The 72089-nt window shown below is 36.7% G+C and overlaps 5 protein-coding genes across 6 annotated transcripts; 2 read left to right on the top strand and 3 right to left on the bottom strand.

The window, feature by feature from the left end:
• The first annotated feature begins 9603 nt into the window (after positions 1 to 9603).
• LOC103962666 (WAT1-related protein At1g43650-like) lies at positions 9604 to 11596 on the top strand. Its single transcript, XM_009375414.3, has 6 exons — positions 9604 to 10020; positions 10104 to 10283; positions 10364 to 10619; positions 10715 to 10873; positions 11112 to 11263; positions 11371 to 11596. Exons 1-6 carry the CDS (start codon positions 9845 to 9847, stop codon positions 11555 to 11557), a joined length of 1110 nt encoding a protein of 369 aa, XP_009373689.2. The 5' UTR covers positions 9604 to 9844; the 3' UTR covers positions 11558 to 11596.
• Positions 11597 to 36922: 25326 nt separating this feature from the next.
• Positions 36923 to 39176, top strand: LOC103962667 (WAT1-related protein At5g64700-like). Its single transcript, XM_048566761.1, has 5 exons — positions 36923 to 37080; positions 37163 to 37667; positions 37762 to 37920; positions 38167 to 38318; positions 38447 to 39176. Exons 1-5 carry the CDS (start codon positions 36932 to 36934, stop codon positions 38481 to 38483), a joined length of 1002 nt encoding a protein of 333 aa, XP_048422718.1. The 5' UTR covers positions 36923 to 36931; the 3' UTR covers positions 38484 to 39176.
• Positions 39177 to 42735: 3559 nt separating this feature from the next.
• LOC103962668 (probable cinnamyl alcohol dehydrogenase 1) lies at positions 42736 to 45518 on the bottom strand. 2 transcript variants are annotated; one of them, XM_009375416.3, is made up of 7 exons: positions 45391 to 45518; positions 44662 to 44757; positions 44255 to 44368; positions 43933 to 44163; positions 43518 to 43803; positions 43276 to 43426; positions 42736 to 43160 (listed from the first exon to the last, which is right to left on the bottom strand). In XM_009375416.3, exons 2-7 carry the CDS (start codon positions 44748 to 44750, stop codon positions 42964 to 42966), a joined length of 1068 nt encoding a protein of 355 aa, XP_009373691.2. In that variant the 5' UTR covers positions 44751 to 44757; positions 45391 to 45518; the 3' UTR covers positions 42736 to 42963. The 2 variants fall into 2 exon arrangements, with proteins under 2 accessions (XP_009373691.2, XP_048422488.1); XM_048566531.1 differs by lacking the exon at positions 45391 to 45518 and having other exon boundaries at positions 44662 to 45009.
• Positions 45519 to 46426: 908 nt separating this feature from the next.
• Positions 46427 to 48629, bottom strand: LOC103962670. The gene is made up of 2 exons (XM_009375419.3): positions 48284 to 48629; positions 46427 to 46982 (listed from the first exon to the last, which is right to left on the bottom strand). Exons 1-2 carry the CDS (start codon positions 48509 to 48511, stop codon positions 46755 to 46757), a joined length of 456 nt encoding a protein of 151 aa, XP_009373694.2. The 5' UTR covers positions 48512 to 48629; the 3' UTR covers positions 46427 to 46754.
• A 5213-nt stretch (positions 48630 to 53842) lies between these two features.
• LOC103962671 (nuclear pore complex protein NUP98A) lies at positions 53843 to 60253 on the bottom strand. Its single transcript, XM_009375420.3, has 13 exons — positions 60093 to 60253; positions 59813 to 59882; positions 59197 to 59487; positions 57866 to 58570; positions 57526 to 57753; positions 56903 to 57423; positions 56730 to 56811; positions 56569 to 56629; positions 55954 to 56092; positions 55657 to 55773; positions 55376 to 55553; positions 54965 to 55003; positions 53843 to 54788 (listed from the first exon to the last, which is right to left on the bottom strand). The coding sequence occupies exons 2-13, from the start codon at positions 59829 to 59831 to the stop codon at positions 54091 to 54093; spliced, it is 3078 nt and encodes a 1025-aa protein (XP_009373695.2). The 5' UTR covers positions 59832 to 59882; positions 60093 to 60253; the 3' UTR covers positions 53843 to 54090.
• Positions 60254 to 72089: the final 11836 nt, after the last annotated feature.

The raw sequence follows: 72089 nt of genomic DNA, 5'->3' as shown, positions 1-72089 counted from the left end.
TATCATCTATGCTAAAGGGAGGGGTAGGCTTAGCCTCACAATGTGTTAACAATAATGTGGTTCAAACTTGCCTTTGGCGAGAATTGACCATAAGACATCTCACTTATAAGTGAAGAGAAATACCACTACATTGTACTACTAAGTGGCCTAATTAACTTTTGATTAAAACAACCCTCAAAATACAAATACCACATGACACTGACTCCATACAAATCACTTACAAGTTTTGTAGTCGACAATAATAATAATAATAAGGGGGAACTAATAAAAAAGTCTCTCACAATCTTTTTTTTCTCGAAAAATACTTGGATAACTTTACTTATTATTAAACCAAAGTAAGTGATCTAATGGTAAGGACGCAGATTGTGACTCCCCAATAAACAAAAAAATGTGGGAGGTCTCGGGTTTGATGTTCTGAGCTAGTGAGTATGCTTTTGTGGCCATGGATAGGGTGAAATTCCTCATAGTCTCTCCGGACCCGAAATGGATAGATAATCGTAACTTGCCACCATTTGTCTTCCTTTTAAAAAAAAAAAGAAGAAACAAACTTTACTTATTATTAAATTTTCTTTTTATATTACAAGGACAAAAAAATAAAAAGGGAGTCCCACTTTCATGAGGGTTTTGAATTAAATGAAAATATCCTTAATAATAAAAAATTTGTCCTTCATGAGGGTTTTCAATTGAAAGAAAATGCCCTTAAAAAAGAAAGTTGTTTAAGAGTTTTTGAATGAAAGAATTATGTGAGGCTTTTTAATTACTTAAAGGGATTTTTATCACAAATGGTCATTAAAATTGATCTACCACATCAAGATAGTCCTTGAAATTGAAAATCAATCAATGTAGTCTCTGAAAATTGGCATTGCAAATCAATGTGATCATTCCGTCACAATTCTGTTACAAATTCTATTATGTGCTAATGTAACACATAACTAGGTCCCACAAATCTAATTAAATATTATTATATGATTTAAAAATATTTAAATAATAAAAAAATAATTTTGTATTATTAAATATGAGTAAACTGCTGATATACCTCATGAACTATCATCTAACTTTTGATTTCCCTCCTGAATTTTTTAATTGGAAAATTAAGAACTTCAACTAATTTTTTTGGCTGATTTACCCCGGCTGTTAATTTTTCATTCATTCCATCCAAATTTTTGTTAAATGGAAGTATGTGCATAACAAGTGTGGGTAGTTCGGTTCCTTCATTATTTAAAATAATTGAAAACCTTAGATTTCTAAAATATAAACCTATGCAAATATGTGTGATTCTATAGTTTTGTGTCTAACAGTCTAGTGAAGTGACGTTTTTGTCCACAAAAGAGAGTTACGTAGTGTGTACATGATAAAAATTAACGTTAATTTGGATGAAATCTATGAAAAACTAATGGGGGAAATTGGTCAAAAAAATTAGTTTAAGTCCTTAATTTTCCGATGAAAAAGTTTAAGAGAAAAATCCAAAGTTGAGTGGGGAGCAAATTAGCACTTTAGCCTATTAAATATCAATGTTCTTCTTCTTCCCCTCGCCTTCAATTACACCGACGCCGACGACCCAGACAGAGGAAGCTGAAGACAACGAGTCAAACGACAGCTAACCACGGCAATTGGAACTGCGTGGCGGTGAATCGGCGTCGGATTCACTTGCAGTTTTCGATTTGTCGTTCAAGACCTCGCCCAAATCGAGAAGAGAGAGAAGAAAATGAGAGATGGGGAAAATCAGAGAAGTGGAAAGGAGGACTGGGTGGCGGGCGATCTCGCCGCCGACATAGGAGAAAGGGGAAGAGATCAGAAATTTTTTGGTATAAAACTAAATCTCCCAGTTTAGTTTCTAGCTGCGGATGTGGCCGCGAAATCGTTATTGGTTTCTTACCTCAATCTCCCAGTTTTGTTTGGTGAATTTGGGAGATAAGAGAGGAGGTTGGGTCGGGAATGGGTTGTACTGGCGTCGAGGAGAGAGGGCAAGAGAGCAGTGAGAGATTTTTTTTTCTCAAATTTTAATTATTAAAAAATTATTTAATTAACTTTAATATTTATTTAATTAGTTAATCCACGTTACAATATTTAATTAAATTTGTAAGACCCATTTATGCGCCAAATCAGCACATAACAAAATTTTTAACGGAATTTTAATTAAATGACCACATTGATTTACGATACCAATTTTCAAATCGATTTTTCAAAACCATCTTGATGTGAAGAGTCAATTTCAAAGACCATTTGTGACAAAAATTCTTACTTAAAAAACAATCGATGAAAACGACGCAAAAACAGAAATCTGGCACAGCGGACACGACGAGTCATGCTAGTCTACTGCCAGCCACTTATCAATGCACTTGACATGAAAAAGATGCGTGCATGGCAAGTGAACAATCCGATCTTCCCGACCGTCAATACCGCCACTCTCAAATTCCTCCCTACAAATCGTGCATGACGTTGTGAGCCGCATTGCCATTGCAAGTTCCAATTTATACTAGCAGTTCCACCCTTAACATAAATGTGTCAATACCCAGCGCATTTATTCATTCAGTGAACAGTGATAGACCCCAAATAAACAGTAATAGGCCAAATGCATCTCCATTCCTAAAACTAAATAGCTTAGTCAATTTTATTAATTTTTATTATAAAATAATAATTTGACTTTTATTTTCTGACTTTTTAATAAAATAAAATATTATTATTATTATTATTATTATTAAAATCGCACGACGAGCGAACCAATTTGTTATCCTCATCATCCTCCTCCAATAAAACTAGAAGAGAGAGAGAGAGAGAGAGAGAGAAAAGAGAGAGAGAGGGAGAGAGAGAGAGAGTGTGTGAGAGTGAGTTGAGAGTTTGTGCTGCAGGCTGAGCGGCTGAGCAGCTGAGCTTTGGGGTTTAATTTCTGCATCTCCACCCCTGCACTTCCCTTCCATTCCCACCGCCGCCTCCAAACCTCCACACTTCCTATCCTTCAAATATTTTTAATATCTGCATCTCCACACCTCTTCATCGTCCACTTCGTCTTTCCGTCCTTCTTCCTCTGTGGCTCCTTCCTTCTTGACATCCTCTCTTGCCTCGACTAGCTCCGCTCCTCAGCCTCCACAACAACTCCCTTTTTGGCGCAAAAAATTAAAAAAGGTGGTTGACGTCACATTGGCGTCAGCGTAGCGTCAGATGGGTCGGTCCCAAGGTCTGTCAATTTTGGGCTGGCCTGAAGACCAGCTTGGGCTGGGTGCCAGGTAATCTGCTAAGTTGGAGAGAGTTCCCTAGGTGTTGGACCATTTTTTTGGCTGTGTGCCGGCCTATCCCACCACCAATGGAAGTGCTCTAACGCTTTAGTCGTAATGCACACATAAAGTGGCCTTTTCGCCACGGCACAACATTGTTTCCTTGTCTTGTTCATCGCCAGGTCCTCCGTACCACCTGGCGGCTTGCCATCGCTAATTGAGTCTCCTTAAAATTCGTCAAAATAGATCTGATGATTACCGAGTATCTTTTCTTGGAGATGTCCCTGGTCGAAAAAGCTTCAGCGATCAAGCGCCTTGAATTTTGACTTTCTTTGGCCAAGAGGTCAGCGCGTGAGAGTGTGATGTCGAGCTCTGATGCGAGGCGTGGTGGCTTGCGAGTTACTTCGGCTGGAGCATCGGGATCTTTGTCTGGCCAAACGATGACGGTTTCAATGAAGAGCCTCAGTTTCAGTCTTTCAGATGGTATTGATGTGATTAAAATTGTAGAAATTGAGAAAATCGAAGAAATTGAGAAGCTTGGAGAATGCGGGGAAGATGCTAAATTTGTGAATACTGAGCTAGTGGAGAGGCTGTTATATTATATAGATCACTTTTAATTGATTTGGGGAAAAGCTATCTTAATTTTTTTTTTCTTTTCTATGTCAAACGATATATTTTGTTAGATTGAATGTTAATTTAAGATACATATATTTTTTTTGAACAAACGAGATTATCTACGTTAAGGGGTTGGAAGAGTGGGCTAAAACTCACAATAACTAGCAATAATGTGATTCAAATTCGTTTTTTTGTAAAAATCGAATCTAAGACATCTCACTTATAAGTGAAGATAAAAACATTAGTTATCTTTAAAAAAAAATCTACAAAAGATGCAAGTACTTTAGTAAGATATAATTTGATAGATGAGTACTTTAATCAGGGCCGGCCAAGGCCCAATGCAGGTAGGGCGACCGTCCGGGGCCCAAAATAATTGGGGGCACCAAAATTATTAGGGCGGTATATTTGTATGTGTTTTCATAAGTATAAATTTATAAAATTTGGTTCAATGACAAAGAAGTTTAACTAGAAATAGTGGTTTTGTTGTTTGAAATTAATGAGGAGGTCTTGGGTTCAAAATACCATGTGTGCTTATTTACTTTTTAATTTTTACAAATTTCTTTTCATAAGGGTATAAATATATAAAATTTGGCTAAATGATCAAGAAGTTTAATTAGAATCAATTGTTTTTGTTGTTTAAAATTAACGAGATGTCCTAAGTTCGAAATGCTAAGTGCGTGTTTATTCTTTTCAATTTTTACGAATTTTTGTTTGGTTGTTAATTTATTTTTAATTAATAGCTAGTAGCTATGTGGGTTGTTATTTTTAAACATTTGGTCCAATTCAAGTCTAATCTTCCACAAAGAGTAATGCGTTGACCAAAATTTTAGACCAAATTTGCAAATCATATAACGTGTCACCAAAAAGTTTAATTTAGTACCAATTTATTTCTTATACATATCAATTTAAGACTCAAAAATATCATTATTTTTTAAGTTCCATATTGACAAGGTTAGTAAGAAAAACACCTCACGATTTATACAAAAACACTTTAAAAGTTCAAATAGAAAACAAAACTCATATCTATCTACTTGTAAACCCAGAATTTTTTTGTTTCCTTCTCACGATACAAAATTAATTAGTTTTTCCTTGTTTCTAAATTATTAAGTTTGAAGTGTTTTTCTAAGTATAATTTTATCGATGTCTTACATGTGAAAACAAATAATTTTCTTATATAAAGTAAGGGCACATTTTTTGGCGTTGCCTGGGGCCTCAAAAATCTCTAGACCGGCCCTAACTTTAATTTATAAGGAAAATACATGCATTAGTTATCTTATAAAAAAAAAAAACTACAAAAGATACAAGTACTTTAATTTAGGGAACTGTTATTAGCACTCTAAAAATCTCATTTTACACTTCTCACAATTGTATTTTTCTTTCTAATTATAGAAAGTTTGGAGTGCATAATGAGATTTGGGGAGTGCCAATAACAATTCCCTTTATTTAAAGGAAAACTAATGAAAATGACTTCAAGTCTTTACATTTTAATGAAAAATCATCTACCAACTTTATTTAATGATAAGGACAAAAGAATTAAAAAAAAAAAAACATAAAGAACCCAACTTACGCTGGGCTCGTCCCCTATATAAATTGATACAACAAATCCTTCATGTTTTGCTTGGTGCACACATTGTGAAAACTCAGTTACTTTGGAGTTGGTCAAAGCCCATGCCTACATAAACACCACCCCCACCCACCCACCCCCCTTTCCACACTTCACCTTTTTCTCTCATTGTCAGCTACATTAATAGATTTTTTTTTTGTTGTTGCTTAGAATAAAAAAAAAGACTTCAAATTGAATTACATTTTTAGTTTTATTTTTGTGGTGTTGTTTTTCAATGGTAGTCAAGATGACGAGAGATTTTTCAATGTATCTGTAACACGGGATGGTATACCACGTGTCTACATACAAGTAGTGAGATGCTTGTGTTAAAAAATTAATAATGTTGATGCACAAAATTAGCGAGACTTTGGAACAACGTAAAATGTCAGGTTTGTGACCTTCGCCCGGTTGATCTGGTCACTTAGTGAGGATAATATGTAAAAGGAGAGAGATAGGGAAGCAAACACAAGATGTACGTGGTTCACCCTAAGTTTGGCTATGTCCACGGAGTAGAGAAGTTCTAATTAATAGTGAAGGGTTACACAAATACATAAGTTAAAGCATAATCATCATTAGTGGGTTCTAATGACTATTTTAAATACAATAATGACATTAGAGATTAATTGTAGGAGAATGATCTTCTTTTATAATTGAGGAGAGTCTCCAACTTTTGGCCGCTGTCGATGTGGGACTTTATGAGCTTTATTATGACATTGACATGTGTCGTGTTGTGATTGGATGGAAACTCTTGTGCTTCGGCTTGGATGCCTCAACATGAACCCCTTAGTGAGTCCTTGAAGGTATGACGTTGACCGGTGTTTGATAGTTTTAGGATTTGTCAAGGATGGTACAAACAAATAACATAAAAAATAAAATTTTTCGCCACTAAAATAATGATACGTGGTGTATCGTTTGTGTTACGGGCATAAGGAAAAATTTCCCACCACTTAAATAGTATTTAGTATTTTAATTTGGTAATTGAAAATAGCTTTTTAGATATAATTATTGAGAACATCTTCTCAAGGTTTTGATTTAAAGGATCACTATTGGATTCATCATTTTTGGTGTAATGGTTGCTTTTACAAGACCAAATAGGGTCTAAGTTTGAAACTGAACTAAGAATTAGACACTATTTATAAAACTTGACCAATAAGTAGACACTATTTATGAAACTGGGGCAATAAATAGACACTATTTATGAAACTGGACCAATAAGTAGACACTATTTATCAACCGAAGCCAAGAATTAGGCATTATTTCTAAAACTAAACCAATAGGTGAAAACTATTTATAAAACTGGATTATACAGTATTTATGAAACTAGACCAAGAACTAGACATTATTTATAAAACATGACCAAGAACTAGGCACTATATATGAAAGTGGACCAATAACTAGGCACTATTTATGAAAGTGAATCAAGAACTAGGAAATATTTGTGAAAGTAGACAAAAAACTAGACACTATTTATGAAACTTGACCAATAAATAGTGTAGTACCGTATTCATAAATAGTATTCAGTTTTATAAATAGTGTCTAGTTTCATAAACAATGTCTGTGATGGATGTGCGAAACCCCGAGCGTCAGGTCTTTTTTTTTTTAATTTTTTATAAAATTAAAATTGTGTCATTTTCATTAAAATTTAAGTTCTTTTGTCATTTTTATTAAAATTTAAGGGTTTTTCATTAATATTTAATTTTTTTCATTAAATAAAGTTATAACATGGTTTTGGTTACAATAAACTTAGCCCAAGCCTTTTTCATCAAAGTTCCCTTAATTTAAAGATATAATTTGACAGATGAGTAATGTCATTATAACGCACAAAATTGAAAGACACCATTCAATGCAGATAGACTTACATATAACTGTAGGGTCTAACTCTACTATGGTCATATAAACATTTTTTTTTTTACGAATGATAAGATTATTTATAAGAAAAACTAACAAAAATGGCTTCAAATCTTTGCATTTTAATTAAAAATCATCTAATAATTTTATCTAATGATAAAGACAAAAGAATAAAAAAATATAAAAAAACATAAAAAACACAAACCTGCGCTGGGCTCGCATACACTCACCCTCCCACACTCCTCTTTTTTTTCTCTCGTTGTCAGCTATCGTTAAGAGATTTTTATTTTTTTGCTTAGAATAAGAAAAAGACTTTAAATCGAATTACATACCCCAGTTTTATTTTTGTGGTGTTGTTTCCCAATAGTAGTCAAGATGACACCCAAGCTCAAGAAAATTAGACGAAGAGCTACATTTAATTATTGTAGGTATTTAAAATATGTGAGGGAATTTTAATTTGGTAATTGAAAAAATCTTTTTAGATATAATTATTGAGAACATAATCTTCTCAAGGCTTTGATTTAAAGGATCACTTCTAGATTCATCATTTTCGGCGTAATGGGTGCTTTTACAGGACCAAACATGGTCTAAGTTTCAAACCTTATGAAACTGAACCAAGAATTAGACACTATTTATAAAACTTGACCAATAAATAGACACTATTTATGAAACTGGACCAATAAGTAAACATTATTTATGAAATTAGACCAAGAAGTAGACACTATTTATTAAACGAAACCAAGAATTAGGCACTATTTCTAAAACTAAACAAATAGGGAAACTATTTATGAAACTGGATTATATAGTATTTATGAAACTGTACAAAAAACTAGACACTATTTATGAAACATCACCTAGAATTAGGCACTATTTATGAAAGTAGACCAATAACTAGGTACTATTTATGAAATTGGAACAAGAAAGAGACACTATTTATGAAATTGGACCCAATAACTAGGCGCTATTTATGAAACATGACCTTGAACTAGACACTATTTATGAAAGTGAATCAAGGATTATGCACTATTTATGAAACTGGACCAATAAATAGTGTAGTACCGTTTGGTTTCATAAATAGTGTTCAATTTCATAAATAGTATAACACCGTTTAGTTTCATAAATAGTGTAGTACCGTTGAGTTTCATAAATAGTGTAGTATTGTTCAGTTTCAAAAATAGTATTTGTGATGGATGCAAGGGTCCCATGCGTCAGGTTTTTTTTTTTTTTAATAAATTTTTTTATATTAAAATTATGTCATTTTCATTAAAATTTAAGTTCTTTTGTCATTTTTATTAAAATTTAAGGGTTTTTCATTAAATAAAGTTATAACATGTTTTTTTGTTAAAATAAATTTAGTCTAAGCCCTTCTCGTAAAAGTTCCCTTATTTATACTAACCATGTGTTTTTTTTTTTTTTTTTGGTCAATTTTTATTAGATTAGCTACTGATTGGGTTCAAACTTAAACCATCATGCAAAGTCTTGACTCATTTTCACCAATAAAGGGCTACTTATACTAACCATGTGTTTGGATGAGAAAAGAAAAGTCGGGAAACGGAGCGTGGAAAAGTCGAAGTCCATCTTTTGGCAAAGTGAGTGAAGAAATTGGGATTTTACATGCGGGAAATATTGCAGGATTTATAGACTGAAATTTCCGAGTTCAGCTTTGGATGAAAATGTTAATTCCTGCCGCCCTTCCTCTTCGTTTTCTTTCTCTCGTCGCCCATTCCCCTTTGTTTTCTTTTTTCATCTGTTTTTAATCATTTCCTACACCTCTTTCCCTCGTCATGCCATCCCTCATATATTATGGATCACTCTGTAAAGATCGTATATGCAAAAAATGAATTAAAATTAAGGTTGTTTAGTCATCTAACTTTACACATTTGATGAACAAATTGGTAAAACTAAGGTTCGTAATGCTTTACCGATCTGTTCATCAGGTGTTGTATAGTTAGATGACCAACGACCTTAGTTATAATTGGTTATATATACAGGTGATCTTTATAAAGTGATTTATAATATAAACGGTTTTGATCATAAATACGAAGTTCTATAAATCGGCACGAACAATTCTGAGTAGGACCTCCTCCTCATTTCTTTGAGCAGCCAAATATTATTCTACTCGGAATTATTTAAGTCATGATTGGCGAAGTTAAGAATAGGGCAAAATGGAATCGGAAGGGGATGTACTGCTCCCATAACTAATCGAATTCCCTTTTTTTTTTTTTTTTTTTTTTTTTTTTTTTTTTGTTTAAGTTAGTGCATCATGAATTGCAGTATGGGAGGTCCATGTTTTTCTATTCCGTATAAGTTGTAACAGCCTCATAAAAAAGAATATTTCCACCATCGAAAAATGCCCTTTTTTTAGGTTGCACCATAAAAGTAAGGTTTGATTATTGGCATATTGGGAAAACTGATTATGTTTTCCACTAGCTAAATATTCGATGAAGTATTAGATGGGCTTGTCATTTGTCAAGCATGAACCTTTAAAATTACTTCACAAATTATAAAAGAAAATCCACTAAAACTTGAAGCAAGTGAAAATTTAGCACAATAAGGTTTGACATCCATGGAAGGAAGCACTAATTATTACTTGGCAATGATACTGGTTCAGCTGATATACGGCGGATCAAACGTCCTCATGAAACTATCCCTTCAGGAAGGACTCAATCAGATTGTCTTCGTGGTTTACAGGCATGTTCTTGCCATGGTTTTGGTAGGACCATTTGCTTATATGCTTGAAAGGTAGGGATTCTTGCCTCTTTTCAGACTTTCTTCTTGTACAAGAAACAGCGAAAACTAATTCGGTGATGGATGTGGCTGAACAGGAGGCAGAGGCCTTCGTTCTCATTTTCGATAGCTGCAAAGATTTTTGCTCTTGCATCACTAGGGACTACCATCCATCTTAATATGTTCTATGCTGGTTTAGCATACACTTCTGCAACAGTTGGATGTGCCTTGAGTAATGTTATCCCTGCTTTCACGTTTCTAGTGGCAGTTCTTCTCAGGTATGTTGTCTCCTCACATCCACTGTAGTTGTTGAGTAATGTTATTTTTTCTGTTCTGCAATTTGCTTAGTTTTATTCAGGATGGAGAAATTGAACATTAGAAGCACTCGAGGTCAAGCTAAGGTGGTCGGAACCCTTCTTTGCCTTGGCGGTTCTCTTATTTTCACCTTCTGGAAAGGAGGATACCTATATAAAGGTTTTCTTGAGAAGCCACTGATAGATGGTTTCAACGCTGAGTCTGTTGGCAAGATTCAGCATGTCAAAGAAAACTGGATCAAGGGTTCTGTGCTGATTCTGACGAGTTACTCTGCATGGAGTGCATGGCTAATCCTCCAGGTAATTGTATACTCCATTCAAGATGGTGCTCTCCAAACAAATATAATGTAAAAATTAAGTTTTATCTGCCCAAACCTGGTTTTCTGGCTACACAGGCTGTGATCTCCAAAGTCTACCCTGCTCCATTGTCACTAACCACCATGGTATGCTTTTCTGCATCGCTGCAATCTTCTTTCCTTGCCCTGTTTTTTGCTAGGAATCCAAGCTCATGGAAACTGGAGTGGAACCTTGAGCTGTTAACCATCGTCTACTTTGTGAGCGTTTTCTTCCATATATCTTACTTATAAGATCTGTTCAATGACAGAAATTGTGAATAGGACATGACGATGTATTTGCTGTTGTGAGACATTTTTCTATAATCTTTACCAACGTATCTGTTTTATGCATATTTTTAAAACATAATTCCGTAATTTACTTTTGTCCTTCTTGTTGGGAAATGAAATGCTTGAATCTGTAAAAACTTCGAGTCTTCATCCGATCATTTTGCAATAGGGAGTTCTGACCACAGCATTAGTCTATTGCCTGCAAACATGGTGCATCAGTCACAGGGGACCAGTTTTTTCAGCAATGTTTAGTCCACTTCAAGCCGTTACAGTGGCAGTGTTTTCGGCAATTGCTTTCGCGGAGCGACTTCACTTTGGCAGGTAAACCGAAGCACACACACTTTCATCCCTTTTCCATCTAACTAATTTCATTAGGACTATTTCCTTCGTCAGTATCCTCAAAAATTAGAAGTAGGTTTTGTGTGCAGCTTGATTGGAGCACTTCTCATTATTGCCGGCCTTTACTGCGTTCTGTGGGGAAAGAGGAAAGACAGTCTGGTTGCTGAACACGGAGAGATTGGAAAAATGACGATCGACGATAACAAAGTTGCAGAGAGTTCCATGAATGAAATTTCAGTAACCAACCCGGTCAGTGGAGAAAAGACAAGATCATGAAGACAAATTTCTTTTTTTTCGCCGTTGGATCATAAAAAAACGGTTGATGTAAGAAAAGTTGAGTTTTATCATGATCCAGAAAATCAATCACAGAAATTTCTTTCTTATTCATAATAATCACTAGTTCCACCTTATCAACAAGAGAATCCTTCTTTGCTTTCATGCTTTCATATGAATTATTTTGATCGTCTGGTCGATTCCATGAGCATATGTTTTGCAATAAACTTGTGTTTTTGAATTGGTGATCTATACCAGCAATATTTTTCTTTAAACTGGTCCTAATTGCGAGGACTTAGAATAATCAAAGTAGCGTGTCCACTTGGATTCTCAGTGGAGCACGCTATGCTCACTTAACAAAGGGATACGATATTATATTTCTTAATTGTAGATTACCGCTTTCTCCATTATGAAAAGGAAATTGAACTACGTTAGGATAGGTTCCTTTCAAAACACAAATTTTTTGTTTCAATACTTTGTTTAAAGTGAGAATTGTGAATTTAATTAGCACAATGTTGAACTGTCGTGTAATGAGAGAGATTAAGATATATCTCCTATTTGTGGTTATATCACCTGGTTACATGATATCTCCAATTCGGGGGTATATGACGTGTTAGAGTCTCCCCAAAATTTGGAGAAAACCAGTTCACTAAAAGTAATTTCCACTAATTAATTAAACTTAAAAGGGAAAATTTGAAATAGGTCCAATTTTATAGACTACCTTTTGAAATAGGTCCAATTTTTAGTGACTTTTGACTTTTGAAATAGGTCCAATTTTTAGTTACTTTGGACCTATTTCAAAAAACCCCTAATTAAAATAAGGTGTGTCATGTAGCATATTGTAAAGTGATGGGGTTGATCCTTCACAATTAAAAGGGTTTTTGTCATGATTCCACTAGCTAAAACTATTAGAAGGGTTTTTGTCATGTATTAACTCAGAAGAAGTGGATGGGGTTGAGGTTGATCCTTCACAATTAAAAGGGTTTTTGTCATGATTCCACTAGCTAAAACTATTCGAAGGGTTTTTGTCATGTATTAACTCAGAAGAAGTGGATGGGGTTGATCCTTCACAATTATATAAACCCCATTATAACTTTAAGCACAAGAAAGTTTGATATCGATGGAAAGATGTACTCATTACTTGGCAATGGAACTGGTTTAGCTGGTATATGGCGGATCAAATGTCCACATAAAACTTTCCCTTCAGGAAGGACTTATTAGAAAAGTATTTCATTTCCTTGAATAATTAGAGTACATTCGGTATTTATACAGAGAGCTATAGTTTGACAGCTCATCAAAATCTAACCCATAACTGTCCAATAACAAACTAATTGTCCAATGACTAATTACAAAAGAAAATCAAGATAAACTATCCTTAATATGCCCCCTCAAGCTGAACGTAGGCAACCAAAGTGATAGTTTGTCTCTGAGGAACAGAAAACAAGACTTGGACAGAGATTTAGTGCAGATATCGACAATTTGATCCTGTGAACACACAAACTGAACAGTTATAGCTTTAGAGAGGACTTTTTCCCTGATAAAATGATAGTCAATCTCCACATGTTTAGTCCTTGCATGAAATAAAGGATTTTTGGCTAAGGAAATTGCAAAAATGTTATCACACCACAATTTTGGAGGGTAAGGTAGAGACATACCAACATCAACAAGCAATTTACAAAGCCAAGAAATCTCAGCAGTAGTGTTAGCAAGAGAGTGAGACTCTGCTTCAGTGGATGAGCGAGCCACTGTTGGTTGCTTTTTAGCACTCCAACTAATAAGAGAGTTCCCCAGAAAAATACAAAACCCTAAAGTTGATCTTCTGTCCAAAGCACTCCCTGCCCATTCAGCATTTGAAAAGGCATTAATAGTGAGAGAACTTGAAGTTTTTGGAAACCAAAGACCTAAATCAAGAGTGCCTTTCAAATATCTCAATATTCTTTTAACTGCCTGCAAGTGAGACTACCGGGGTTGATGCATAAACTGACAGACCAAGTTGACAGCAAAGGAGAGATCTGGTCTAGACCAAGTAAGGTATTGTAACCCCCTACAATTGATCTGTACTCCTAGGGATTAGAGAGCAATGGAGAAGAGTGATCCAGTTTTGATGTACGTAAAGGTGTAGCACAGGGTTTTGCACCAGCCATGTTGGTCTTGGTAAGTAAATCAAGGATATATTTGGTTTGTGAAATGAAAATACCAGATGATGACCTTTTTACCTCAATCCCAAGGAAAAAAAAATGAAGAGGACCCAAATCCTTGATTGGAAAGAGAGAACTTAGTTGAGCTATTGTGTCCTTGCAAGCTTGTGAAGATGGACCTATGACCAAGATGTCATCAACATAGACTAGGACAAACACTAGAGAATGATCCTTCTTGACAAAGAGAGAATGATCATTCTATGATCCATGAAAGCCCATTGATTTAAGTGCACCATGAAGCTTCTCATACCAGGCTTGAGGAGTCTGCTTTAGTCCATAAAGGCTCTTGTCTAGCTTGCAAACATAGTGTGGCTTTGTAGGGTCTTAGAAGCTAGATGGTTGCTGCATAAACACATTTTCAGATAGATTACCATGTAAAAAGGCATTACTAACATCTAGCTAGTTTAGAAACCAATCATACTGTGATGCAAGTGTGAGAAGAAGCCTAATGGTAATTGGTTTAGCCACAGGACTGAAAGTTTCTATATAATCTAAACCCTCATGTTGATGAAAACCCTTGGCTACTAAACGAGCCTTGTATCTGTTAATAATACCATCAGCTTTCATTTTGATTTGGAACACCCATTTGCAGCCAACAGGATTCTGAGAAGGATGTGGGGGAATAAGAGACCAAGTTCCTATGTTAATCTATGCATTAAATTCCTCTTGCATAGCCTATCTTCAGTGAAGGTGTTTGGAAGCTTGGAGATAAGTAGCAAGAAGATAATATGCAGAAATCTGTGAATGAAGATGGTGTTTGGTAGCTGAATAGGCTTTAGGTTTAAAAATGTCGGATTTGGATCTTGTTTGCATAGGATGAGTGTTTAGAGGAGGGGTTGGTGAGATGTGTGGGGAAGGAGGAGAGATAGGGTAGAGGGAGGTAGTAATGTGAGGTGAAGAGGTTGAGTTAGGAAATGATGCAGGTTGGTTGAGAGTTGGAGAATGATAAGATGCTGCAGGGAGCTTGGTGAAGGTAAGAGTGAAAGGTATATGAGAAGAAAGGGTAGAAGCTGAGGATGAAGATGATGAAACTGGGGAAACTTGATGAAATGGGAAAATCAGTTCATCAAAGATGACATGCCTTGAAATATAAACCTTTTTGGAGTGAATATCAAGACATCTATAACCCTTGTGATTGAGACTATAGCCAAGAAAGACATATGGCTTACTTTTGGGTTCAAGTTTAGAACCTACATAGGGTTTTAGCCAAGGAAAACACCTGTACCCAAACACTTTAAGTGTTGTATAATTTGGAGACTTGCTAAAAAGTTGTTCCCAAGGACATGATCTAGACATAGTAGGCAATCTATTTATCAGATAAACTGTTGTGAAGAATGCTTCAACCCAGTAAACGTGAGGAACATGAGAAGCAGCTAAAAGTGTGCGAGCAGCTTCTACTAAATGTCTATGCTTGCGCTCCACACAACCATTTTGTTCTGGTGTGTAAGGGCATGGGAGTTGATGATGAATACAATTGTCTTTAAGATATTGAGTAAACACTAAACTAAGGAATTCACCTCCAGAATCAAATCGTAAAATGACAACTTTATTAATTAACAAAGATTCAGCAAGAACTTTGAATTCAAGAAAGGTTTTGAACACCTCAGATTTACATTTGATCAGAAAAAACCATTATATCGAGTGAAATCATCCACTATAAGAAGATAAAACCGATAACCATATATAGAGAGAAGTAGAGCTGGACCCCAAACAACTGCTTGTAAAAGTTCCAAAAGTCTAGTAGTAACACTAGAAGCTGACACAAATGGCAGTTTTGAACTTTTAGCCAATGCACAATCTGAACAGAAGGTTTTATTTATGTTAGTAGTGAGAGGAATACTAGACTTAGAAACAAGTTTATGTAAAACTTTGAAAGAGGGATGACTTAATCTTTGATGCCAAATCTCTGGAGAAGCTTTGACAGTGGCTGCAAAAAGCTTATGCGATCCATCATTGACAGATGCAATGAATGGATAAAACCCATTTTGTACAGGCCCTTTAAAAAACGTCATCTTTGAAGTAAGATCCTTCACAGTGAAGTGAAAAGGATATAGATGAATTGAACACCAATTATCAAGTGTAAATTTATTTGCAAAGAGTAAATCTTGCTTTAAAGCAGGCACATGTAACACATCATGCAAAACAAAACGATGGTGATGAGTAGATATAAAGGAAGAACCATAATTAGATATAGGCAAACCTTTGCTATCACCAATGTAGACTTATTCAGGGCCGGTGTATGGTTTTGGATGTTAAAGATTTGCCAGAGAACTTGTTATATGTGAGCTAGCTCCGGAATCAAGAAGCCAAGAAGGAGAAGCAGTCTGTGAAGGATTAGCACACATAGCCATCTGAGAATGTCGATTGCCAAACTGAGGATTCATACGGTGAGGGCAATCAGATGCTTCATGATCATACTGATGATAGATTTGACAAGTGGTTTTTTTTTTTTTTCCATTGAAATTAGAACCCGAGCGACCTCCACGATTGTTCCTTTGAGTATATTGATTGTAATTCTGACGTTGATTGTTATCACAATAGCCGGAGAAATTGCCCTTATTTTGAAAATGCCTAAGGTTTGACTGATTGCAATCTTGAGAATGGCCTTGATACTGGTTAAATTGAGATGAATTCTGAGCAAGAAAGGCGAGAGAGCCAGAATTGGAAGTCGGTGTAGGTAGAATGCCAGACGATGATGCAAGATTCGAATTAAAGGCCTGAAAAACACCAGAGGATGTAGTAGCTTTCTTGCGTAAGCTGAATTTCTTTACTCAGAAGTAATCCACATAGCTCATCAAATGTTGTAGAATTGAGACGGAATTGGATCACATCAACAAAGGAATCATACTCCGGCGACATGCCAAGAAGTGTTACAGAAATTAGATCAGAGTCTTCAATTGGAGCTCCGGACCTGGCAAAAGCATTAGCGATCTCTTCAATTTGTTGAAGATAAGCAGCAGCCGTGGAATCGCCTTTTGAAATGCTATGAAGACGAGATCGGAATTCATGAATGTAAGACTGAGAGGCCACTGCAAGGCTGGATTTAAGCTTAGACCATAGCTATCGAGAGGAATTGACACCAACGGTATAGAAAATTAGGGATTCAGAAAGTGTGGAGTTGATCCAGATGAGAATATTTTGATCATTCTCATACCAAGAAACATAGGCAGGGTTCAGAGTACGATTGCCGGAAGAATCAAGGAGAAATTGAGGCGGCGCCGCTATAGATCCATCAATGAGATGTATGATTATAGTGATGAAAGATTGGTGCAAAGAGAGCAATCCAGGTCAAGTCAGTTGTAGTGGTGAGCTTGATTGGCACCATAGATCCGATGTTTTGGATCGTGATGGAGGTAGAACTTGAAGAATTAGGGTTTGAAGAAGGAGTCGAAAGGGGATGAACTGGAGAAGCCAATTCCGACGAAGGAGACGTCATAGCTGAATTGATGAGAGAAGCTCGAAGAGATCAAACATGATCGAGAAATCGATCAAAAAATCAGAGAAGAGAATGATTGCAGTGGGAAACGAGAAGGATTGGATCAAAGAGAAAGAACTCGATAGACAAAGACGGGTAATACCATATTGGAAAAGTATTTCATTTCCTTGAATAATTAGAGTACATTTGGTATTTATACAGAGAGCTATAGTTTGACAGCTCATCAAAATCTAACCTATAACTGTCCAATGACTAATTACAATAGAAAATCAAGATAAACTATCCTTAATAGGATTCCATCCAATTGTCTCCATGGTTTACAGACATGTTCTACCCGTGGTTTTGGTAAGACCATTTGCTTATGTACTTGAAAGGTAATCATTCTTGCCTGTTTTTGGACTTTCTTCTTGTACAAGAAACAACGAAAGCTAATCTGTTAATGGATGTGCTAAGTAAGAAGCAGAGGCATTCACTCTCATTTTCGACAGCTACAAAGATTTTCGTGCTTACATCATTTGGAACTACCATCCATCTGAATGTGTACTGTGCTGGTTTAGCATACACTTCTCCAACTGTTGCATGTGCCTTGAGTAATGTTATCCCTGCTTTGACGTTTCTAATGGCTGTTCTTCTCGGGCATATTCCTTCTCTATCACTGCTTAATCATAGAGGGGAAAATAAAAGTTCTTTTTCCTATTCTGTAATTTTCTTACTCTGTTTCAGGATGGAGAAATTGAAGATTAGAAGTGCTCGAGGTCAAGTTAAGATGGCCGGAACGTTTTTTTGCATTGGTGGTTCTCTTGTTTTCATGTTCTGGGAAGGATAGCTATTTAAAGGTTTCATTGAGAAGCCACTGATAAATGTTTTGAACACTGAGGGGACTGTCAATGAGATGAGGCATGTTAAGGAAAATTACATGAAGGTTGTGCCCTTATTCTAACAAGTCACATTGCGTGGAGTGCATGGCTAATTCTCCAGGTGATTATTTACGTGATTCAAAATGACTGTTATACAAATATAATGTAAATTATTTGTCCGACTTTGGCTTTCTTGCTTCACAGGCTTTGTCTCCAACGTCTACCCTACTCCATTGTCACTAACCACCATGATAACGAAACACCGAATAACGTTCATGCTTCATCTATTCTAAGATTAAGCTATCCTCAAGTTCGATAGTTTCGAACTTCAATTCACCACGCAAGAATAACCACAAACATAGCCATCATCAAAGATAATACCAATTCCATGACACAATTACTAACATCCACAGGTAAAGGTACTTAGACCTAATACATAAGCTCTGATACCACTAAAAATTGTCACGCCCTGATCCTGATATTCGTCTAGGATTGACACGTGATGTCACCAATTACCCGTATCTCCAACTACCTCGCCTCTAGGATATGGCAAAACACAACTCGAGAATTGAATCGTATGGTAATTTTTCATATACTTTATGGCTACATCTAACCTCTTCGTTAGACTACCTACGTACCCTAAACAAGGATCAAGCCATTCGTAGTTCGTCTTTCACTACACTCGAACAATCATCACATAAATCACTATGCACAACAGGCATGCAACATCACGAGGAACATTCGACGAAGCGCAACATAAATCTCTAGCCATATTGGTGAACAAGTCTAATCATAATGACACCAATCACATCAATCAATAACACATATCATACACCGAAATGCAGGACTAGAGCGACGTAGTTCGGTCGAAGCCCACATCTCTGAAGCTTTCTCAAATAAGTCAAATCTAAGGAACCAATGAGTCAAATGATGCGATTTTGAACCACTAAACGAAATCCAACAACATTGGGTTCCGAAAGGGGATTCCGGACCACTCAACCGAATCCAAAACCAAGATACGATTCCGGACCACTCAACAGAACTAAGACACCAAAGGGAATTTCGGACCACTCAACCAAATCCAAAACCAGGATACGATTTTAGACCACTTAACAGAATCGCCGAGTAGAAGGGATTCTAGACCTTTCAATGAATCCGAGTGGATACGATTTTGGACCACTTAACGGAATCGTGGAGTACAATGCGTATCGAAGCACTCAATGAAATCCAAGCTGGATATGATTCTGGACCACTCAACGGAAACCCGAATCACGAGGGATTCCTGACCACTCAATGAAATCCAGACGAAGTAGGGAACCAGACCACTTAAGGGAACCCTAACAGAAACCCAATTTTGGATCACTCAACGAAATCGAGCGAAAGTCCAAGGAATATAGCAACGGCTCGAAGAAACAATACCAAAACCAAGTACTCAATTTAGAAAGCTGAACGAAATGAAACAAAACGCAAGTACTAAGTTTAGAACAGGTCAATGAAGCAAGATATGAAATGATATTGAAGTAACAAATCCCCATAACAGTGGGTTAACGGTCCACTACTAGCCCTCACATTTCATCACATCATACCAATCATACAAATCAAACCACATTCCACAAACATTTTCAATGCACAAATCAAAAGATACTTGATAAACAAGTATAATATAATACGATGCCACTAGTACGCAAATTGAGTCACACGTCAATTAAGGAGACACTTCATCATGATGAGCCCATCAAGCTCATGAAATCTCAACCACACTCTAAGATAACCAACACGCTAGAAGAACTTGGGCTAGTTGACTAGAAAGCCAACTGTCGATCAAGGTCGAGAGTAGGGTCGACAACCCTAGAAATCTAAACCAAAAGATCTGCCTATTAGATTTCTAATCAGTAACTTCCCAAAAGTCTCATTAATCTTATAGATCAATATCCTAAAATTTTGGAACAATCTAACGGTCGGATATCTGCCAATTGCAAGTTCAAATGATGGTCAACGTTTGATTTTACAACTTAGAAATCTAATTCGGGAAGATTCGTATGTCGGATTCCCAATCCGTCAGTTCCTAATTCATCCAATATTACATACTATTATGTATTAAAGTTTGGTGTCGATCCAACGGTTGGATCGTCAATTCATATAATAAACAAGCGACGACCAAATAAGTGATCAACTACAAAACTATACTAAAACATCAAACTTTCACTAAATGGATGTCAAATATGGAATCGAGGCATTAAAATTTAGCCTAGAAAAGTCAGGTGCGGTTTCGGCCCACGCGCTGCCGCCCTGACTCGCCAACAAATTCAACTATTTCAAAAAATTACCAAAATTTACAAATTTGTAGATGTCAATGAGGGGAGCAATTTTCATACTTGGGCAGAAGTCCAACTCAGTCGAGAAACGCCTGAAATCAGCCTGGGACTGCCGAAAACCCTAGAAAAAGGTATGCTTTGATTCAGCTTCCATATGAGCTCCGACGCGTCCACCATTGCTTGGGCTTTGTTCCTAGGGTTGAGGTGAGTCTATTGGTGGTGGCAATCGACTGTAATCGTTGTCGAAGTCATCTGAAAAATGAGAAAACCATCGGAAAACCGTGGACTTTGTGGCTTCGGTTTGTAAAATTGGGTTAGAAGATATAATACCACAAAGATGTTGGGCTCGCTGAGAGCTTTTCATAAACACCAAAATCACCTCAATCGGACATCGAATGGAAGAGATACAACCGGGTCAAGAAATCGGGTTGGAGTTTGAAATTGGGTCAAGGAGATAAAGTCTTGGTTGGGTGTTTCCTCACTTCTCTCCTTTCCCTCCCTCTTCTCTTTTTTGATTGGTTCCTTCTTTTCTCTCCCCCCTTTCTTATTGGCCAACCTCCCTCCCCTTTTATTTCTCCTTTACTTTCCATCCCAGCCGTCCATCTCTCTCATTTTTCTTCTTTCCTTTCTATCCCAACCACACACGTGGAACAATCTTAGTGCTCTAGAAAATATGGAGCCTTCTAGAGAAGGTTAAAATTACAAAAATGTCCCTAACTTTAAATGTTAATAAGTCATTCGTTATAACGCTGTTTCACAAGCGGTTTGCGCCTACATGTTCGTGAGATTGAGCTCTATTCAAAAATATAAATTGTGACCTCGAAAGGCCTACATATTTTAAATAACTAATTTCTAAACTTCAAACTTCGTAACTAGTTTAATTAAAATCTAAATTCAAATAAATTAATATAAATTCCTGAAAAATAATATAAAATCTCAATAATACAAATATGTAGATTATAATAGTGAAATCCAGGAACAGGATTTCACAATTTATTTTGTTCCTTTCCAGAAATAGTGTGGGTTATTTTAGCTCAGTTTCAGAAATAGTGTGGATTATTTTGGTTCAGTTTCAGAAATAGTGTGAGTTATTTTGCTGTAGTTCCAGAAATAGTATGGGTTATTTTGGTTTAGTTTTATAAATAGTGTGAGTTATTTTGCTGTAGTTCCATAAATAGTATGAGTTATTTTGGTTTAGTTTTATAAATAGTGTGAGTTATTTTGCTGTAGTTCCATAAATAGTATGGGTTATTTTGGTTCAGTTCCAAAAATCATGTGAGTTATTTTGTTGTAGTTTCAGAAATAATATGAGTTATTTTGCAGTAGTTCCAAAAATAGTTAGAAATAGTGCGAGTTATTTTGGTTCAGTTCTAGAAATAGTATAAGTTGTTTTGCTATTGTTTCAAAAATATTATGTAAGTCTCATGGAAATCGTTATACACGTCCTCTATCTTAATAATATAAGCAAAATAGCCCTACACAAAATAAGGTATAATAAAATAAGTTCAATAATTATACTTCCTTCACCTTCCCAACCATCTTTTCCCTCTTTTTTCACATCTCTGGCTACAAACCATATATCCCCACACTGCATCACCATTAAAATCACCATGAACAACCAAAATTAAACATTGGATCCCAAAACTTGAAATTAAACTGGCTGGAATCACACCCAGATGTAATTTTGAAAAGTTAGAATTTTGAAAATTACATCACCCACCATGATAATATTGAAAATAATCCCAGTTTAATTGATATTCAATATAATCTGGGTGGGAAGACATGGAGGGTGTGATTTCATTGATATTGAAAATAATCCTAGTTTAATTGATATTCAAAATAATCTGGGTGGGAAAAGATGGAGAGTGTGATTTCATTGATATTCAAAATAATCCCAATTTAATTTCGTGGGTGTGATTCACCGCCGCACCACACCACCGCCTCATCGCATCACCATTAAAATCACTGCTACACTCAAAACTTGGATCCCACCATCTTCTCATGCTTGGTCCTTGTTGTCTTCTCATCATCATGGATTTACCATCATCTCCCAAACTGAAGGCACTCTAGTTTTCTTAGACAAGACTAAACTAATAGAAAACAAAACTAATAGAACCTAAAACGTTAGGGGCAAAATCAAGAAATCAGTATGTTATTATGGTTGGGCCATTTTAATTGGACTTGTTTAATATTGGGTTGACACACCCCGACTGGAATCGAGGCATGCTGGTCGTCACGTGAGGGTGACGTAGCCATGAATGCAGAGCGGAAATGATAGTGATATGAAAATGTGGGTAAATAAAAACCAAACTAGCTAATTTACACTAGGTAAGTATATAAGTGCGAGTGATGATGTTTAAAGCACGGATACACATCATCAGAGCATAGATAACTTAAGTGCAGTCCATCAGGGTAAATGTTAATTATACAGAAAACATGAATGTCTAACTAGAACCTGGAGGGGCGCAAAACAGAAAACATGAGTGGGCCAAAAATAAAGCTTTTAAAAACCATTTCACTTTTCAAGAGTAATAACCCCTCACCGTAAAACCCATATAATTTCCCAGAAAATATTAATACATATGTATATAGAAATCATGCCAAGAATAGCGAAAACCAACTATATGCCATGTCAAATATCTCAGCAATGAAATAGGTAAGCCAGGTAAAATAAATCAATGTAAAATGATGTGCCAACCGGAGTCACCTAACGTGACCTGTACAGCTGAACCTATAGCTCATCCACCAAATCCTGCACACGAGTCGGAACCATTTAATATGGTCTGTACGACAGGCTGGGTGTAAATAGGTACGCTCAAGTGCTACGATCACGTGAAGGATGTGTGAAGTATCGCAAGTCACCTACGAGTCGGAACCACCTAATGTGGTTTGTACGACAGGTTGGCACCTGCCTTGGATCCCTGGCCTTGGGCGAAGCATTAACACCAGGGTGCAGGATAATAAGCACTAAATGTATCTCAACATAACCAAACATACTACAATCATTATCATCAAAATGCACTCACCTGAAGCTTACCTGGGTGTTCGCAGCGTCATGCAATAATATGCATATCTATACTAACGAATATACTAAAATGTAATGCAATTGACATGGCATTTAAAAACGTAAATCCATTTAAAACCATTTTTGGGAAAATGGAAAACATATATAAGTATATATAGAAAACCAAAAGCCCACTCACTGGTATGTAGCAGGGTCATAACCCCCAAGTCTCACCTGGCTGCGCTCGTCCTCCGGAAACATCTCACCTATACGCGAAACAACTAATCCAATGTTAATTTTAAGCACATAATCAAAACCGTGTAATAACTTCTCATATGTTACTCAATTGGGGTATTTGAATATACCATCGTGGCCTACTCAACACCACGAGCATCCCCATATTTTTAGAATAATTTTCCGATGTCCCATGCGCCTTCATGCGTCGGCTAAGGCACGTGCCTAACACACTGACGGAATCCCTAACGGCGTTAGGGAATATTTTGTTAAATAACAGCATATTCTGTCTAAAAACTAACGGTGATACCTGACGCCATTACTATATTCCTTGTTTTCTCTATTGGTCTTCGCTGGAACTGCCGCCGGCCGCCGTCCGCCGTCTGTTACGCCGGAAACTGGAAAAACTTCAAACTTCAATAACTTCTTCAAAATTCAACCAAATTCCATGAATTTTATATGGATTTAAAGCTCTTGAAGAGTAGAATGCAACCATACCTATTTGGGGTCCTAAAACCGACGAGAAATTGTCTGAAAATTCCTTGAAATTCTGGCTAAACCTGTAAACCCACGGTCGAGCTTATTTCGATGTCCAAAATACTCCAAAATTGTTCCAAAGTGCTAGGGAAGCTATAAATGTAACTTTTTAAGTCTCAAAACTATGTAAATCCTTCGCGTTCAAGTCAGAGAAAATTAAACCCTTCGCCGGAGCTTAGGTATCTCGAGTTCTACACGCCGTCCCCTCAAACAAATGGTATGACTAGACTCATGAAGTCAAAGGGAGTATGATTATGTCGTCCTTAAGCTCGATCTGTGTGTGTGTGTAATGGTGTTTGATGGTTAGGGGGTTTGATCGTACGAACGAAAAGGAGAGTTCGAGAAAGAGGGAGGTTGGCACGTGTGTGTGTGTGTGTGTCCGGATTGGGCAATTTTAAATTGGCTCAAGCCCTAATTGGGCTGCATGTTTAGGGCCAACAATTGACCCTAAAACAAACCTAAAATTCTAATTGGACCCAAGAAAGTAGGAGGTGTGGTGATTGGTCTGTTTCCTTAGCCCAATTACACATTCATTTATTCGTAATATTTTCATTATGAACCCAACTTGGCTCTAACTCATGTCAACGCTCTCGTGACGTCGAGTACAATTTAATCACACTAGCAGGAAAAATAATTTAAAACTATATACATACATCCATGTCACTAAGCCTCGAGGGCATAATCATCATCTTCACTCATTCGAGGATAAAATGTATATTAATTCGGGACGGGTAGTCACATGGGCTTTGAACTAACCATTAAATAAAATTATTACATGGCTTTTGATTAAAACTCAAAGTTTCCAAGCCATATTCATTAGTTTCCTTTCTTTTTTTTTTTTTTTTTTTTTTTTTTTTTTTTTAAGAATTATTGGGATTTTTTTTTAACAAACGATATTATCTACACTAAAGGGAGGGGTTGGGCTTAGCCTCACAATGGGCTATTAATAATGTGGTTCAAATTCGCCTTTGATGAGAATCGAACCTAAGACCTACACGGATGGCAATGGTTTGTTTGGGGACGGAAATGCTATATCCGTCCCCATAACCATGAAAATTAACCATATCCATAACCACCAATTAACCATCGGGTATTATTCAGAACCATACCCACAGGTAACGGATTCCTCATCGATTAACGGTTATACCCATCTTCATCAATACAAAAAATATATTCGTTCAATTAACGCATAATAATTTAGTAATATTAAATTCGTCATTAAATATTTGATGTATAAAATGATTTAATGAATGGATCTTGTGGAGTATAAAAATTAAAGTTAAACATTGATAATGCTGGGTGATCTTTGATATCTCCCATAAGTACTATATGTATGGAGAAATTAGGTTCCCATCCTTTTTTCAACTCCATTGATTGAAACCTTATTCCTTTTCAAATTTTACTCAAGGCCCCTTGGTTTTAATAAACATCATTAATTATTTCAATAATAAAATATTTTACATATCAAGATAATTAAATTTTATTTTTAAATTATTCATTTAGTGTTAGAAACGTTACATTTGGTATATTTATATTTATGGCTAAATTTTGTATCATATATTTTTATTTTTAGTTTGTACCCATTTTAATTTGCAACCTTTTTTTTTAAATTGTGCCAATTTTATATTTAGTTTTAGTTTGTACCCATATATTAATTTCTTTTTGTGTTCATATTTTTCAAACTTTTATTTGTATTCATATTTTTTTTGACCTTTTATTTGTACCCATAATTTATGAATAATGTACCCATTTGTCTTTAAAAAGTTACCACCTTGTTATATGTAAAATGTACCCATTTTTTTTTTTTTTTCTGTAAGTACCATCTCTTTTGTGTAAAATGTACCCATTGTTTTCTTTTTATATGAAATGTACCCATTATATAAAATGTACCAACTTTTTGTATGTAAAATGCATCATATAAAAATTACCAATTTTTTGTATGTAAAATGTCAATAATATAAGTAATGACAAATCATGGGTTTTATTTAAGTATAATTTCTTTTAATATTTTCAACAAATTATGGATTTTATTTATAATCTCATTAATATAAATAACTACAAATATCAAATTTTAATTTAAAAATTATAATAACCTACATTGAAATGCATTATTGCATTAATTTCAGGGACTTCAAAAAAAAAAATCGAAAACCAACATGGTTTCAATCAAAGAACATTGATAAATAGGGATCGCATCTGAAGTTACCCTATATATATAAAATACAATTATATCATATATAATTATATATAAATATTATTATATTATATATAATTCGGTTCGAATTTAGGGATGGATATAAAGTGGGGATCCCTATTAACCATATTTAAAAGCATAACCGAATATTATTCATAATTTTCCCCATATCCAAAATATACCCAAATTTTTATACCCAAATCCAATCTATTCGGGCAGTTATCCACGCTTATCGGTTTCAATGTTAGAGTTGACATCCCTAAAGACCTAATTATCGGGATTAACTTATTATCAAACTCATTGCCTTTATTTTAGGAAATATCAAAACAAACTTTACACTTTTTATCTTTTTATGTTTGGCTTTTAATGTGATTCTTGATTTCAAAATGTGATTTATTTATGTTCGCACAATAGTTTTTGTGTAGTGCGTGGGTATGTGGATCGGATGAGTCAGATACAAATTGGCAATGAAATCAAATGGGATGCTGAAGCTATAACCATGCATCGACCTTTTTGGAATATACGAAAACCATTCCGGCAGTGCAACAAGCTGAGTGAAGGATGCGCAAAGTAGTGGTAGATTTCTGTGCTGCTCATGGAATCCACCCGATGATCAAAATAATTCCAGTTCAGTATGAAGCCTGAATAAGTTCATATGGATTGTTGGAACTCAAACACTCAATGGAAATCGTTTAATAGCTGGGCGGTGAGCGATTACTCCTGTAAAAATTTAGGGATTGATTATCAGAAATGCAATTTATTTGTGATTGATATTCTGTATCACGATGAACACAATAAGTTGGAGTACACATGACCAACGGACGAATAAACATATGTTTTTTTTTTTTTTTTGGGAAATTTTATTTGAACCCATCTAACCTATTTGTACACCAAACTTACTTTGTTCACCCATATTGTTTTTTATTAAAGAATTATTATCTCTTTAAACCCAAATTTATTACCTACACTACCCTCTCAAACCCAATTCAAAATGGAAAATTATCTTTACACCCATTCCCTTTATAAAATAACATCTCTAATTAAATGTTTTTTCTTCTTCAAAGAGGAGTCCCTTGCCCCTCTATAATTGCATATGCTGTATAGGACTAGCATTTCCATGGTTGCTTTTTCTCCTTCTGCTACCACAACCCATCCATGGATCATAGACTTGAATTTGCCAAGAGAATGTTATGCAAGCCCCAGTTTAATCCTTTTTTAAATTGAGCATTTTCATGTACTTTTTAAGAAACTTTGAAGTGACATAGGGCTGAGTGTTTTGCTTCTATGTTAATAAACAAATTGGAGCTATTTTGAATAAAAAATGTGCAAGACATGCCACCCGCTAGTTCGTGGTTAAGGTTGATCAATCTTTATTTGCACCAAGAATCAAGTTTTATGTCTTTACAGTACTAATCAAAAGTCCTTGCACTGGTGTTTTGGGGTGCATACAGACGGCAGAGAAAAACAAATGCAATATAATATAAAAAGTATGAAATTTAATCCAAAGAAGAAGCAAACAATCAAAATATCCATAAATCGAGTCATACCTTAGTTGGAGGATTAAAAACTTCAAAATCACCATCCATCAATAGAAAAGCTTGTTGTTCTCTATCAGAGCTATTATGATTTTAGTCGGAATAAACGTAGGATAAATAAAGGGTGATGTTAGGGTTTAATTATAGTATGTGGGTCTATTGATAAATTTGATTTTTATTATTAATTTCATTTTGTACTTAATAGTAATTATGGAATAGGGTGAAATAGACAATTAACATTTAAAATTTAAGTTGGGTGTAGAAAGAGGTTAGATAGGTTTAAATAAAATTTCCCTGGTTTTTAAATAAACAACAATCTCAATCCACTTCAGCATTGCTGTCATGGAAAGCCACTGTTGTGAGTAAATTTATTTAGGGGTCTTTTGATATGGGTTTAAAGTAACTAAAAATTAGACCTATTTAAAAAGTCAAAAGTCACTAAAAATTAGACCTATTTCAAAAGATGATCTATAAAATTGGACCTATTTCAAAATTTTCCATTTATTAAATAGAGAAAAAATGCAAACAAAGAGCAAGAGGGCAAGAACTTTACACCTCATAAAAAAATAGAGTTGATTGAGCCAGTAGTATCTAAGAGACCATAACAAACCTCATAAGCAAATAGAGCTGATTGAGCCAGTACTATCTAAGAGACCACAACAATAAAAATACATGCAGAGAAAATTTGACGGGACATTTTGAAAAATAACCAATTTTAGAGGCATGAATTGAATTTTAACCGCACTTACTAACTTCTTATAATTTTAACCAAAAACTCAAGTAATAGGTCTTAATTACCCGTAATAATAAAAATTCCCCAACTTTAGAGAAAACCCTGTTCTATTACTTCATATTACAGAGCCCAACATAAAACCCATAAAAGGAAACCTTGTATTCAAACAAGAAGTCACCCAACACAAAACCCAGAAAAGGAAAAACTTGTATCCAAACAATAAGTCACAGAAACTCACACAATGTCCAAATTTTAAACGAAGCACTCTTCCTGGTCACTTCACAATGCAGAACCCATCACAAAACCCAAAAAAAGAAAACCCTGAATCCCAACTGCAAGTAACACACTCACACATATACAGACATGATCATATAGAATTCCAAATAAAGGAGGTTTATGCAATCTCCTTCAAAATTTCTTAATTTTCTTGCAAACCAAACATGAAAGGTAGTGCTGGGTATCATTCATTCATGTTCTTTCTATTCAATGCATACATGTGCCTGCTTAGTTAAGTAGTCTCCAATTATCAACTTAGAAGATGATAAAGTCCTAAGTGGCCAAAGTCGGAGCCAAGACTGTTTTCCGGGTGGCCGACACAGAAATCAGGTTAAGTAATACTGTCGCCTACACCTCCAAACGGAAAGGATATGGATTGCTAAGGTTAATTAAGACTTTTTATCTGGGTTTTTGGTTAGAATCATAAGAAGTTAGAAACTTTGGCTAAAATTCAATTCATGCCTCTAAAATTGGCTACATTTCAAAATTTCCCAAATCAGACAATACAAGTTAAAATCATTTTAAAGAGGAGAAAAAGGAAAATCAAACCTCTTTTGCTCAACACAAAAAAAACCAAACATCAAGGACCAAACTAGCAAAACCTAAAATTAGCCGTGAAGAAAGGTTACGAATGTAAACAGAAGTCGCACAAGAAGGACACGAATCCCAATATAAACTCCTAGAATGGTCCACACGAAATTAGCCAAACAACCATAAACTGCATTATTCTCTTGGATGAATAAACGTATTACAAAACTAGAAATATTATTGAAAACAAATTAGTATTACAAATTTGCCGAGACAGCTATATAACCCAAAGAAACTACATTGTGATTGACTTATTATTATGTACAGTTACAAAGTATGTGTATGTATATATATATGTGTATATATATATATATATATATATATATAGATAAAACTAACCTATGCTAATAGGTAAGAAACGAAATTCTAGTACTAACGGGTTAGGCCCAAAAAACTAAACATTAAAATAAACCTAAATTTTCCAGCACAATTTTTCTTACGTCAACTGTTCTTTCTGATCCGACCGGAAGAAAAAAATTGTTCTCCAAGATCATGTCCTTTCTCTAGCGACAGGATTGACTACTGAAATTTCATTCATGTAAATCTCGACCACTTTATTATCGTCAAGCGTCACTTTATCCATCTCTGCGTGTTCAGCAACAAGACCGTCTTTCCTATTTCCGCACAGCACACAGTAAAGTCCCACAACAATGAGAAGTGCTCCTATCAAGCTGCACACAAAACCTACTTTAGATTTTTGAGGATGAACTACTCTGGTAGCACCGACGAAGGAAAATGTGAAAACAGTAGGATGGAAAGGGAAAAGGGTGTTTGTGTTCTTCAGTTTACCTGCCTAAGTGAAGTCGCTCTGCAAAAGCAATTGCCGAAAACATTCCCACCGTGATAACTTGAAGTGGACTGAACATAGCTGCAGAAACTTGTCCCTTGTGACTGATGCACCATGCTTGCAGGTAGTAGGCTAATACCGAGGTCACAACACCCTATTGCACAAGGATCGGATGAGGACCCAAATTTGTTACAAATTCAAATATTTCTTATACCACCAACAAGGGAAGGGTAAAAAAAAATTAATAAAAAGGACTTCAAAACTTTGCATTTTAACTAAAAATCACCTAATAACTTTATTTAATGATAAGGACTAGAGAATTCAAATATTTCTTATACCATCAACAAGGGAAGGGAAAAAAAAATTAATAAAAAGGACTTCAAAACTTTGCATTTTAATCAAAAATCACCTAATAACTTTATTTAATGATAAGGATTAGAGAATAAAATAATAATAATAATAATAATAATAATAAAAGACATTGGCCCAGCGCCTCCCACCATAAGACACCCACCCCCCACCCCCACCCCCTCTTCCTTTTCCTTCCTCGACATTGCAGCGATAGTTTCTCAATTCTTTGATAAAAATCAAAGATGAATACTAAAGATGATAATCCTGGCCACAAATGATCGTCCAATATCTTCATCAATCTCTAGGAAATTGGCTTGCCTCAGATATTTCAGGATACAACATTCCTTAGTAGGCAACTTTTTGTTCTAACATCACGCACGCTTGACCATCCAATATTCTTCAAAAATACTTGGAATTAACTTTAATCTTGCATTGCAAAACATATCACTTCCATTCACAAACTTAGCAAACAAAGAATTTGGATTTGGAGGTCTGTCAGCGGCATAGTAAAGTACCAAACTATAATTTGGTTTATATGGAACCTGGAGATTGAAGACTAGTACAACGTATAAATGGAAGCTTCTTTCCAGCTTCGACTGGAGAAGGCACTTGGGATGCAGTGCGAACCTATTTATGATTTTATCAACTTTGAACCGATCTACAGCTATGAGCTTGAGAAAGGGATCTCTTCCCATTACCTTAGACTTGTGAATGTAGGAGTTTGAAACCTTGTTGTCCCACATTGGTCAACGGTATTTTTTCACTAGCCTTTATATAGGCTTATTCCTTTTTCTTAGTAATTAGAACTTGGACCATTTGGAAATGGATTGAAGGCTTGGGCCTTATGGTTATGTGGATTAGGTTCAATGATTATACTATAATATTAATATTACCAAGGAATTAAAATTAATCTGATCAATTAGTTTTAATTTTGAATTAAGTTTTTAATCAAATTAATTAAAAACGTTTTGATTAATGGACACAACTCTTTGGAAAGAGTTGTATACCTTCAGATACATTCAAAAGGTGTTTGAAGAGGTATGAAAGAGCCTATATAACTGGAGTCCTCAGTTCCATCAAAAATCATCTTTTTCTTCCCCCTTGTCTTCCGTACAAAATTTCCAGAGAGTAAGCACACAAAGCAATTCGCTAGAGTTCTATAATCTAGTGCGGGTTGTAGAATTAGGTGGTTGTATCTTGGTTGAGCAGACGTTGTAGAACCACAAGCACACGAGTAGGACGAAAATACTGTTCGAAGGACATAGCGTTTGCGCTAGCCTCTATCTTCAATTCATTCAAGTTAGTATCATTTTAATTTTTTGTTACTATAACATAATTGCATTCTGTATTATAAGTATTTTTGAATAATAAAGTATAAGTATTTCGATTCTGTATTTCTGTTATTTTATTGTTTCTAAATTGTTCTCCAACAGTGAATGTCTTTGATGAAAAGGAAAATTGATGAAATAATATACGTAGATTTCACTCGTACCTACTTAAGGTAAAAGAAATAATATACATATATAAAGAGTGTAGTACCGTTAAGTTTCATAAATAGTGTAGTAAGTTTCATAAATAGTGTAGTACTGTTAAGCTTCATAAACAGTGTAATAACGTTAAGTTTCATAAACAGTGTAGTACCGTTAAGTTTCATAAATAGTGTAGTAAGTTTCATAAACAATGTAGTTACGTTAAGTTTCATAAACAATGTAGTTCCGTTAAGTTTCATAAACAATGTAGTACCGTTAAGTTTCATAAACAGTGTAATACTATTAAGTTTCATAAATAATGTAGTTACGTTAAGTTTCATAAACAGCGTAATAAGTTTCATAAAAGTTTACACAATCACATTCCTAATCTAATAGGACTGCAACAATATTTAAATTGTTGATTGTTTTTTACAGTTACACTTCATTCTTCTCACTAAATTTCCTTTTTTTTTGGATTTTCTTTTTTAAAAATATGATCTTTTAGTGGATGCAGAAAGATAACTGTTTGGATTATTAATATCACGTTCAGATTTTTACGGTTAGTGAAAATATTGCTTGAAGTTTATAAAGTCTCTAGAAACTATGACTCATATTTTAGTTAACCGTAAACATCAGAACATGATATCAATGATTTGAACTACTCATTTTTCTGAATCCGCTAAAAGATCATGTTTTCAAAAATGAAATTCAGTAGAAAGAATAGAGCGCAAACGACAATTGACAGTTAAATATAAATCTAGGGTTTATGAATTATGGTGTCAAATTTTGGAGTTGACCTCTTTAAGAATGTTGTAAAGCTTGTGATTATGAGTGTTTGTATATTTTTCACACTTCTACATTCATTGTTATGATTTTTTTATTAATTTTGCACTCAATCAATAAATAGTATTCATGCTGATTTGGAGGGTTTTAAAAACTTAAACGACGATGTTATCATCGTTTAAGCGTAGATAATGCAATCACGAGCGTGTGTATATTCTTTCTACATTTTTCACTTACTTTAATTATTACGAATATTTATTTATTTTGAACACCCCTAAAAACAAGGTTCACGAGACTTATAGGGTTTTAGAAGTACACACTTGTAAATTAATTATTATGAATTTTTAATGTGCTTTGGTATTTTAATGTACTTTGGAATTTTATAATCTCACTTATGTGGGATTAAATACTATGGCTAGCTGTTGTAGCAAGATTTTTTTAGTAGTTTAAAATTATCAAACTAACTTTTTTCTTGTAGGGTTTACACGTGTTACCTATGAATAAACCTGTTAAGAACCTAAACCTTAAACCTTGACCCAATAACGACCCAAGTAGTTAACGTGTTGACCCGAAACTCTTTAATTATTTCGTATTGTTTCAGATCAGGGTAACTGGTCATGTAAAAAATCGTTAGGTCATATTTGTGTTCTCTGCACATTTTTACTGAATAATTCCTTTTTGTTTTTCCTTTGTTGGTGATATAAGAAATATTTGAATCTGTAACAAAGTCGGGTCTTCATCCGATCCTTTTGCAATAGGGTGTTGTGATCTCGGTATTAGCCTGCTACCTGCAAGCATGGTGCATCAGTCACAAGGGACCAGGACCAGTTTATGCAGCTATGTTCGACCAGTTCAAGTCATCACTGTGGGAATGCTTTCGCCAGTTGCTTTTGCAGAGCGACTTCACTTAGGCAGGTAAACTGAAGAAGACAAACACCCTTTTCCCTTTCCATCTTACTGTTTTTACCTTCGTTGGTGCTGTCAGAGTAGTTCATCCTCAAAAATCTAAAGTAGGTTTTGTGTGCAGCTTGATTGGAGCACTTCTCATTATTGTGGGATTTTACTGTGTGCTGTGGGGGGAAAGAGGAAAGACGGTCTTGTTGCTGAACACGCAGAGATTGAAAAAGTGACGCTCGACGATAATAAAGTGGTGGAGATTTACCTGAATGATATTTCAGTAGTCAACCCTGTCACTAGAGAAAGGACATGATCTTGGAGAACAATTTTTTGTCTTCCGGGCGGATCAGAAAGAACAGTTGACGTAAGAAAAATTGTGTTGGAAAATTTAGGTTTATTTTAATGTTATAGTTTTTTGGGTCTAACGTCTTAGTATTAGGGTTTTGTTTTGTTGCCTATTAGGTTTAGATTAGTTTTCTGTATACATAATGCTTTGTAACCGAATAAGAAGTTAGTCACAATGTAATTCTTTGAATTATGTGGCTGTCTTGGTAAATTTGTAATTTTGTAGTACTACTTTGTTTCCAATAATTTCTAGTTTTGTAATATGTTTATTCTTCCGTTCGTTACGTGTGCTCGAATTTTCAATTAATTGTGTTTCATCATGATACAGAACATCAATTACAGATAAATTGCATTTAAGATATTCAAATCCCTGATATAAGTTTACAGGAGTAATCGCTCACCGCCTAACTATTAAACGATTTCCATTGATGGTTTGAGTTCCAACAATCCATATGAACTTATTCAGGCTTCAGTTGTATAATGAACTGGAATTATTTTGATCTTCGGGTGGATTCCATGAGCAGCACAGAAATCTACCACTTCTTTACGCATCTTCGCTTGGCTTCTTGCACTGCCGGAATGGTTTTCATATCTTCCAAAAAGGTCGATGCATGGTTATAGTTTCAGCTTCCCATTTGATTTCATTGCCAATTTGTATGCGACTTACCCGATCCACATACCCACGCACTACAGAAAAAACTATGAAGTGTAAACATAAATAAAAATAAATAAATAAATAAATCAGATTTTGAAATCAAGAACTACATTAAAAGTCAAACAAATCAGCAAAGAGATAAAAAAAAGTGTAAAGTTTGTTTTGATATTTACTAAAATAAAGGCAATGAGTTTGATAATAAATAAAGGGTGAAATGCTGATTTAGTATCTGACCTATCATTTAAGTGAAAATTAGATGCCTAAATTATTATTTTTGGGTAAAATAAGTCCCTAAATTCATTAAAAATTAATAATTTCATCATATTATTATTCAAAGCTATTTTAACCAATTTTTCGTCAACTTAAGTCACTTGATACACTTTAGAGTGTAAACCGTTTTTTTCTCGCCTATAAGCACTTAACATTTCATATAGGTTGCAAATCTAACATTTAACTTACTCTCCAAAGTTAACTCCATACACTATTTCTCTATAAAAATTTACCAATCTACCCTCCAATGTATATCATATGTGAGTAACGTGACTTAAATTGACAGAAATTGAATATAGTAGCTTTGAATTTGACATTAGGGATGTAATTGGCAGATTTTTATAATTCAAGGACTGATTTTTTTGAAAAAGAAAAAAATTAGGGACCTAATTTTCACTCAAGTCAAGGACTAAATTGGCAGTTCACCCATAAATTAATACCGATAATTCCTGGAAAAAAAAAATGCTCCATAAGGGCAAATTGAGAAATCAATATATAGCGCATGTGATCCAACATCCTAGCTAGTGGATAGGGTGTTGAGTTTTCACCTATGCTCATAAATCGTACCGGATAGGTTTCATTCATGAAATTCACTTTCAACATGCCTTGGTAGTGAAATGGTAGATACGCGAGACTTAGAATCTTGTGCTAAAGAGCATGGAGATTCGAGTCCTCTTTAAGGCATAATATTGAATATTGGGAATGCTCATTGACTTGGAATAAGTGCGGCAACGGATCACTAATCTTGGTCATCTTCTTTATCTAATAAATGGGGAGTCTGAATTGAAATCGGCCGCCCTGCATCCACCCTCGAGTATATGCTTAACTGCTAAGCCTACATTACATGCAGTACTACATAAAATTACTACTGAAAAATATGTAAAAGATCGTTTGGCCATGCGAACTATACGTAATAATTATGACCCATTCCTTTAGCCATTTTAGCTAACACAGGATCGTTCAAGTCAGGTTTTTCTGTTATTAGGATAGGTGAATTATTCTAGATCCATCCCCCTAAAGAACCAAACATGATAATTTTTCACCATCTAGCTCAAGCACGAATCAAATGGATCCATATAAAGAAATCGATATGTTATATATCCATATCCACACATATATGAATGATTCAATGTGTTCAAAACTTCCCCCTCTGCTAAATTATTGTAATAGTTTCAAACGCTCCTACTCTCCTTAATAATAATAAATTAAAAAGAAAAGATATGAATTGATAGCATTTTGAGTTTAAATATCTAAAAATGACATGTAGATAGCTTAAATTCAATTATGCTGATGTGGCCTCAAATTAAAGCACCTTAATTAAAAGTTCAAAAACTTTAATCAAAAGTTAGAATACCCTAGATGTATAGCAAAAGATTGTTAAGGTGGAGTGATGGATACTAATTTCTCCTATTTCGTAATTGTAGATAACCAATTTGTGAATTATAAAAAGAATCTTAAAAATTCGTTTGTTTTTTGTTTCAATCCTGTATTTAAGGTGAAGTTGTGCTAACAATATTGAACTATTCATTAAATTGATACAATGTGAAAGTTTCTTCTCACGACTCACATATCACTGTGTCACTTAACCAGAGATGCTAACTAGGATATATCTCTGATTTGTAGGTATATATCTCTTGATTACATGTTCGAATATCATCAAATCTGAATTAGGACACCACTCCACCAAAAGTAACTTCCACTAATAAATTTCAAATACCTTCAAAGTTGAGATCTATATTCCGCCATTCAAGGAAGATGTCAGGTTCTTTGGTAAACTGATTGTGGATTCCACTAGCTAATGCATGAACTCAAAAGAAGCGGCTGAGGTTGATCCTTCACAGTTATAAAAGCCCCATTTAAACTTGAAGCATATTATGCACATTTCAATTTAGCACAAGAAGATTTTCAAATCCATGGAAGGATGCACTCATTACTTGGCAATGGTACTGGTTCAGCTTATAAAATTGTCCCTTCAGGACGGACTCAATCAGATTGTCTTCGTGGTTTACAGGCATGTTCTTGCGATGGTTTTGATCGGACCATTTGCCTATGTGCTTGAAAGGAAAGCATTCTTGCCGTTTTTCAGACTTTCTTATTGTACAAGATACAGCTGAAACTAATTCGGTAGTGGATGTGCTGAGCAGGACGCAGAGGCCTTCTCTCTCGTTTTCAGTAGCTGCAAATATTTTCCTGCTTGCGTTGTTAGGGCCTACCATCTATCTGAATGTATACTTCGCTGGTTTAGCATACACTTCTGCAACAGTTGCAAGTGCCTTGAGCAATGTTATCCCCGCTTTGACGTTTCTGATGGCAGTACTTCTTGGGTATATACTATGGTTTACTTTGATTTCTTCTACGGTTTCCTGCTCTGTAATTTTCTTACTGCTATTCAGGATGGAGAAATTGAAGATTAGAAGCACTCGAGGCCAAGCGAAGGTGGCTGGTACAGTCTTCTGCATTGGCGGTTCTCTTATTTTCACATTCTGGAAAGGAGGATACCTGTTTAAAGATGTGGAAAAGCCACTGATAAGTGTTTACAACGCAAAGGGGTCTGTTGGCCAGATCAAGCATGTTCAGGAAAACTGGATCAAGGGTTCTGCTCTTATTCTGATTAGCCACATTGCGTGTAGTGCGTGGCTAATCCTCCAGGTGATTAGAAACTCAATTTAAGATGGCACCGTTTATACAAATATAATGTCAAAACTTAGTTATATGTTCAACTTTGGCCTTTTTTGCTCCACAGGCTGTGGTGTCCATAGTCTACCCTGCTCCATTGTCACTAACCACCATCATGTGCTTTTTTGCATCACTGCAATCTTCTTTCCTTGCCTTGTTTTTCGCAAGAAATCCAAGTTCATGGAGACTGGAGTGGAACCTGCAGCTGTTTACCATCGTCTACTTCGTGAGCGTTTTCTTCTTCATATCTTAATTATCTTATAAGATACGTTCAATAACATAAAATGCGAAAAATAACATGATGCTACATTGCTGTTGCAAGAACAATTTCTATAATCTTTACAATCATATTTGTTTTCTGCATATCTTAAAACATAATCCATTAATTTAATTTTGTTCTTCCATGTTATTGGGATAAGATATATTTGAATCTGTAAAACGTTCGAGTCTTCATCCAGTCCTTTTGCAATAGGGAGTTCTGACCACAGCATTAGTCTATTACCTGCAAACATGGAGCATCAGTCACAAGAGACCAGTTTTTGCAGCTATGTTTAGTCCACTTCAAGTCATTATAGTGGCAGCGTTTTCGGCAATTGCTTTCGCTGAGCGACTTCATTATGGCAGGTAACTGAAGAACACAAACACTTTCTTCCCTTTCCATCTTACTGCTTTCACATATGGCAATTAATTCCTTCGTCAGTGCTACCAGAGTAGTTCTTCCTCAGAAATCTAAACTGTTTTTTTGTGTACAGCTTGATTGGAGCACTTCTCATTATTGTGGGACTTTAATGTGTGCTGTGGGGAAAGAGGAAAGACGATCTTGCTGCTGAACACGTAGAGATGTAAAATGTGACGCTGGACGAGAATAAAATGGTGGAGATTTCCATGAATGATATCTCAGTAGTCAATCCTGCCACACCAGAGAAGTAACATGATCATGGAGACAAGTTTTTTTTTTTTTTTTGGGGTCAGATCTTAAAGAACTGTTGATGTAAGAAAAGTTGTGTTTTATCATTATGCAGAAAGTCGGAGAAAATCTTTCTTATTCATATAATCTCTAGTTCCAACACAATCCATATGAACTTAATAGTACACATCAACAAGAGAAATCCTTTGCTTTCCGGCATAGTTTTTCAGTAGCCTCTCAACAGCTTCATTTGCAACTGAGTTTGAATTATTTCGATCACCGGATGGTTTCCATGAGCGGCACAGAAATCTATCAATTCCTTTGTGTTTCCTTTGTTCTGCTTACTGCACTGCCGGAAATTGTTTTCAGACCTACCAAAAAGGTCGATGCACGGTGTTCACTACCCAAGAATTTGGCCTTCATGTTTCCCCTAACATGGTTACTGTATACCCCATTATAATCCAAGCAGTCGGTTAGCTAATGTAGCTACGTTCACTTAACAAGTGAAATATCTAACTAATTACCTCGGTCCCTTTGTTTAAAGTGAGAATTGTCATGACAATTATTCATTTCATTGGCACAATATAAAAGTTTTTTCTCACTGTGCCACTTAATGAGAAAGATAGTAAGAACGCTATATATCTTTAATCTGTACGTGTATCTCTTGATTACGTGTTGGAATCTTCTCAGTCTAGATATAACCATTGAAATTATTTACCACTAATAAATTTAAATGCCCCAAATAGGAAGATGTCGTGGTTCTTTTGTGTATTGGTAAACTGATGGTGAATTCCACTAGCTAAACCATAAGATGTGTTGTCATGCACGAACTCATAAGAATTGGCTGGGAGCCTGGCATTGATCCTTTACAGTTATAAAACCCCCATTAAAGACGTCTAATTTAAACTACATTCCAAAACTATCTCACTCACTGAGTGTGATTTGTGGAGGGGCTGTCGCAGGTGAGACTGGATGATAAGACCGGCAGGTGGGGGTGGAGGGGAGAGATGGAGATGGAGGATGAGAATCTGTAAGATACGGAGTTAGTCTAAGGAGAAATGATTTTAATTATTGTAAAAAGAATAAAAACTAAAATAAATATGCTGATTTATTAAATTATGCGACATGAACATGTCATATGTCACATCAGATGATTTAGGAAATACAACATAAAACATCTCTAAAGGAATACTCTATAAAGAAATAACATCTTAAAGTCATAACGTATGATAAGACCAAAAAAAGTTATAACTTATTGAGACCAATTATGTATAGGAAAGAACTCCACATTGTGATAAGTTATAATTTTTCTTGATCTCATCTTACTTATCCACATACTAATAATTGTCAATCAGTACAAAAATATGCAATAGCTTTTTTTGATAAAGCCCCGGCACAAGGGAAATTTTTATTGATAACGAAAAATGAACTTACATCTAGTCAGGAGACATAAATTTTACCTTTCAAAAAACAGGATGGGGATTATCTCCCCTCCCCTCCTTTCACATTTTTTTTCCTTCTTATTTCTCTCTCTCTACAAAGATTAAATCTTGAACATTCAAAGAGGGAAGGAACAGAAGGGAAAAATAGAGGAGAGAGAATCCTTGTTCCATAAAACAAGAAAAAAAAGGCGAAAAAGTAAATGAAAAAAGAAAATGGGACATCAACATTATCCATCTAGGAACGAAAACAAAGAAAATAAGGAAAAAAAGGGTGGACATGAAAAGCAAAATCACACATAAAAGTTTATGATAAACTAAAATATTTCTCAAAAGTTGTTTTTATAACAAACAATATTATTTACACTAACTGAGTGAGAGAGTGGGCTAAGCCTCATAATAAGCCAGTAATAATATAGTTCAAACTCATCTTTGGCAAGAATCGAACCTAAGATCTCTCGCTTACAAGTTGATACCACATCTTTGAGCTTGCGTGTATTTATGTGCAAAAAATAATATTCATTAAGGATAAATAAGTCAATAAATAATTATTTTTAACTACACCTCTATTAAATAATGGAAAGGGATCCTTTCTGGATCCCTTCCTCTTAATCTACCAAATCAGGGAATCTGTGCCATTGAAAATTGATCCAACGGCTAAAGTTATTATAACTTTTAAAGTGGGTCCTTGTATGTAGCCGTTGAATCAAATTTCAATGACACGGATTCCTTAATTTGGTGGATTAAGAGAAAAGGATCTGGAGAGGATCCATTTCCTTAAATAATAACCTCCCTAAAGCTATAAAATTGATTTATTCCCAATGTTAATAAAATTGGTTTTGTCCAAACTTTATAACCTTCTAGAGGTTTTACTATATTTAATTGTCAAAAAAAAAATTAGCACGTTCACTCGTGGAAATATTTAATATTCTTATCGAGTTCTTAAATGAATCCGACTAGCGTAGTGCAGTAATTTCAATAATTGATAAGGTATAGTTTGTGTATATACTTTATCACTCATCGAGCACAAATTTTTGGTAAGAGGCAAAATTTGCAAACTAAATAATATGTCATCAATACGAATGAGTACGTTTATCTATGTTTAAGTAATAAATCAATCATCAATTTTTATGTTCTTTAATTTTCAAAATTTTGTCTACAAGCATTACCTAAAAAAATCCATTTTAATAACCAAAAGCATTTATGAACCTAAGTAGAAAAAATTAAATGAATGACATATTAGTGTTTATAAGCACTCCCACATCTTCAATATCTTAGTACTCGTTTGGAAGTGCTTTGAAATAACTAAGTGTTTTTAGTGAAAATGCTCTTAAAAGCAATCATTAGTAAAAATCTAAGTAGATCCTAAAAAAGCATTTTAAGTGTTTCCCGCAAAAAGCAAATATATGATGTTTCTTTTAAACGCACTTAAAATGTTTTTAAAATCCAAATTAATCTAACAAAAGAACGTTTTCAATTATTTTAAAAATAATTTCCAAACGAGTGTAAAATGAAAAAAAGACATGGTCATAACAAGAAGTTCATTGGTCCGCTCGCGACATGGGGGTTATCTAGGCAAGACTCAGTGGGTGGGGTTCGAAATGCAAAAGGGTTAGCCTGGGGTGAATTTTTTTGCATGGGTCGTGGGAATGAGTTAGTCCGCCGGGCGGGGACTCTAGAATATCACCACAACAGCAGTTCATGTGAAAAAAGAATACAGTTTATAATGATGCAGGGTTGGGGAAGAGGAGAGAGGGAGAGAACGCGAGCAGAGAGGAGAGTAGAGAACGGGAGCAGAGAGTGATCAAAGGGACAGGCTAGTTTTATGGTTTGCGACGTCTCTCGTTAAGACCGTCTAGCACGGTCCTTAGTCAAGGCAAGTCTAGCTTAATCCCACTCCGTGAATTAACAAATATGGAACTGGATTAACTATTAGTCTAATCCAGTCTAATGAGGGCTAGTGAAGGGAAACAAACACACCCTATCATTCCTCGGAGACAAATTTCTGGTAAGGGAGACTCAATTTGAAAATAAAATTTATAAACTATATAATATATCACCAATATAAATGAACATGTTTATTAATATTTAAGTAATAACTCAATCATTAACTTCCATATTCTTTAGTTTTCAAAATTGTCTACAAATGTAGTCTCCCAAAAAAATGAACATTTTGATAACCAAAAGCATTTATGACAACGTTAGCAGAATATGTTAAATGAATGCATATTAGTGTTTATAAGCACTCCCATATCTTCAATATCTTATTACTCTTTTGGGAAGTACCTTGTAATAACTGAAAGTGCTTTTAGTGAAAATACACTTAAAAGTAATCTTTAGTAAAAATCCAAGTGGATCGTAGTAAAACAGTTTAAATGTTTCCTGCAAAAGGCACATATATGATGTTTCTTCTACAAAGCACTTCCAGTGCTTTTGGAATCCAAAACAATCCAACAAAAAACATTTTCGATCATTTTAAAAGTACTTTCCAAACGAGTTCTTAAAGTGAAAATGGACATGGTCATAACACTCGACAGGTGGGGTTGGAAATGCAAAAGGGTAAGCCTGGGGTGAATTTTTGTGCATGGATCGTGGGAATGAGGTAGTCCGCCGGGCGGGGACTCCAGAGTTTCTCCACAACGGCAGTTCATGGGAAAAAAAGGAAAATACAGTTTATAATGATGCAGAGAATAAATGCTAGATAAAATACATCTTTATTCATGTAATTCTAGTTTGCTTCACACATTATCCAGCTGAAAATCCCAGATGCAATTCAACAGAGGTAAATGCACACCACTTTATGGAATTGCCTAGGCGCTAGGCTAGGCAGGAACCTTTAGAACACTACTAGATATGCATGCCATTGCCAGGGTAATGTTATTTACCATGTATCAAGAAGGGTAATTCTTTTCTTTTATGGCCTTCATTTCAGGGAGCTTTCAATATCGATCACAAACCGGTACTTCACATCTTTCTTCACTAGCCTCTCGAGCGCTTCAGTTGCATATTGAATCGGAATTATTTCAATCATTGGGTGAATTCCCTGAGCCGCACAGAAATCAATCATTTCTTGCGTGTCCTTTGTTCCGCCTGTTACACTGCCAGAAATGGCTTTCCTCCCTGCCAAAATATAAATGCATGGAGTTGATTATACTTGTAAGTTTTACCACTACTAAGAGAGCTGGATACATGAAATGAAACCGTAATTTCAATCATTGGAGAAATGCTCGAGTACCCAGATTAAGGCTTGCAGGACTGAATTTGACTTCACTGGGGAATCCCACCAAGGCCAGAGTTCCGCCCGTCTTCAACAATGCCATATATGGATCAAATGGGTGATCACCAGATGCTGTATCAATTAGGAAGTCAAATGACTTCACCAGTGACTGCAGAGCAAAAAATAACCGGTAAACATAGTGTTCATGTGATTAGCTAAGAAAAGAAGTATGCTTTATAAGAAAATCTTTGTATTTTTACCGCCATCTGCTCTTGGTCAGATGAAACCACAAATTTATCAGCACCAAGTTGGCTTAGAGCTTCCTCTTTCTTGGATATGCTTGTGCTCAAAACTGTTACATTTAAACCAAATGCCTTGCCAAACTTCACTGCCATGTGACCAAGACCGCCAAGACCAATCACTCCTAGAGATTTACCAGGTTGGTTCATCTTATGGCGTTTCATAGGAGCATAAACAGTAATTCCGGCACAAAGCAAAGGTGCTGCTGAAGCCAAGGGATAGTTGTCAGGTATCTTGAAGCAGTATCTGTAAAGATGAATTGGCAGAGAAATGTTATGAAATTGTTGCAAAGAAAAGTTCCGACTTCTCTAGTCATGAATTATATTACTACAAGAATTAATTGATGCAAAAGCGTTAAAATCATACGATTCATACCTTTCATGGACAACTATGTGACTGGAGTATCCTCCTTTTGTAATTGTACCATCCGCATCAACAGCATTGAAAGTGTAAACTGAACCCTTTAGGCAGTCGACTTCAAGTCCCTCATTACAATATTCACAATCTCGGCATGAGTTGACATAAGTTCCCACTCCAACATGGTCGCCAACTTTGAAGCGATGACAATTTGAACCTACCTCTTTTACAACACCTGCGATCTCATGTCTGGTTGCAAATAATCACAAACAGAACAGATAGATTTAGAAGGAGAACATGACGGTTACATTATTCATCATCATACTGTCAGAACACATACCCAGGCACCAAAGGATACTTCGAATCTCCATGTTTATTTCTTGACCAAATCACATCAGCATAACAAACTCCACAGTGAGTAATTCTTATGGAAACATCGTCAGCCCCAAGAGCCCTGAAGAAAGCATCCCACCCAAATAATAAGTAGAATGACTAGAATACAATGTCAAGGAACTTAATCAGCTTAAAACGCCATGGAAGTTACAACAGTTAATGACTGCAATTTTGCAACTAACAGTCTAAAAGTCTTCATCAATAAATCATGCTCAACCGCATTATTTTCACTCAGTAAGAGAACTTGGAACTTAACGATTGATGCAACACGAAAAAGCCATCATCTTCCAATTATATTTCATTGAGAAACCAATCAATGCAATATTGAGACAGTAAGGACGATTAAAAACATACCTGCGGTTGAATTTGTAATGGGATAGAACTCCAGATGGATCCCTTGCAGCATATCCAACGCAGTTCTCATTTGCGCCGTCAGAGCTCATGGTTCAACTATCAATCCACCATAAGCATGTAGCAATCAAACACACATCTTTTGTCATCGTAAGATGATCTAGAAATTCGGAAAAGAGTCGAAAGCACATGCAAGAAGAGAAATGGTTTTCACCCTCGCTGTTTATCCGCTTGCACTACCCCCTCTTGTTTCTAGCCACATGAACGAATACATAAACAGCGAGTCCAGTGCCAGAAACAAGCAGGGGAAGTGCAGCAGGGCAAAAATGGAGTGTGAAAATCATTTCCCCAACTGAGCAGAGCTCATTCACATTCAAAGGAAACACCTGGAAACAATAAAACATACTACTCCAATCCCCGATCTTCGATCACCAAACTAACAAAGCTCAAATTTATAGATAACAAATGAGATGGTGTTTGATTTGGGGTCTAGAATTTCGAAAACCCATTAGATTTCAGATTCAAATACTGCTCTTGTTTCAGAACTCAGATTCAAATATGATTGAGAATCCAACCCACTTAATAATCTTCGTTTTTGTTCTCAGTCATGTAGAATTATAAATCAGTTCTGTTCTTGCAAACATGAATAAATATATGAATTGCAGATGACGAAACCATAAAATTATCAAAGCAAGCGAAAATGGAGAAAAGTGTAGGGAAAGGTGCGTTTACCAGAAAAAAGATACGAGCAAACAAGAGACAGGTCACTTTTGTTTTTGCTCTCCAGAGGGTTCCCTTGTCTTGTATTTATAGTGAAAAATCAACCACCTCGAATGAGGATCCTCTCCGATCCTCTTTGTGAGAATCTCAAAATTTTTCAATTATATTCGTTCATCGTATATCAATTTTATTAGGTATTGTTTATATTTAATTTTAAATAAAAATTTTATAATAATTTATAATAGTACAATATACCATCTCGAATGAGGATCCTCACCGTATTCTCTATGAAGATCCCAAAATCTTTTCAATTACATCTGTTCATCATCGTATAGCATACGATCAGTTTTGTCAAGTACTAATTATATTTAATTTTAAATAAAATAATTTTTGATCGCACGATATATACTGAACGAATGTGATTAGAAGATCCTCGAGATTTTCACAAAAAGAATCCAAAAAAGATCATTTTCATCCACCTCGGCCGCTGGGCGTTTCTTGTCAGCTCTAATCTTTATCCATACAAAAAGGGAAACTTTTATTAATACCCAAATTATTCTTTTTTTATTAGAAGTTTAATATAAAATAAAAATTAAATATCACGGATGACGTTGATTTTTTATGTTTTTTTCGTAAGCGTGATATTCAAGTGATTCAAATAGACTTGATAATTTTTTAAATGATATGTTAATCTGACACGGAAAATCAAGAGAATAACATGTTTCGTGTCAAACCGTTGTCGAGTTTAATTATTAACGGGTCACCCATTAAGAACTTTGTTTACGAGTCGGAATGTTATTAGGTTATTCGTGAATGACCCGTTAAAATAACAAATATGACACGAATACGACCGGTTTATCAAGCCTAAACATTAGACATGATAATTTCTTGCATGACCCATTAACTTCCCATGAAATAACATGACTCATTAACGAGTTAAGTCGTTATCCGGTCACCTACCAAGAACTCGTTAGAATAACGAGTTTGACATAACACAATTAGTTAAAATAACGTACATGACACAAAAACAACACAAACACGAAAAATATGATCTGCTCGTCAAGTCTAGATTCAAATTCAGTACCTCACGTGATACTAGTCCCCTACGTGATGCCGCAGATACTATTATTTCAAGTTTCAACAATCCAAATTGTCAACCTAATCACTACCAGACCTTGACTCAACGAAAAATATAACGAAACTGATCAAGATCTTTTCAAAACGACCATAAATTAATGAAACAGCTATTGATAGCAACACCAATGGGAAAAGGTAAAGTTGACTCAAACAGCCGAAGGGAGCATTGAAATTGCAATGGAACACACTAAGCAAGGGTTCCAAGCCGAAAGTGATGGCTTAGACACAGAATCACAGACCTATTTCTTTTGCTTCTTCCGTTTAATGGAAGGCTTCCTATGTTGCAGCCTTACTGCTGACGATTCTCTAAATTGAGTAACTTCAGCGTCTTCAGGCAGTGTGCATAACAAGAATTTTTTGGTCGAACCAACTTGGTTGGGGAACAGCTTCAGCATCTTCCTTCCCCTCATCCATTTGAGCATTATCTTCATGTGTGTTTTGCTCATCAATCCACTGACACCAGATTCCTGAATTTTGCAAATAAAGCCCTTTTTCAGAAACATGAACTGATGAAAATTCAGATAATTAACTTTATATTCCACATTTATTCTTTTATCTTGAATAAGGAAAGAAATATATGTCCTCTTTTCGCTGGAGGGCTGATAACAAGCAAAGCCACTGAAAACTACCCATTTCCCATTGAATAATAATGAATACATGAAACATTTTGCCCGGGATGTACAGGTGCTAATACGTAAGTCTATACTGGAACTTGTCGATACAGACGTGGTAAGGACTCTATACTAGGTATCAGTAGACCAGGTACCTCTTACATTATAATACACTGCCTTTGCTTTTGTAAGGAACGCTTATCAGCAAACAAATTCTAGATATGGTTGCTTTGTATCCCCGGAACAGTAGTATCCAAAAAATCTTCAATGATTTATACAGATAAAAACATCAACAAAATGTGAGAGGTAAACCAGAAAAGTTCTGCAAACTAGTACAAGAAAATGTATGCATAAGATGGAATTAAAAATCACTGCACTATAATACTTTCATTGCTGTATACTACAATACTTTCATTGCTGTATCACAAATACAAAAAAGTTTAGCATCAAATCAAGAAGCATGATAAATCTGAACAGAGGTTTTAGCATTTCTATCTTATAAGCCTTCATTGAGGGGATAAAAACACAGATGTCGGTGCTTTATTTTCTGAAACTTGCAACCCTTGTGGTTTTCTCAGTTATACTCATAATCCCAAATGTTAGTATGAACATAAACCATTCAAGTTACTTCTAAGACAGCATCATCACCTTACAAGTTGAAATTTTTTATCCAATTTATTAGAAACTGTTAAAACCAAAAGGGAAGAAAAAGGCCCTCAATCTCCTGTCCCCCTTAAAACTTGTTAAATCGAATTTTAAAAGTTTGTATCATGATGAACAGATCATCCTCCTATTGCAATTCGAGCTATCCTACATTAGTCACACCAGCTAGAAAGTATAGCCAGCCAACGATACAATTAAGTAACGCAAAGCTGATTATCCTACTCTAATCAGTGGCAAGTAAGACTAATCCTCGCTGCATTAATATGGCTATATGAAGCATTTGAAGCTAGACTACATGACCCCAAACACCAGATACACTAACTGAAATCCCGTTTTTCATCATACCCAATTGATAAAATATCATCCACATGTAGGCAGTGATTAGAAATGAAAATTCCCAAATGGGAAGAGTAAATTTTCCAGCTTTATCAGATTCATATATATGAAAAAAAAATGAAAGAAATAAAAAGTACTTCACAGAAAGGGTGACAAACCTTAGCCTGAACCCAAGTATTGGGGATGGTCAGAGGGCCATGCTGCTTGACGACGTCGTATAGATCACGAGCGATGGAATTAGCTTCCGGAAAGCTCACTTTTGGGTTGATTTTCCTCAGATTCTCCGCGCGGCTACGGGAGAAATGCCTGACAAACGCGGTGGCGCTTGAAATCAAAACACTTCCGGTTGAACTAGAAGGTCTAAATGCGCCGCCTCCAAACCACATCTTCCGATTGGACGAATTCACGACTCAATCGCTCCTTTTTCTTCAGTTCGTCTTCTCCGATGGGAAAATGGAATTAGATCAGGCGTTTAGCGGAACCAAAAAACCGTCTTTCATCAGGAACAGAGCACGTGTTTCTCACGTGGATTTTTTATTGGTATATTTCGGCGTGAATAGTGAGTTGAGTTTCCTGAGTTTTTAACTTTTATTTGTGGCTTGAGATGTATTTTTGAAAAAAGAATGACGGGTGAATCAAATTAGTTTCTATGGATTTCAAGTATTTAGGTTGTTTAGTGGGCAAAACCAATCTTGCCTGCACGATAAAAGAGCCACCGCTTTATCTTTCTGTAGAATAAAATTGGCTAAAGATATGCGTTCATGAATCCATACTAAAGTTTCAATTAGTTCTTGCCAATATCTATGTCATAAAATTAAGAACATAAATCTGGTAGCCCAAACAAGATGTACAAATAAGAACACGAGTACTTTTGTACTTCATGTTTCATTTTTTTTTTTCTTGTTAAGAGTTTCATGAAACAATTAGTTGTATTTCAGACTTTCATTAATAAAATGCTCTTTATTATCAATAAAACGAGACAAACAAAATTTATATTTGTAGTTTGAGACCGTTCATGATTTCCTAACCTATAACTTTCAACATGCCAGGATCAAACCGAGACAAACCAAATTTATGCTTTTGCGTATTTTCAGGTCCTTGCAGTTGTCGAGACATTCATGCAACTCTTGATCAGACTGAAAGTGCATATAATTTCGTGCAATTCGACCATCGGCCAAGCCATGTGCAAACGTTTTACTAGGGTTTTCGAGAAGGGCATGGAGAAAGAGTGTTAAAACCCAAACCTGCAATGGTCTCAACCTACCAGTGTAGCAATGGCGATGGAAGCAATGGAGAAGATGAGTTGAGAGAAAGAGAATATTCCATTAGTTTTTCAAAGCATACCATTACAAACATTTCGAAATAACAAATATACCTAGAACCAGCATTCCCCCCTCCCAAATGTGTGAATGCCAGCTGGACACTTAACCAACTAATTAAATTGACTACCCAAAAGACTTAAGCTATTACACTCAGACCCCAATTCCACAAACTCTTACAATTTAGTCCAATACTACTAATACTAATTTATCCTTGTGACTGAAATAATTATCAAACCTAGTTCATACCAATACTCCCTTCTTCGAACAACCTTGTCCTCAAGGTTCTAAAGTGGAAAATCTAGGAACTTATCCTTAAGCTCTTCGAAATCCTCCCAAGTTGCATCAGTTTCCTCTTGGTCCTTCTATTGCACCAGCACTTGTACACTAGCAACACTACCCTTTTTGTACATTCTTTTAGCAAGAATTGCTTGAGGAATGTTATGAGAGAACCCATCTTCTATGATTTGAGGAAACACAGATTGTGGAGTGATTACAGAACCTAGTTGTCTCTTGAGGCAACTCACATGAAAGATAGGATGAATCTTAGTTTCTACATGGAGTTTTTACCTTGTAAGCCACCATTCCAACCTTCTCCTCGATTTCATAAGGGCCATAGTACCTTGGTTGTAGCTTGTGGTAGCTATGTGGAGCTAGAGCATGTAACTAATAGGGTACCAACTTTACATAGACAACTCTTCAACTTCAAAATGCCTTTTAGTTTTCTTTTTGTCACTATATTGCTTCATTCGATTCTACGCCACTTCCACGTTTTTCTTCAACACTGCTAACACTTTATCTCTGTCCAATAAACCTTGTTCCATAGCTTCTACCTTTGTAGTGCCTAACTCATAAGGGATTACTTAGGGTGGAGGGTATCCATACACTAACTCAAAATGAGTATGTTTTGAGGAAGTGTGAAAGGAAGTATTGACACACCACTCAGCCCATGGTAAACATTAAACCCATTTCCTAGTATGCCCTCCCACAAAGCATTTTAGGTAGGTTTCCAAAAACATGTTCATTACCTTAGATTGCCCATCACTTTGGGGGTGGTACCCTAAGCTCATGCATAGCTTAAAGTTCTGTAGCTTAAAAAGTTCCTTCCATAAAGCATTTATGAAGACTAGATCTCTGTCACTCACAATAGAGCTAGGCATTCCATGAAGTTTGAAAATGTATTCCACAAAGAGTTGTGCTACTGAAGAGGCAATGTAGGGGACATTGGCACAAAGTGAGCATACTTTGAAAGCCTGTCCACCACCACCCATATCACATATTTCCCTTTGCAATTGGGTAGACCTACTCAGAAATCCATATTGATATCACTCCATACTCTTTATGGGATTGGGAGTGGTTGCAACGACCTAAGAGGTGAGATATTTCGATTTTGTTTTGCTGAAAATTGGAACACTCCATACTCTTTATGGATCTGTGATGATACCATACTGGACTTGAGATTTTCAAAAGCATGTGCAGCTTCAACTCCCTAATTGAAACAATCCTTTCTAGTTAACTAGTCTAAGGGTTAACATGTTCTCCCATACCCTGGAACAAATTTCTTGTAATACCCAGATAAGCCTAGAAATCCTCTCAACTCTTTGGCAGATTTAGAGTGGGCCATTCTTGTATAGCTGAAATTTTAGAAGGATTAGCTGCCACACCCTTATAAGAAACAATATGGCCTAGATATTCTACACTTGATTGTCCAAAGGAACATTTGGATTTCTTGAGATACAACTGATTTGCCATTATGACCCCCAATACCACCTTCAAGTGTTGTAAGTGTTCCTTCCAATCCTTGCTATATATTAGAATGTCATCAAAGAATACTAGCATAAACTATATGACATAAGGCTTGAATATATCATTCATCAAACTTTGATAAGTGGTTGGAGCATTAGTAAGCCCAAAAGGCATCACCAAGAACTCATAGTGACCCTTATGAATTATAAATGCTGTTTTTTTTTTCCTTCACATCACTAGCTTTCATTAGGATCTGGTGGTATCCAAACCTCAAATCAAGCTTGGTAAAATACCAGGAACTATTCATCCAACATATCATATATGAGAGGTATGGGGTATGTATCCTTAATGGTTAAGGCATTTAGCTCCTTATAGTCTATACACATCCTCCAGCTACCTTTTTTCTTCTTAACTAGGAGCACAGGGAAAGAGAAATGACTGTGACTTTATCTAATGAACCCTGCAGCTAATAGCTCTTGCACTTCTTTTTCAATTTCATTTTTCTGCAATGAACCATAGTGATATGGTCGAATGTTTGGGGGTTTAGCTCCTTGAACTAGAGGAATGTGATGATCATACTCTCTGTGAGGAGGCAGTGTAGTAGGCGCCTGAAAAAATATCCCCAAAATTGCTCCAATACACCCTGAGTTCATGTAATTGCTCCACAGTTATGTCACAAGATTCCATTTTCCTTCCCTTCATAGAGTAGATGAATAGTCCTAAATTAGAACTACCAAGCTCTCTATCAATGTGCCGCAAAGAAGTTTCTTGAATCAATTGTGAAAGTGTCACAGTGTGGGAAAGTTTGTATTTTTGTTGATCTTTAGGAAACTCCATTGTAAGCAACTGGAAGTCCCATAGCACAAGGCTTACAATTGTTAACCATTGCACCCTTACGACAGCACCACACCCCCCAAGGGCAATGCAAAAAGATCAATAATGTAGTTACCCCACCCCTTACCCTTTACCCTTCACCCCTTCACAGATAGTGGAGTAGCTTTACAGTAGCCAGAACTTCTAACATTCCCCCCAATGCTTCAAAAGTTTTGAGTTCACAAAATTATGAGTGCTACTTGAATCTAACATGATCTTAACACTATGCCCATTAATTTGCCCTTTAACCTTCATAGTTTAAGCTGTTTAGCCACACATACTGCCATAAATTGCACAAGAACTGAGTTCCATTTATCGACACTCAGTGTGGTCCTCAGAGGGATTCAATTCTACATCACCAGAATCTAGCACATCCAGCATCAAAAGCTATTTTAATCCACCCACTTATCACCACAAAACCAGCACTCTCCTCTCTCTTTTTTCTTTTGGATCTCATATGGAGACAATTTCTTAATAGGGAAGTTACCCGAATGAAAGATAGTGTGAGGAATAATAGTGTTGGTAGTGGATTAAGGTTTTGCTGTAGTGGTATATTTTTTTAGTATGAGGTTTGAGCCCAGTGAGTTTTGCATCTAATTGCATAGCAATGGAAATTGCATCAGGTTTTAATGGCTTCGCATCAGACTTCAATTCTTTCTTCAACTTTCCTATGAAACAACTTTTAAGCATAATCGAACCAACCTCTGGTAATCTAGTAGCCAAACGCCTAAATTCAGAGATGTGGTCATGAAGGCTACATGTATGTCGTAATTTGAAGAGTGCTTCAGCACTATCTTTAAACTCAGAAAGTCTAAACTCCATACATAGGGCCTTAGTGAACTCCAGCCAAGTTGGGGTAGTATTCAGGCAATCCAACCAACGAAACCAGTGAAGGACCTCACCTTCCAAATGAAAGGAAGCAGCGAGCACTCGCTGAGCCTCAGGGATGTTATAGAAGGAAAAGAATTGCTCCGCCTTGTAGATCTAAGCAAGTGGGTCATCGCTCTCAAAGAATCTCAGAAATTCGACGTGCTGAGGCCACAATGGTCGTGGAAGAGGTGCCCGCCCCCCACCCAAATTAGGGCTCCGAGGATGAGGAAGTTGGTCTAGTTCATAGGGAGGTGGACGATTGGTGATCGGTGGAGCAAATAAACCTTCACCCGACTTCTGGCAAATCAGCTCACGACGAAACTGTTCAAAGTAGAGAGGTAAACGAGCTTCGAGGTGAGAATAAGTTTGTTGTCAAAAACAGTGTCAATGGCGAAGGCAATGAGAGAAGGCAAATCTACGAGGGAAGCTTCGAGGGAGGTGACACGAGCATCCATGGCGGTGAAGCGTGTGGTGTTTACACAGCAAGGAAAACCAGCGATCGAATGGGTGATACCAATTTTAAAACCCAGACCAGCAATGGTCTCAACCTACCAATGCAACAATGGCAATGGAAGCAATGGAGAAGATGAGTTGAGATAAAGAGAATATTCTATTAGTTTTTCAAAGCATACCGTTACAAACATTGCGGAATAACAAATATACCTAGCGCCAACATTCTCCCCCCCTAATACTAATTTATCCTGGTGACTGAAACAATCATCAAACCTAGTTCATAACAAAGAGGTGATTTTTTCGATCAATCTCCATGTGATTGTTATTGTTTATTACCTTTTGGATATCATCGTTCGATTTGTGTCGTGTTTTCTTCGAAAACCGGTGTGAAACCCTAGCCCTTCGCCCAGCCATTAGAGAATGATGATCAGATACAGAATAATGGAAAAGCAGGACTATTAACAAAAAAGAGTTTTTCATTTTTTCTCGATTGCAAGTCACAGTTTAACTCATACAAAATAAAATAAAAACACAAAAGGGAAAAAAGAAAAGACCAGTAGATCATAGTCAGAGCGCCAGGAAGGCTTCAACAGCTATTATGCCACATCCCCTAAATTCTATACAATTCCAAAATTAATCCGCATCCATGACAAACATTTCCCCCGATCACATATTTAACACATCGGATCGAACTCCATAACCCGTCAGCAGTCTTCAGCAGCAGCAGCAGCAGCATCGGTATCCCAGTCGTCTTCCTCTCCCAACTCGTACTTACTGAAGTGCTTTACCCTGAACTTCCACTCGCCTCTCAAGGCGTCATAGGAAACAAACTCGGCTCCTTGATCCTCTGCCTTCTTCTTCAGCATCTGCTTGTATCTCTCAGTCTTTGGGCCTTCTGTGAACTGACGTCCTGTTTTCTTGTCAGTGCACGTAATGTTGAGTAGTGTAACCTCAGCAGGTTTGTTGAGGCCTTGCCCGACGGGAGGTTTCTTATTGTCATCCATGTACACTATCACCTCCCGATTGTTGAACTGCACCAGAGCCTCGAGATCAAGGCATCGCACATCTGTCTCCCCAAAGAACTTGATGCTACCATACCCAACTCGTCCAACCACAAAGTCCTTGACACGACAGCAGAACCCCGGTTCCGCCCTTTCCTTAGCTGCCAATTCTTGGATTCGAGGCTCTGTATAATAGTCTGTACGCCGGAGCTTTGGCATTAGGGCCTCAATGTCAGCGCCATGCTCATATGCAATAGCAGCTTCACCGGCCCTATGCCCACTTAGTGTCATATATGAGTCCCCTTCCTGAACAGAATGATCGTCATGAACTCCATTAGGTTTCTGGTTGACTTTGACATGATTCGCCCGCTCTTTCACAATTCCATTTTCTTTTGGCGTTTCTGAAACAACGTTAAGCAAGTCTGTCAACACCACAGATACTATCGACCAAACACATTCTCGCTCAATATCTTTGTTACTTTTTAACAGCTCCGGACTTTAAAATGCAACCACAAAAATACAGTAACAAGAAACCACAAGCCAAGTGAAAACAAAAATCATAAAAGCATATACTCACTATCTTTATCCTCAGAACCTGCTTCTCCTGGAATTTTTCCTGAAACAATATTTTGTTCAGAAGAGTAAGCAATGTGCAGCAAGCCAAAATATGCTCAGTCACAAAAATAAATTTGAAAATTAACTCAAAACTCTCAGCATTAGTGCATAATAATCTAGTGTGCGGGGCATCAATACCCATGAACAATAAAAAAAAATCTCAATTAGGCCAGAAGGTCCAGAACCCGTCAACAAAAATACACTAATGGATGTGAAAAAACCAAAAATTCCCTTACAAATGGCTAGTAAAAGCATTTGCATACGCATTACATATGCCCATTCCAAAGGTGAACTATTTCTCAAGCCAAACATGAAGAGGCTGTACAAGTGAAAAGGCAAGGAAAGCAAATGATAATGGCACAACAGAGCTTACCATTCTCATGCACTGGAGTCGAAGTATCCTTTAATGGGGATGCTTTCTCAGCACCAACCCTTTGAGGCCACTGTTCTTTTGGACGAATGATGAGTGCTCTTGGGTTTTCTCTGGGAAGGAAAAGAGCATCCGCCTTGGGTGTGTTATCTGTTTCTTCATCGTCAACAAAGAATGGGAACTGCAAAACAATAAAGGCAAATAGGTGTAAGCACAAAATTCAAATGTAGCCTGAACAGAAAAGCTAATACGGATTAACTGTTTACATGAAGCATCACCCTCACCCTTGGATCATCATTCTTAGGATTATATTTTCTCGCAGGTAACCTGACCCGCCTTTGCGACAGGTGTCGAGAGGTCAACAAATATGATACCTTAACAGGCGCAGGTTTGTCTACGACCTGGCAAAGAAAAAAAGTCAATGTCACCATCCTAAACCCTCCACACGAGGATTAAAGAAGAAAGTTATCAACATAAAATCGCAACCAGATAGAAGTGCTTCTCGACAGAAATTAACACCTTAAAGTCAAATTCAATTTCAAATTAAACAAAAACAAAACCACATAAGAAATTCATATTACAGGCATGCTCGAAATTCCATATTGAATTGACGGTGCAGTTCCACCACGACCAATTGACATTTGTGGCATTGCAGGGAGCGTTCCAAATGGATTTGTAGCAGGTAATGGTTGTACAGCTGCAGAGCTTTGAGTGACAGGTCTATGAAAGACAGTATAGGTCAATATTTTCCAGTTCAATTCTTAATTGTAAAATTCAAAATGATAAACAAAAAAAAAAAAAAAAAAAAATCTAAATGTTGTAATCTATGGACATAGAGAACGAAAAGAAGACCTCCAAGTAGCTAATAAAACCCTACATTGTAAGCCCAAAGAGCAGGTACATATTGGGAGAAGAACATTGTCTTAGAAAAAACTTATATTTGGAACATGTATCAACCTAATTAATACTCTAAAGTAAAATTTTCTTATTATTAAATGAGCAATAAAATCAACAAAAAGAACCTCTTCCACTACCAAACAAGTAAAATAGGAGCCCCTTTTTAGATTTGTTTCAAATGAGATATCCAAATCCAACGATTCTAAAAATGTAAGTGAAACCAGAGGGGTATACAATATCAGTAAATACACCATGTACACATGCACACGGATAGAAGAGATTTGAGTCATATGACATACAACTGTCCAAAGTTATTCTGACCAAGAATTCCTGTTGAAGTTCCCAATCCACCTGTGTAGCCTACAAAAGCAAACACCAATTGATGAAATCAGAACCATCAACTGACAAATAAAACCTCAATGGCTATAGAAAACATAAAGATGCTCAGAACATATGTTACCTGATTGTGTTTGATTAAAACTGTTGAAGTTAAAACCACTATTCTGAGTTGGCTGAGATGAGAAGGGCACAGAAAAAGTCGGCTGCACGGGAAAGAAAATAGGGAAAAAAGTTGACCAATAACCAATTAAAATCTTTTACAATTAAAATTAAAAACAACCAATAAGAACTTACAGCTGGTTGACTAAAACCCATTTGACTGCTTGTAGCACCAGCAGCAGTGGAGATCGTTAAACCAAAGCCAGTAGAAGGGTTACTGAATGGCTGCGAAAATGTTGTATTCTGCCCAAATGGATTGGTAAAAGCACCACCTGTCTGGGCAGCTGGAGGTGTGGGATTGAACGGGTTTGAATTAAACGTGGAAGTTGCTGTCGCAGCTGGAGCAGGAAATGAATATGCAGAGCTTGACGAACTAAAGAGAGACGGAGATGAGGTTTGCGGGAAAACTGTAGAAGGTTGTGATGGTGTAAAAGGACTAGTTGAAGTAGAAATCCCAAAACCTGATGAACTGAATGGTGTAGATGATGTTGCAAAGCCTGTATTTGTGAAGGATGGAGTTTTTGGAGCAAACAAATTAGATGAAGTTGTGGCATTAAAAGGACTTGAGGCTTGAGGAAATGCCTGTGCAGGATTCAAAGGGTTTGGCTGTGAGGTGGTAATGCCAAAGCCACTCGCACCAGCAGGAGCTGGACCACCTGGAAGTCAAAATTATAACATTGTGAACTTAGCAAATGCTATTATTGCTGACAAACGCGTCAAAATTTCTAAGATACTGAAATGTTAACTAGAAACCATACCTTTATCCCCCAATTGATAATCCTCCCAGCGGAGTTCTTCATGACTTTTTTCTTTATATGCAGGCATTGCTGATATTGACTCCAATTTCCCAGCAGCATTAGTCCCAGTGCCACCATCGGGTTCAGGAGTTGCAGCATATGCAGCCACTCTACTGCCCCCGCGTTGTTGGCCCCCAAAAGCTGACTGCCCAAAGGCACCAGTGTTCCCAAATGTTGTTGATTGAGCTCCTGCATCACAAATCATAAAAAATATAATACAACTACAAGGAAACTAAACAGAATGAGTTCCATTTTTTTTTTCCCAAATGTACCACCACTCATATGCATCTGGAGTACTCACCAAACGGAGAACTCTGTGCTCCAAAAGGAGATGAAGTGGTAAACTGGCTGCTACCAAATGCAGAACTTGATTGGCCAAAGGTAGGAGTTGATGGAAAGCTGAACGATGGAGTACTGGACGCACCAAAACCAGGAGCACTTGAAGCACCAAAAGCAGGATTGGTTGAAGTACCAAAGGTCGAGCTAGATGAACCAAAAGCCGGGGTGCTTGAAGCCCCAAAAGCTCCCCCAGATCCAAACAAGGGAGAACTCGACACCCCAAATGCAGCTCCTGTGCTTCCAAATGTAGGACTTGCTGTGGAACCAAAGGCCGGGCTACTTGTAGCTCCAAATGCTGGGGTGGTGGCAGCACCAAAAGCAGGGGTGCTGGTAGCACCAAAAGCGGGGGTGCTGGTAGCACCAAAAGCTGGGGTGGTGGTAGCACCAAAGGCTGGACTACTCGTAGCACCAAAGGCTGGACTACTCGTAGCACCAAAGGCTGGACTGCTTGTAGCACCAAAGGCTGGGGTGCTTGTAGCACCAAAAGCTGGGGTAGTGGTAGCACCAAATGCTGGCTGACTCGATCCACCAAATGGCGTGGAGGAACCAAATACACTGCTCCCAAATGCTGGCTGTGATGGTTGAGTTGTACTTCCAAAAGGACTTGTTTGAGTAGGATTGGACCCAAATGCTCCAAACACAGGCTTCTGACCAAAACCAGATGAACCTGTTGAGAGACGGTGTACACATGGAGGAGAGAAACAAAGAAAAAATCATCAGTGACAAGAAACCAAACTAGCGAAACAATTGAGCAGAGAGATGAATAACATGTAACCAAATAACACAGGAATTGTTTGGGTTGAACATCCCATTATAACTAGATCGATCTTGTTGATGAGCTTCTAAAGTGGAAATAATTCCGCAGATAAACTAAGAGGCAAAGTGACATGTACCCCTTGAAATACAAGATAAAACCAATCCCTCACACAAAAATTACAGCCAGAGTAGTAAAGGTATAGTAATCATCCCTGTTCAACTTTCAGAGTCTTACTTCCCCCTAATGATATTTGTCATTTCACAAGCCAACTGCACCAATGGATTTATACCAAATACGAAGTTTCAACAACAATATATCCATCTTGTACAGAATGCATAATCCACTAATATCATGTACTGAAAGCCTAATCCACTCATAAATGCCCAGAAAAAAAACTCAATACATACTTGAAGGGCATTGTAAATGATTCCCAATTACCATATATCATAATAGTTCTATCAAAAGATCAGTTGAAGAGTGATGAGCAAACAAAAAACAAGAAAAAAAAAAAGTTCAAATTTAATCCATTGGCTTACCACCAAAAGGTGATGGTGAAGGACTAGAAGTTGCTCCAAAAGCAGGCGTTGTATTTCCAAAAGCCGGTGAGGACGCAGCACCAAAGGTTGTGGAGGAAGGAAAAGGTGAAGAAGCTTGAGTTGCGCCAAATACACCAGTTGAAGTTCCTCCAAACATGTTACTCCCTGTTTGTGCGCCAAATGGGGTTGTACTACCAAAAGGCTTAGGGGCAAAAGGATTGTTATTTGTGCTGCTGGTCTGCCCAAATACCGATTGGGACCCAAACGGGCTGCTAGATGACTGTCCAAAAGCTGTTAACCAAATTCCACAATTAGATTATTTTTCACAACGAAAAAAATTACCAAGCCTGTATATTTATCAGACAATCAAACAGCATAAACAGAAGACCAGATAACATTGCCCAAACCGCTAATAAATGGATGCCATATTCATTTTACAACGAAACAAATAGGAAGTGTATCGAAATCTTCCGAAAATTCGACATATGATTGAGAGAAAACCCAGAAACCAATTACTCGTGTCGGAACGAATTAAAATATATTGAATGCAGTAAGAAGGATGCAACAAAATCTGACTCCAAGGATCAAGTGAAAGATAGAGATAAAGAAAGCTTACGATTAGAAGAACCGAACATCTTCTCTTACTATTCGGCAATCAAAACCAGTGCTATTTTCTCGATCTCGAGCTGTAACGCATACAGAACACAAAGTTAACACAAATACACAGCACAAGACATATATTTAACAAAGCATCGAGGATTTAATAACACAAGAAATCCCTAAAACGCGAATCGAACTAAACGCAAACGACAGCGTTAACGCATTAAATCCGGCATTAAATGCAATCGTAAACCTAATCACCAGAAGAAAACCGAGGATTAGGGTTTTCAACCTACCTGAAAGTGAGCGAAAGTAGGGATTTCGAAGGCGGAAGCGTCGGCCGTCGATCTGAACTCGACGGAGGTTGTGAGTTTCGAGATTAGAGGCGGCGGAAGGCGACGGAGAGAGGGCGAGGGAGGAGGGTTTGGAGTCGCAGAAGGGAAGAGGGCGAGTCGTTGCAACTTGCAACCTCCCGAAGTATCACAGTCGTCAGAAATGGGAGAAGGCGAAAGGTTTTTACACGAGTGGATGGCTGGGGAGGTGAGTGACGGGCGCGTCGCGTTAATAGTAATTTCGTGATGTTAGCGTGAAAAGTAAGCCGTAAAATTATACAAGGAGAGAAGGAGTCATTTCGGACAAGTCGCGAATTACGGATGGGTAAAACTCAAGAGCAAAGCGAGTTAGAATGAAATTATTGTATCTCCGTTACGGACATATTTGCTTAATCTAGAACGGGTGAACTCCTAAGTTAGGAAAGAAAGTAAGTGAAATAAGGTATCGTCTTCATCGATATATTTACTTAACTGAAATGGTGAAATTGTGAACTAGAGAATGAAGTTAATAAAGCTAATACAAACAAATGAGTTGAGCGACAATACGCGTTTTTGTTAATGACATGTTTATTCATTTGGAATGGGTGAAGTCGCGAGTCAAGAAAGAAATTAATGTTGAAAAAGAAAATGAATTAGAATGAATGTTTTGTATTATTTAGTCACATGTTAACTTATTTGAAATGAGCGAAGTCGTGAGTCAAGAAAGGGAAACAATAAATTAGAACATCTTTAGACACTAATCACAATCATTGAAGTCTCCTCCTGAATAGGTTATAACATAGTCAAGTACAACTACATTTCAGATTAAACACAACATAAATTTTTTCACATCGGAGGGATGATCGAAAAGTCCATATTGAATCCACGGTGCTCCTCCACCATAACCGGTCGATGTCTGTGGCCCTGCAGAGTTTGGAGTAAACAGCAGCATGACATCATTTGTTTTCCATTCTAACTTCAAACATTTATTAGAAAGTTCCAGATGTTAAAATATACAGTAGACAACTTGATGTGTAAAATAAAGATACCTCCTATGGAGCATAAACAATCTAGTGAAGAATCATCGACGAATCAAATAGGTTTGAGAATGATTAAAGAGATGACAACTTTTGTCTTAGAAAGAAGGTCAACGTTTTCCCCTACCCCAAAAACCCTAATTCTGCAAGCCTCCTAGTTTTCAGCTCCTGTTTCTGACTTGCGGTTGGCGGCTAGCCTGTCCACCCTCCTGAGAATCTTAGTTCTTCTACCACTCTACATCCTTCCTCTCCCACCATCTTCCCCTGTGATAGCTTCCCTTTTTTTCCTTCCGACCCCTCATTCCTTTGTTTCTTTACTTCTCTTTTTCCTTCTTACTTCTCCCTCCCTTTTCCCTGCGTTATTTGGCTTCTGCATTCCCTTTTATTTGGGCTTTTAATTTCTAGTTTCCTCGACTTAAACTTCCTAAGCTCGTCTCAGATCTGAGCTTTTATGTTCTTTTTTTACCTCTGATGTTTCTCTCCATCATCAATCCTCTATCGCCGACCTATGTTACTCAGCCAATTGTGTATCTATGTTCGGCACACTTTGGTGTTGTGTAGTTGTTAAAGTGCCCTTAGCACTATTTGGTAGGATTATGGGAGTGCTTTTTTGGCTGATGGCTAGCTTACCCCCATATTCCGTTCATCAAGTTTTTTGGTTTTTCAACATTTGGTACATGAACTTAGACACTGCTAGAGTTTAAGGGATTTAACTTCTGCATTTATACATTAAATATCCCACAAATTATGAAATTTAAACAAATTCAAATAATATTTTTACAATATAACAATTACTCAAAAATCAATAATAGAGTAATATTGTTCTTCACGTGGTTTTAGCAAAAAAATAATATACCCGCGTAATTATTAATATATTTTAAGAAATAACTATTGATATATTTTAGAACATAAAATAAATACATATAATGAGCATGGATACATTCACAAAAATAATATGGGTACAAATTAAATTATCGGTACATATTAGAATTCAAAATTATGGGTACAAATTAAAACTAAAAAGAATATTAGTACAAATTATAAATAGAAATATATGAAGAAAAATACTAAAAGACATATTTGGAAATGATTAATAAGTTTTTCATTTTTAGATTGACAAATAATGACTTGTAGATAATTTAAAATTTTACTAATGACACGAAGAAAAGTTAAGAGACTTTGATAAAAAAGAAAAAAAAAATAGAATAAGGTTTCGATTAATGAGAAAGAAAAATGAGGGATGGTAATTTAGTTTATCTTTTTTTTTAAATAAGGTAGGGGCTATGGAAATATATATATATATATATATAAAGTTTTTATAATAATATTACTAGTATATGGGCGCGCACAAAGTATATGAGATAATTTTATTTTTTATTTTTAATAGAATGAGAGATGAAGGGAGTGATAGAGAATGTGAGAGTATGAAGTTTTGTTTTTAATTTTTTTTTAATTATAGATATGTTAGGATTATATGTAGGTGATGCTTTGAAAAAAAAATAGTAAAATTTGGTTGCGTGAAATTACATTTATGCCCTATATTTTTTATTCATTTTCTGTTTTAATTAGAGGGTTAAACTAGTAATTTAATAGGGTTTTGGTTGACAATGAGTGTTTTATTAATTAGTAGAAATTATACGTATGGATTCTTCTAATGAATTGATTGTGTTGTTATACATATGTAATACTGACACACCCCGACCAAAATCAAGGTGTGCTAGCCGTCACGTGAGGGTGATGTAGACATGTGCACAGTGCGGAAGCAAAAGATAATAATAAAAGTACGAATAAATAAAAATCAAACTACTAAATAAACTAGTTAAGGTAACACACTAATGTAAGACTAAGTGTGATAAACATAATCAGAGCACAGAAAACCTAAGTGCAGTCTAGAAGAATAATTCTAATTACACAACACCCAAAGGTGATCCTACATTTGTGATGTTTTGTCAGAACCACTGTCAAGTCCTCGTGAACCACCAAAGTTGCTTCTAACTAGAACCTGGAGAGGCACAAAACAGAAAGTGTAAGTAGGCAAAAACAAAGTTTTTCAAAATCATTTTATTATCAAAAGTTCTAACCCTTTGCCGTAAAACTTGTACAGTTTCCTAGAAAATAGAATATACACATATATCAAAAACATGCTCAGAAATATACCATGTCGAATGCCTCCACATAAAATGTAAGTAACCCAGGTAATGTTAATCAATGCAAGTAACATGTCAGCCGGAGTCACCTAACTTGACATGTACGGCTGAATCTAGAACTCAAATCCCCAACTCACTAACTATACCTGCACACGAGTCGGAACCACCTAAAGTGGTTTGTACGACAAGACTGGGTGTAAATAAATACGCTTAAGTGCTACGATCACGTGAAGACTGGACGAATAATAGCAGGTCACCTACGAGTTGGAACCACCTATAGTGGTCTGTACAACAGGACTGTGCACCTAACTTGGATCCAAGATGAGCATGTGGTGCAGGAGGTGAACATCACGTGAAGAACTGTGCCCTACTCTGGGCGAGAGCACTAACACCGGGGATGCAGGTTATGAGTTCTCTATTTATCTCACATAAACACTAATTCACAATCATAATCTATAAACTTACCTGGCACTTACCTGTGCGTTCGTAGCACCTATTATAAATATATGCAACTACTAAAGCATAAATAAATAGGCAAATGCAATGCATGACATTTAAAACATATAAACCCTTTATTTCATTTTCTGGGAAAAACCACAAGTATATAGGTATATACGGAAAACCAAAAGCCCAATCATTGATACTGGGCTTCCTAACGTACTTCAACTTTCTTCCTTGAGCTTCGTGAGAGTGTTTTAAAGCTCCCTATGACCTTAAAAACTCCTAAAAACTTCTAGATGTTGATCCGTGCGTGAAAGGTTGGTTTTGAAGTATGTCCGTACACTTGAGAAGGAGAGAGTGTGTGTGTTTGAGATAGAAGGTGGTACACATGAGAGGATGATAGGGATGCGGGTGTGTGTGTGTGGTCTAGATGCAACCAGCCAAACAATAAAATAACCACCCCAAAATGACAAATAACTACCAAGAGTAAAATCGTCATTTCACACCTACGGTACAAATAATTCGAGACGGGCTGTCACAACCTACCCCCTTAAGAAAATTTCGTCCCGAAATTCATAACAACTCAAACTAACCACTAGTAACCATAGAACAACCGAGGATACAAATCTCTTATCCGGTCTTCCGTCTCCCGAGTAGCCTCCTCTGCTAAGTGATTCCTCCACAAAACTTTCACTAATCTCACCATCTTGTTCTTCATAACCTTTTCCTTCCAATCCAAAATCGTTACTGGTTACTCGTCATATGTCAAATCTGAACTCATTTCCAATGGTTGAGGAGGTATCACATGCGACGGATCCGCAACGTAATGACGTACCATGGATACATGAAAAACATTATGCATTTTAGCCAGCTCAAAAGGCAACTCAAGCCTGTAAGCCACCTCACCAGCTCGCTTGATGATCAAATATGGTCCGATATACTTGGGACTTAACTTACCTTTCTTTCTGAACCGTACTACACCTCTCCACGGTGAAAGCTTCAGAAACACCCAATCACCAACTTTATACACTCTATCAGTGGTATGCCTGTCCGCTAAGCTCTTTTGTCGATCCTGGGCCATTTTCAGGTTAGACTTAATTACCTGAACATTCTGAGTAGTCTCATCTACAATCTCGGGGCCCACCAAAACTCTTTCTCCGACCTCTGACCAACACAAGGGTGTACAACAAGATTTACCATACAATGCCTCAAATGGTGACATGCCGATACTCAAATGAAAGTTGTTGTTGTAGGCAAATTCCATTAAATCCAACCACTTGTTTGAATGGTCCTTTTTGATTGTCCATCTGTCTGAGGATGATATGTCGTACTGTAAAGTAATCTTGTACCCAAAGCTTCCTGAAAAGCCACCCAAAATTTAGAAGTAAATCTTGGGTCACGATCCGAGACAATACTCACTGGAACACGATGATACTTCACAATCTTCGATATGAATAATTCAGTTAATCGACCCAAAGAATACTTTTCCCTCACTGGAATAAAATGCGCCAACTTAGTAAGTCGATCAACTATTACCCAAATGCCGTCAAAACCATTATGTGTACGCAGAAGCTTGTACACAAAATCTATAATAATATTTTCTCATTTTCACTCTGGAACGGGAAGCGGCTGCAACAACCCAAACGGCTTCTTCCTTTCAACTTTAACCTGTCGGCAAATGGCACACCTACTCACATACTCAGCTATCTCTTTTTTTCATACCCGGCCAATAATAAAATGGTCGAATGATATGATACATTTTAGTACCTCCTGGATGCATCGCACAAGCTGAGATAAGCGCTTCATCAAGAATTACTTTCTCTAATTCCAAATTATTTGGCACAAACATTCTACTCTTCTGCATAAGCATGACATCCGATTCTCGAACTCTGAAGTCTTTCTTTTTCCCTTGATTCCTTGCTTGAATTATTTCTTGGGTCTCTTCATCAACTATCTGGGCTTTAAGTACACGATCAATTAAATCAGCCTAACTTGAAAATTAGCAAGTAAGGCTACCTCTTGATCTTCTACCTCTAACTTCACTTTAGTTGATCTCAAGTCTGCTAGAAGAGGAACATGACTAGCGTACAACGCATTAATACGACCTTAAGATTTCCTGCTAAGTGCATCAACTACCACATTCGCACGACCAGGATGATAATCAATCGTGCAATCATAATCACTAAGCAGTTCCAACCATCTTCGCTGACAAAGATTAAGATCCCTCTGAGTGAAAAGATATTGAAGACTCTTATGATCCGTAAAGATCTTACATTTTTCTCCATAAAGATAATGTCTCCACATCTTCAAGCAAAGATAATGGCCGCTAACTCCAAATCATGCGTAGGGTAATTCAACTCATGAGGCTTTTGTTGTCATGAAGCATGAGCAATCACCGTACCATGTTGCATCAGCACACATCCCAAATCATTTGAGGAAACATCACTGTAGACTTCGAAATTACCACTATCATCCGGGAGTACCAAAATCGGTGCATGAGTGAGACAATACTTCAATTCCTAGAAACTCTGCTCATAATTATCATCCCACTCAAATTGAACATCCTTCCTAGTTAACCTCGTCAGTGGTAAAGCAATCACAGAAAAATCTTTTACAAACCGTCGGTAATATCCTGCTAAGCCAAGAAAACTCTTCACCTCAGTAACGGTTCGTGGCTACTCCCAATTCTCCACTGCTGCTACCTTTTGAGGATCCACCAAAATACCTTGATCAGATATGACGTGTCCCAAAAATGCCACTTGATCTAACCAAAACTGGCACTTGCTAAACTTAGCATACAGTTGGTGTTCCCTCAACCTTTTCAACACCAAAGTAAGATGTCGAATATGCTCAGATTTAGACTTAGAGTATACCAGGATATCGTTAATAAAGACAATGACAAACATATCCAAATACGGCTGGAATACTCGGTTCATCAAATCCATAAAAGTTGTTGGTGCATTTGTCAATCCAAATGGCATTACCAGAAACTCGTAATGACCATAACGAGTCCTAAAAGCTGTCTTAGGGACATCCTCACTACTGATCTTCAACTGATAATAACAAGACCTCAAATCAATTTTCGAAAATACACAAGCACCTCGAAGCTGATCAAACAAATCATCTATACGCGGCAATGGATAACGATTTTTAATTGTTACCCGATTCAATTGCCGGTAATCAATGAATAGCCTCAAAGTCCCGTCTTTTTTCCTCACAAATAACATTGGAGCTCCCCAGGGTGAAGTACTAGGCTGAATAAAACCTTTATCAACTAATTCCTGTAATTGGATTTTCAATTCCCTTAACTTAGCAGGAGCCATTCGATAAGGAGTCAATGATATAGGATTAGTATTTGGAAACAAATCAATAGTGAACTCCACATCTCGGTCTGGAGGTAATCTAGGTAAATCATCGGGGAAAACATCAGGAAAATGCATGACTACCCTTGTGTCATCCATGTTACTAGGAGCAACATCGTTCAACACTACATAAGCTAAGTATCTTTAACACCCTTTTGATAACAACCTTTTTGCTCACACAGCAGAAATAACGCCATGTCTCACCCCACTTTGCTCACCCACAAAAGTAACCACAGGTAATCCAGGACGATAGAAGGTAACAGTTTTCCTGTAGCAATCAATATTGGCACAATTATAGTGCAACCAATCTGTGCCCAAAATCACATCAAAATTAACAATATCTAACGGGATAAAGTCAGCTGGCATAACAACATCCTCCACCATCACTGGACATCCTAGATACACATAATCAACATAACATCTCTCCCCTCTAGGCATAACAAACTCTAAATCATACCCTAGAGGTGTAGGGTGAGGTTGCTTCACTTGAGGAACTGTATAAAAAATAACAGAATGTGTAACACCACAATCAATCAATACTCTAGCAAAATAACCAAGGATATATTAACGTACCCATGATCAAGTCAGGATTATTCTAAGCATTTTGCAGATAAATATTATGGATGTGCCCCTGGGTCTGTTGTCGTCCACCATGACCTTTACTAGTCTGACCACCTCGACCCTGCATATTACGCCCCTGACTAGGTTGACCAGACTGCCTTGAAGATCCCACACTACTAGTAGCAATCTCTCCCTGTTGAGGTTGTCCTCCCTGGTACCATTGAGATCCATGCGCTGGAATGAGAGGATACAACATATAACCTCCGGAGTACTGAAGATACCCATTCTGAGAATAAGGATCTTGAGGATACGGATATTGCCCTGGAACATAAGGAACAACATCACCCTGATAATAGTAGGCACCACCACGACCCATCTGACCATAACTACTAGGCCTTGGAACCTGCTGAATCTGTGTAGTTGGTGGTAAGAAAGACTGCTGGGGCATCTATTGACTCTGGGGACAATTTGCAACTCTATGTCCCATTTGCCCACAAGTAAAACAACCACTACTGCCTCTGCTGCACTCTCCAAAATGTCGATTGTTACACGTGCTGCATAACGGAGCTCTTCATCTACCAGTATCGCTCTGTCTTTGGCCTCTAGGACCCCTAGAAAATCTACCACCTTTTCCCTGACCAGTGGCACTAAAACCTCTGCTGGAAAAACTGGAACTAGCTCCACTTCGCTTAAAACTCTGGGTCTTGCGAGGTCCTTGAGATGTTTGACCTTTGCTTTTATCGCCTATCCTTTGATTACCATCTTTTTCTTTTTCTTCACTCTCGCTAGGCATATTCTCAGAATCCTTAAACCTCAATAGAATCTCATAGAATTCCTGATAAGAATCGCAAGGAGTAGTGGTCGCCATAGAACGCCACTTCTTCTTAGTACCCAATCGAAAACGACAAAGCATCTCACTCGGATTAACAACAACCTTCGGATACTAACGAGATAAATCAGTGAACCTCTGATAGTACTCATTCGCCGTTAACTTCCCTTGCCTCAATTCAGTAAATTCTTGCTTCTTACGATCAATGTACTCATGAGGCACAAACCTTTTCCTAAACAACTGCTTAAACACTTCCCAGTCAGCCCTTTCCTCTGGGTCAAACGACGAACCTCCTGTTCCCACCAGAATGACGATTCCTTACCCAAGAACCAAGAAGTCATCTTTACCCACTTTTCAAAGGGAAGATTTCCCTGATTATGCAACATTCGAAAAGTCTTTTCAATATGGTCAAGCCATCGCTCAGCTCCCTCAAAACCCTTGTGGCCCTCAAACTTATCCAGCTTTAAATTATACATGGTCTCCAGATGAGTCCTCTGGGGAGGGCGGGGTGCCAACATAATAGTTGTAGCAATAGCTTCCCCTAATTAAGCTACATAGGGGAAACTAGGGTCAGCAGAGGGACGTGGTTCCCTAAGAGGCGGCATAGTTCTGACAGAAGACACCAAAACAATTAGAACACTCACAAAATATGCAGGACTGCCAAACTTATGCTCTGATACCAAACTGACACACCCTGACCAAAATCAAGGCGTGCTGCCCATCACGTGAGGGTGACGTAGCCATGTGCACATTGCGGAAGCAAAAGATAATAATAAAAGTACGAATAAATAAAAATCAAACTACTAAATAAACTAGTTAAGGTAACACACTAATGTAAGACTAAGTGTGATAAACATAATCAGAGCATAGAAAACCTAAGTGCAGTCCAGAAGAAGAACACTAATTACACAACACCCAAATATGATCCTACATTTGTGATGTTATGTCAGCACCACCGTCACGTCCTCGTGAACCACCAAAGCTGCTTCTAACTAGAACCTAGAAAGGCGCAAAATAGAAAGTGTGAGTGGGCAAAAACAAAGCATTTCAAAATCATTTCATTATCAAAAGTTCTAACCCCTCGCCGTAAAACTTGTATAGTTTCCGAGAAAATAGAATATACACATATATCAAAAACATGCTCAAAAATATGTCATGTCGAATGCCTCCACATAAAATGTAAGTAGCCCAGGTAATGTCACTCGATGCAAGTAACATGTCAGTCGGAGTCACCTAACATGACCTGTACGACTGAATATAGAGCTCAAATCCCCAACTCACTAACTATACCTACACACGAGTCGGAACCACCTAAAGTGGTATGTACGACAGGACTGGGTGTAAATAAATATGCTCAAGTGCTACGATCATGTGAAGACTAGGCGAATAATCGTGAGTCACCTACAAGTCAGAACCACCTATAGTGGTTTGTACAACAGGACTGTGCACCTAACTTGGATCTAAGATGAGCGTGTGGTGCGAGAAGTGAACATCACGTGAAAGACTATGCCTTACTCTGGGCGGGAGCACTAACATCGGGGGTGCAGGTTATGAGCTCTCTATTCATCTCACATAACCACTAATTCACAATCATAATCTGTAAACTTACCTGACACTTACCTATGCGTCCGCAGCACCAATCATAAATATATACAACTATTAAGGCATAAATAAATAGGCAAACGCAATGCATGGCATTTAAAACATATAAAAACTATATTTCATTTTTTGGGAAAAACCACAAGTATATGGGTATATACGGAAAACCAAAAGCCCATTCACTGATACTGGGCTTCCCGACGTCCAAAACACTTTAACTTTCTTCCCCGAGCTTCGTGAAAGTGTTCTAAAGCTCCCTATGACCTTAAAAACTCCTAAAAACTTCTAGACGTCGATCTGTGCGTGAAAGGTTGGTTTTGAAGTTCGTCCGTACACTTGAGAAGAAGAGAGAGAGAGAGAGTGCTCGAGACAGAGGGTGGTACCCGGGAGAGGATGATGAGCATGAGGGTGTGTGTGTGTGGTCCAGATGCAACCAGCCAAACAATAAAATAACCACCCCAAAATGATAAATAACTACCAAGGGCAAAATCGTCATTTCACACATGCAGTACAAATAATTCGGGATGGGCTGTCACAAATACCCTCTATTCAAAAAAAAAAATGAATATATACATATATGTGTGTGGATAATTATTTTTAGGGTTAATCTTAGTTCATTATTATGAAGTTTTTTTGTTTTCAACATTTTGTCCATGAAGTTTTTTTTCGTCCCAATCTGGTACCTAAAGTCATAATTTTGGGACACTTGCATACATTCGTTAAATTTTCTATTAAACCCTCTTCTAACTGATGACGTGGCGCCCACGTGGATAATGACTAGGCACCACATGAGAAAGGGAGGGCTTTGAAAAATTAGGAGTCGGGGTGAGAAGGTTAGAAGAATTCTCAGAGGCACCAGCACGGGCATGTGGTGGCTCCCATGCTTCAGTGGTTCATTTATTCTCTCTCCTTGGTGGCTCGTGAACCGGAGGTGCTTCGGATCAGATTCAAGATTCGTGTTGCTCAAATTTTTGGGAATAGGATTTTTGCAAAGGGTGAAGGTGAAAAGGGTGGAGGAGAGAGAAGGGAGGGGAGGTGAAGAGGGTGGAGGTGGGTCGGTTATATTGGGTCAGTGCAAAGGAAAAAAGGGAGGGAGCGGGGGTGAGGTGAGGTAGGAGAGGTAGGTGTACGGGTTGCAGAGGAGAGAAATGAGGGAGACGTTGGGGGGTGAGTGAGGTAGGAGAAAGGTTGGTTCCAATAATAATAATAATAATAATAATTTTTTAGTATTTTTATTTTTTTTAATGTAATATTCACGTAGGCCCATACTAACACTGGCGCCCAGTCATTGCCCACGTGGGCGCCACGTCATCTGTTAATGGAGGTTCTGACGAAAAACTTAATAGATGTATAAAAGTTTTCCAAAATTATGACTTTATGTATCAAACTGGGACAAAAAAAAAGTTCATATACCAAATGTTGAAAATCAAGAAATTCTAAGGTAATAAACAAAGATTAACCCTTATTTTTATTTCAAACATAATGATTTTATTGGATTTCTTTTATATACTATATGTACAAGAACTCGTATTTTGACATGTAAGTTAGTAAGGACTCTTTCACTACAAAAATATATTTTTGTCTAGCTAGTACTTTTATACTTAACATCTCATTATAAATTGTAAAGCAATATGCCTTAAGTTGGTAGCTTCACGTAGATTAGATTGTTTTGTTAGGCTTTTCATTGATTGGAGCTTTTATTTCACTACCATTTGGCCAACCTATTCCTTTCTAGACTTACCAATGTGCTTTGATCCAACAAGCTTACCTTGACATAAATATTTATGTGGCCTTTGATGCTTGCATCCATCTTGTATGATCAATGGCGAAGGCAGAAATTATTCGGTTGGTGGGTTAAGCTAAAATTATTACTACGAAATCAAATGCTTATTTTTTATTTTTTTTGTTGTTGCCTACATAAAACTATATAATAATAAACGTGAAAGTAATAATTTGAAGTAAGAAATTTATAGTTTGTTTTCTAAGGCTTCTAGGCTTCTAGCCTT

Source organism: the organism of the source record quoted next, unplaced genomic scaffold (assembly GCF_019419815.1).
Source record: "Pyrus x bretschneideri cultivar Hongxiangsu unplaced genomic scaffold, Pyrus_bretschneideri_v1 Contig42, whole genome shotgun sequence".
In the NCBI taxonomy this organism is placed as follows: Eukaryota; Viridiplantae; Streptophyta; class Magnoliopsida; order Rosales; family Rosaceae; genus Pyrus; species Pyrus x bretschneideri.
This window is presented reverse-complemented; position numbering and strand designations above follow the sequence as displayed.

What these genes read in the sequence shown, in the direction of transcription:
- LOC103962667 (XM_048566761.1), top strand. Translation starts at nt 36,932, where the DNA reads ATGGAAGGATGCACTCATTACTTGGCAATGGTACTGGTTCAGCTTATA. An exon ending in TTTGCCTATGTGCTTGAAAG is followed by an intron (nt 37,081 to 37,162) that starts GAAAGCATTCTT and finishes TGTGCTGAGCAG; the next exon opens with GACGCAGAGGCCTTCTCTCT. An exon ending in TGTTTACCATCGTCTACTTC is followed by an intron (nt 37,921 to 38,166) that starts GTGAGCGTTTTC and finishes CTTTTGCAATAG; the next exon opens with GGAGTTCTGACCACAGCATT.
- LOC103962671 (XM_009375420.3), bottom strand. An exon ending in AGCACAGAGTTCTCCGTTTG is followed by an intron (nt 57,754 to 57,865) that starts GTGAGTACTCCA and finishes TTTGTGATGCAG; the next exon opens with GAGCTCAATCAACAACATTT. An exon ending in GACTCCAGTGCATGAGAATG is followed by an intron (nt 55,004 to 55,375) that starts GTAAGCTCTGTT and finishes ATATTGTTTCAG; the next exon opens with GAAAAATTCCAGGAGAAGCA.
- LOC103962670 (XM_009375419.3), bottom strand. Translation starts at nt 48,511, where the DNA reads ATGTGGTTTGGAGGCGGCGCATTTAGACCTTCTAGTTCAACCGGAAGT. An exon ending in ATACTTGGGTTCAGGCTAAG is followed by an intron (nt 46,983 to 48,283) that starts GTTTGTCACCCT and finishes TGCAAAATTCAG; the next exon opens with GAATCTGGTGTCAGTGGATT.
- LOC103962666 (XM_009375414.3), top strand. Translation starts at nt 9,845, where the DNA reads ATGGAAGGAAGCACTAATTATTACTTGGCAATGATACTGGTTCAGCTG. An exon ending in CTAGTGGCAGTTCTTCTCAG is followed by an intron (nt 10,284 to 10,363) that starts GTATGTTGTCTC and finishes AGTTTTATTCAG; the next exon opens with GATGGAGAAATTGAACATTA. An exon ending in GTGCATGGCTAATCCTCCAG is followed by an intron (nt 10,620 to 10,714) that starts GTAATTGTATAC and finishes CTGGCTACACAG; the next exon opens with GCTGTGATCTCCAAAGTCTA.
- LOC103962668 (XM_009375416.3), bottom strand. Translation starts at nt 44,750, where the DNA reads ATGAGCTCTGACGGCGCAAATGAGAACTGCGTTGGATATGCTGCAAGG. An exon ending in CACATAGTTGTCCATGAAAG is followed by an intron (nt 43,804 to 43,932) that starts GTATGAATCGTA and finishes TCATCTTTACAG; the next exon opens with ATACTGCTTCAAGATACCTG. An exon ending in TCCTGCAAGCCTTAATCTGG is followed by an intron (nt 43,161 to 43,275) that starts GTACTCGAGCAT and finishes ATATTTTGGCAG; the next exon opens with GGAGGAAAGCCATTTCTGGC.